This window comes from Hordeum vulgare, chromosome 6H (genome assembly GCF_904849725.1).
Source record: "Hordeum vulgare subsp. vulgare chromosome 6H, MorexV3_pseudomolecules_assembly, whole genome shotgun sequence".
In the NCBI taxonomy this organism is placed as follows: Eukaryota; Viridiplantae; Streptophyta; class Magnoliopsida; order Poales; family Poaceae; genus Hordeum; species Hordeum vulgare.
Genome location: NC_058523.1, coordinates 495,036,627 through 495,108,715, shown reverse-complemented (window position 1 = coordinate 495,108,715; position 72,089 = coordinate 495,036,627). Strand labels below are relative to the sequence as shown.

At 44.9% G+C, this 72,089-nt stretch overlaps 2 protein-coding genes and 1 pseudogene across 3 annotated transcripts; all 3 read left to right on the top strand.

Annotated features, from left to right (window-relative positions):
* Nucleotides 1-20,600: 20,600 nt before the first annotated feature.
* Nucleotides 20,601-21,673, top strand: LOC123406181 (annotated as a pseudogene).
* An 18,109-nt stretch (nucleotides 21,674-39,782) lies between these two features.
* On the top strand, nucleotides 39,783-43,533 carry LOC123402843 (pollen-specific protein C13). The gene is made up of 2 exons (XM_045096799.1): nucleotides 39,783-40,048; nucleotides 42,975-43,533. Exons 1-2 carry the CDS (start codon nucleotides 39,871-39,873, stop codon nucleotides 43,304-43,306), a joined length of 510 nt encoding a protein of 169 aa, XP_044952734.1. The 5' UTR covers nucleotides 39,783-39,870; the 3' UTR covers nucleotides 43,307-43,533.
* An 8,287-nt stretch (nucleotides 43,534-51,820) lies between these two features.
* LOC123402472 (blue copper protein-like) lies at nucleotides 51,821-53,010 on the top strand. 2 transcript variants are annotated; one of them, XR_006611289.1, is made up of 3 exons: nucleotides 51,821-52,041; nucleotides 52,369-52,764; nucleotides 52,848-53,010. XR_006611289.1 is itself a non-coding variant. In XM_045096395.1 (2 exons), the coding sequence occupies exons 1-2, from the start codon at nucleotides 51,879-51,881 to the stop codon at nucleotides 52,689-52,691; spliced, it is 486 nt and encodes a 161-aa protein (XP_044952330.1). In that variant the 5' UTR covers nucleotides 51,821-51,878; the 3' UTR covers nucleotides 52,692-53,010. The 2 variants fall into 2 exon arrangements, 1 of the variants encoding a protein (XP_044952330.1); XM_045096395.1 differs by having other exon boundaries at nucleotides 52,369-53,010.
* The last annotated feature ends 19,079 nt before the right edge of the window (nucleotides 53,011-72,089 follow it).

Genomic DNA, 72,089 nt, shown 5'->3' with positions numbered 1-72,089 from the left:
TGACTCTTTCTGATGTTGTGATAAATTGCAATTGCTTCAATGACTAAAGGCTATCGGTTGTTACTTCTCGGTAAGGTTCTTGATCCTTGCTTTACTTTGTGAAGGAATTATCACTTTAGCATGAGAGATTATATGTTGGTATTGCTTTTCTGATCATGATCATGATGCCTGCATGTTCGTATCTTGTTTTGTCGACACCTCTCCCCCTAAACATGTGGACATGGTTATTGAGCTAAGCTTTCGCTTGAGGACAAGCGAGGTCTAAGCTTGGGGGAGTTGATACGTCCATTTTGCATCATGCTTTTATGTTGATATTTATCGCTTCTCGGGCTGTTATTTCACTTCACGGTACAATTCTTATGCCTTTTCTCTCTTATTTTGCAAGGTTTACATGAAGAGGGAGAATGCCGACAGCTAGAATTCTGGCCTGAAAGTGGAGCAAGTTTGAGATACCTATTCTGCGCAACTCCAAACGCCGTAAAAACCAACGCTGTTATATTGCCTTCTTTGTATGTTTTATGTATCTTCTTATATCTTTTTTGGGACTAACTTATTGATTCAGTGCCAAGTGCCAGTTCCTGTTTTTCCGTGTTTTCGACTCTTTTCAGATCTGATTTTGGAACGGAGTCCAAACGGAAGAAAAACCCCGAAATGATTTTTTTCCCGAACGGAAGAAGTCCATGGGGCTTTTGAGCCAAGCCAGGTGGGCTCCAGGGAGCCCACAAGCCCCCACTCCGCCACCAGGGGGGAGGCGGCGGTGGGCAGGCTTGTGGCCTCCCTGGCCGCCCCCTGACCTAGGTCTTGCGCCTATATATTCCCAAATATTCCGCAAAAAAATCAGGGGAGCCTCGAAAATACTTTTCCGCTGCCGTAAGCTTCCGTTTCCGCGAGATCTCATCTGGAGACCCTTCCCCGCGCCCTGCCGGAGGGGACTTTGGAGGTGGAGGGCTTCTTCATCATCATCATCGCCCCTCCGATGACTCGTGAGTAGTTCACTTCAGACCTACAGGTCCGTAGTTAGTAGCTAGATGGCTTCTTCTCTCTCTTGGATCTTCAATACAACGTTCTCCATAATCTTCATGGAGATCTATCCGATGTAATCTTCTTTGGCGGTGTGTTTGTCGAGATCCGATGAATTGTGGATTTGTGATCAGATTATCTATGATATATATTTGAGTCTTTGCTGATTTCTTATATGCATGATTTGATATCCTTGTAAGTCTCTCCGAGTCTTGGATTTTGTTTGGCCAACTAGATCTATGATTCTTGCAATGGGATAAGTGCTTGGTTTTGGGTTCTACCATGTGGTGACCTTTCCCAGTGACAGTAGGGGCAGCAAGGCACACATCAAGCAGTTGCCATCAAGGGTAAAAAGATGGGGGTTTTATCATTGGTTTGAGATTATCCCTCTACATCATGTCATCTTGCTTAAGGCGTTACTCTGTTCATATGGACTTAATACACTAGATGCATGCTGGATAGCAGTCGACGTGTGGAGTAATAGTAGTAGATGCAGAAAGTATCGGTCTACTTGTTTCAGACGTGATGCCTATAGAAATAATCATTGCATAGATATCATCACGACTCTGCACAGTTCTATCAATTGCTCGACAGTAATTTGTTCACCCACCATCTACTTGCTTTTATGAGAGAAGCCACTAGTAAACACTACGGCCCCCGGGTCTATTCACATCCATCGTTTACAACTCCGCTTTTACTTTGCTTTGTTACTTTGTTGTTTCCAGTTCTCACTTGGCAAACAATCTATAAGGGATTGACAACCCCTTCATAGCGTTGGGTGCAAGTTTTTGTGTTTGTGCAGGATCTTGAGATAGTCTTCCGCCGGATTGATACCTTGGTTCTCAAACTGAGGGAAATACTTACCGTCGCTGTGCTACAACACCCTTTCTGCTTCGAGGGAACACCAACGCAAGGCTCCAAGGCCACGGGGGAAATCCTTTGCATACTTGCCTAGGAAGTCCCTTAAGGCGTAGCCGCAGCTGAAGGATTCCTGGTGCCGTCCACACAACTATTTCTGGCGCCATTGCAAGGGATACACAGCAGCCATCAGAAGTATTTCTGGCGCCATTGCCGGGGATCTTTTTGAGATAGCAGAAGTATTTCTGGCGCCGTTGCCGGCGAAGAGAAATCAAGATCAATCCAAGTAGGTCTCACAAACTCTTCTCTTGCATTTACTTTTGTTGCCAGTTGCCTCTCGGTTTCCTCTCCCCCACTTCACATTTTCCGTTTTCATTTGCCTTTCTCCGTTTGCCCTTCTCGTTCGCCCTTTTCTCTCGCTTGCTTTTTGTTCGCTTGTGTGCCATGTGCCATCTTTTAGCTTGCATCTTTGCTTGCTAAAAATCCATTGATATGGATCATCATCCACTAGCTAATCTCTTTAAGAGACCCACTCGTGTGGAACAAATTGCTAGTGAGTTGAGGGCAATTGACTGTTTCTTTGGAGTTTTGCATAAGAGGCGTGAATCTGAAAATTGTGAGGAAGAAATTCATGAAGTGATTCACGAGGGCTCCTTGGATGAAAAGCATGATTGCAATGATTTCACTATAAATCCTATTAGTGACAATCATGCTAAAATTGTGCAAAACCCTAAGCTTGGGGAAGCTGGTCTTGCTATAACCACTACTTGTTGCAAACGTCATGATTGGGGTGATGATTTTTCTTTTGATCTTGAAAATTTATTCAAGCCTCAAGATGAATATGATATTTGCAATATTACTGAAAGTGGGATTGGAGAAGTCATGACTTTATTTGATGATAATCCCATTATTTTTGAAGAGCGTCAACTTTGCATGCATGTGGATCATGAAAAGAATATCCTACGGGATAGCTATATTGTTGAATTTGAATATGATCCCACATGTAATTGTTATGAGAGAGGAAAATATTTTGGTAGAAACTTTCATGTTACCAAATCACCTCTCGTGATGTTGAGATTGCTCTTGTCTCTTTCTTCTTCCTTGCATATGGCAGCTATTGGTTGTCTTGACAATTTTTTTCCTATAAAATGCCTATGCATAGGAAGTATGTTAGACTTAGATGTGATTTTCACAAGCTTTAGGATGCTCTCGTTGTGCTTCAATTCTTGTCTTTTGTGAGAACATCATTGAATGCCTAGCTAAGGGCGTTAAACAAAAGCGCTTGTTGGGAGGCAACCCAACAAATCTATCATTTTTCTTTCTGTTTTGTGTTTTCCACACTTTCATAATTTTGTTATGATTGTGTTTTTTGTGTTCCTTTTTGCGTTTGTGCCAAGCAAAACCGTTATGATTAGTCTTGAGGATGATCGTTTGGTCATGGTGGGAAAGACGGAAACTATCTGCTCACGAAAAGAATTTTCATTTTTTTATCTAAGAGCTTTTGAGTTGATTCTTTTGATGCTGATTGCTATGCAAATTTTTCACACTGACGTAATTTTTCAGAATTTTTGAAGTACCAGAGGTATACGAAACATACAGATTGCTACAGACTGGTCTGCTGTTAACAGATTCTGTTTTTGTTGTGTTGGTTGATTATTTTGATGAAACTATGGATAGTATCGGGGGGTATTAGCCATGGAAGATTGAAAGTACAGGAACCCAACATCAGCACAAGTAGAATTTAAGTTTGCTACAGTACCTAAGGAAGTGGTGGTTTGCTTTCTTGTACTAATGTTATCACGAGTTTCTGTTTAAGTTTCATGTTGTGAAGTTTTCAAGTTTTGGGTGAAGTTCTTATGGACAAAAAGATAAAGAGTGGAAAGAGCTCAAGCTTGGGGATGCCCAAGGCACCCCAAGAGATTCAAGGATGCCGTAAAACCCTAAGCTTGGGGATGCCCCGGGAAGGCATCCCCTCTCTCGTCTTCAATCCATCGGTAACGTTACTTGGGGCTATATTTTTATTCACCACATGTTATGTGTTTTTGCTTGGAGTGTCTTGTATCGTAGGAGTCTTTTATTTTTGTCGTGTCACAATCATCCTTGCTGCACACCTAGAGAGAGAGACATGCACACACCGTGATTTTGTCGAGCTTCACTTATATCTCTTGGTAGACAATTCAGCTCACATGTGCTTCACTTATATCTTTTGAGCTAGATACTTTTGCTGTGTGTGCTTCACTTATATCTTTTAGAGCACAACCGTGCGTGGCTTGGTAGTTGATCTATGCTTTGAAAGTAGTCTCAAAAGGGGTAGTTATCCAAAGGGATACGAAAACTTCCACCTTCATGTGCATTGAATAGTTAGAGAAGTTTTATTCATGTCAATTAGTTTTGAGTTGTGGTTATGGTAATATTGAAGTCATGCTAGTAAGGTGTTGTGGATCTAGAAATACTTGTGTTGAAGTTAGTGATTCCCATAGCATGCACGTATGGTGAATCGCTATGTGATGAAATCTGAGCATGATTAGTCTACTGATTGTCATCCTTTGCGTGGCGGTCGGGATCGCACGATGGTTTATACCTACCAACCCTTCCCCTAGGAGTATGCGTTGAATGCTTTGTTTCGATTACTAATAAAACTTTTGTAACAAGTATATGAGTTGTTCATGACTAATGTTGAGTCCATGGTTTAGATGCACTTTCACCTTCCACCATCACTATCTTCTTAGTGACATGCAACTTTCGCCGGTGCACAAACCCACAATTAGCCTCCCTCAAAACAGCCACCACACCTACCTATTATGGCTTTTTCCAAAGTCACTCCGAGATATATTGCCATGCAACTACCATCATGATATGTGCCACCACGTCTACATTGCCATTGCATGATTGTAAGATAGCTAGCATGATGTTTCCATTGATGTCTATGCCATGCTAGATCATTGCCACGCTACACTACAGAAGGCATTCCATATGGAGTCATAATTGCTCTAAGTTTTGAGTTGAAAGTGTGATGATCATCATTATTGGAGCATTGTCCCATGTGAGGAAATAAGAGAGGCCAAAGAAGCGCATAAAAAAGAGGCCAAAGAACCCACCAAAATAAAAAATAAAAAACATATGAGAGAAAAAGAGAGAAGGGTTAATGCTACCACTTTTTCCACACTTGTGCATTTTGAGCACCATGATCTTCATGATTGAGAGTCTCTTGTTTTGTCACCACCATATAGCTAGTGGGAAATTCTCATTATATAACTTGGCTTGTATATTCCAATGATAGGCTTCCTCAAAATTGCCTTAGGTCTTCGTGAGCAAGCCAGTTGGATGCACACCCACTAGTTTTCTTTAAGAGCTTTCACATACTTGTAGCTCTAGTGCATCATTTGTATGGCAATCCCTACTCATTCACATTGATATCTATTGATGAGCATCTCCACAGCTCATTGATATGCCTAGTTAACATGACTATCTTCTCCTTTTTTTTGTCTTGCAACCTCCACCACATTCCACACCATCTATAGTGCTATAACCATGGCTCACGCTCATGTATTGCGTGAGAGTTGAAAATGTTTGAGAAAGTAAAGGTGTGAAACAATTACTTGGCCAATACCGTGGTTGTGCATTATTTAAATTCGTTGTGCAATGATGATAGAGCATAGCCAGACTATATGCTTTTGTAGGGATAACTTTCTTTTGGCCTTGTTATTTTGAAAGTTCATGATTACTTTGCTAGTTTGCTTGAATTATTATTATCTCCACGTCAATAGCAAACTATTGTTTTGAATCTAATGGATCTGAACATTCACGTCACATAAGAGGAATTACAAAGGACACCTATGCTAGGTAGCATGAAAGCATCAAAAATTCATTCTTATCACTTCCCTACTCGAGGACGAGCAGGAGTTAAGCTTGGGGATGCTTGATACGTCTCAAACGTATCTATAATTTTTGATGGTTTCACGTTGTTATCTTGCCTTCCTTATATGTTTTATGTATCTTTTTATATCTTTTTTGGGACTAACTTATTGATTCAGTGCCAAGTGCGAGTTCCTGTTTTTCCGTGTTTTTGACTCTTTTCAGATCTGATTTTGAAACGGAGTCCAAACGGAAGAAAAAACCCCGAAATGGTTTTTTCCCGAACGGAAGAAGTCCACGGGGCTTTTGGGCCCAGCCACGTGGGCTCCAGGGAGCCCACAAGCCCCCACTCCGCCACCAGGGAGGAGGCAGCGGTGGGCAGGCTTGTGGCCTCCCTCGCCGCCCCCTGACCTAGGTCTTGCGCCTATATATTCCCAAGTATTCCGCAAAAAATCAGGGGAGCCTCGAAAATACTTTTCCGCCGCCGCAAGCTTCCGTTTCCGCGAGATCTCATTTGGAGACCCTTCCTGGCGCCCTGCCGGAGGGGACTTTGGAGGTGGAGGGCTTCTTCATCATCATCATCGCCCCTCCAATGACTCGTGAGTAGTTCACTTCAAACCTATGGGTCCATAATTAGTAGCTAGATGGCTTCTTCTCTCTCTTGGATCTTCAATAAAAAGTTCTCCATGATCTCATGGATATCTATTCGATGTAATCTTCTTTGGCGGTGTGTTTGTCGAGATCCGATGAATTGTGGACTTGTGATCAGATTATCTATGATATATATTTGAGTCTTTGTTGATTTCTTATATGCATGATTCGATATCCTTGTAAGTCTCTCCGAGTCTTGGATTTTGTTTGGCCAACTAGATCTATGATTCTTGCAATGGGATAAGTGCTTGGTTTTGGGCTCTGCCATGTGGTGACCTTTCCCAGTGACAGTAGGGGCAGCAAGGCACACATCAAGCAGTTGCCATCAAGGGTAAAAAGATGGGGTTTTTATCATTGGTTTGAGATTATCCCTCTACATCATGTCATCTAGCTTAAGGCGTTACTCTATTCTTATGGACTTAATACACTAGATGCATGCTGGATAGCGGTCGACGTGTGGAGTAATAGTAGTAGATGCAGAAGTATCGGTCTACTTGTTTCGGATGTGATGCCTATAGAAATAATCATTGCATAGATATCGTCACGACTCTGCACAGTTCTATCAATTGCTCGACAGTAATTTGTTCACCCACCGTCTACTTGCTTTTATGAGAGAAGCCACTAGTAAACACTACGGCCCCCGGGTCTATTCACATCCATCGTTTACAACTCCGCTTTTACTTTGCTTTGTTACTTTGTTGCTTTCAGTTCTCTCTTGGCAAACAATCTATAAGGGATTGACAACCCCTTCATAGCGTTGGCTGCAAGCTTTTGTGTTTGTGCAGGATCTTGAGATACTCTTCCGCCGGATTGATACCTTGGTTCTCAAACTGAGGGAAATATTTACTGTCGCTGTGCTACATCACCCTTTCTGCTTCGAGGGAACACCAACGCAAGGCTCCAAGGCCACGGGGGAAATCCTTTGCATACTTACCTAGGAAGTCCCTTAAGGCATAGCCGCAGCTGAAGGATTCCTGGTGTCGTCGACACAACTATTTCTGGCGCCGTTGCAAGGGATACACAACACCCATCAGTATGCGACAGTGTTGGGAGGGAGATGATGGAGTTGAATCCCGAAATAGAAGAGGAAACCACGAAAGCAAGGATGTGGAGGTAGAGAAAAACCTCGCTTGACATGAGTGGTGAGGAGGACTCGTTCCCCCTCATGAGGTGCTAGTTCAAGCTCGCCCTATGGCAGTCTCCATGATTTCTCTGCCACCATCCTGTGTTCCACGAGATCCAAAACATCCTCCCTCGTCACAGTGGATGGGAGAAAATCCTCCTGTATCCACCCTGGCGGCAATGTGGTCCGACCGGCTTTTTTCCCCTTGCTGCCTTTCTTGGTGAGCTCAAGCTTGGAGGTTTTGCCTTTCGTCATGGTTGTGGTGGCGAGGAGAAGATTGAGCAAGGCTGGCAAGACTAAGCTGTCAGATAGTTGATGCTTCAAATCAGGTGTGATTGTGGAAATGGTAACAGTGTTAAATGCCATTTGTGAACATGTGCGGTGCTAATATGCATCTTTCAACGAAAATTGTTAAATGAGCATGGAGCAATGAACAAGTGCATGAGTTGGACTACTTACTATGTTCTACATTCATCATTCTTGGTCTTCGTATGATCTATAATGTTTCTTTACTGACTTGGCAATGTGATGCATACATATTCTTTTCCCAATCATGTTGTTTCCTGACATAATTCTGTATGTGTGGTTATCCTTTGTTTCAGTGAATCCACTGTGATGGGCAGCGCCTCCTACTCACAGCGAGTTGCTTCATATGGGGGCTTCAGCTTCAAACCCCGTTGACCTCGACGACGAACCTGAGGTGTTTGAGACACCACCCATGCACACCAATAGGAGAAATCTGAATCAAGTAGTGCCGTCATCGGGCGGGCACAACAGGAGGGTGGCGTCGTCAGGAGAGCCCAAGAAGAGAACCATGAAGCAAGCGCCGGCGCCGATGCGCCGTCCACCATCTCCACCGAGCTGGCCATGCCGCGGGCAGCCTCAGTGGTTCCCCAGCGGCGGCCGACCGATGGACGACGAGAACCTGACCTTCGAGACCTCAGCGGGGGTCGAGGTCGTCGGCAGCTTCTACGCCATGGGGATCCGCGAGGACCTGCTCCGCGGCATCTACGGCTACGGCTTTGAGAAGCCCTCCACCATCCAGCAGCGGGTCGTCATCCCCATCATCTCCGGCCACGACGTCATCGCCCAGGCCTAGTCCGGCATCGGCAAGACCTCCATGATCTCCCTCTCCGTCAGCCAGGTCATCGACACCAACATCCACAAGTAGGACCTCACTCCACTCTCAGATTCATTCATGTGCAGATTGTATGGCGGGATTCATCCGTAGAGAAGGCGCTTGCTTATTTCCTTTAGTGTTCAAATCATTGTTGGCTTAATGTATTTGAGGAGAACACTTCAGTTTCATGCAAAAAAATAATAGGAGGTGAGATTTGTTAGTTCAGGTTGCCTCTTCTATTTTCATGCATGTTGTCTGAGGTTGTTATGTAAGAAATGGAATCCTGTACGACCACAAACCTCTTCTTTATCATGTAGGGATTTGTTAGTTATACACAAGGAAGTTCTAATTTAGGTCCTACATCGCATAAATGTATTGTTTGTATGATTTAATTTCTACAAATTTCTATGCCAACTAAGAAAGCATGGCCCCGTTATCAATAAGCTAATTCAATTAGCATGCACATTGTTACTATACTTTTTCTTCAAAGGAATAGATGATGATTTTAAAAATGTATACCACTGAATATTTACAAAATTTGCATTTTCTTTGCTGTAAACTTGAGCTAAATCAATTAAAATTCCACCTGTTTACAATCCATTTGATAGAGCAATGTGCTCTTTCAAGTGTTCCAAATAAGCAACGAATCGGTTGTTATAATATATGTGTCTTGAGTTATCCTGTTTTCTACTTTACTTTTTTTAATTCAAAATGAACTCGACAAGGAACTGGACATACATGCTTTGATTCACTTATACATTTTCGTTTTTGGCTAATTGGCTCCGTGTGGTTCGACTTTTCCTTTTTGGTGATGTACTTTAGAGAAACAATTCATATTTAACCTATTGATTCTTTTGGTGAACCAGCAGGGCGAATTGCCCCTGCATGGATATTGTACATAGGGATGTCTTCTGAGCCTGGTGGAGGGTAGGGCAGGTATTCCGCCGCATTTTCTCCTGCAACTCAACAATTTTAGGACCTGTTGTCTTATGGGAACTAGGGCTGTAATTTCTCTTTCTTCTTCTTTTGAGTGTCCATCTAGGTAGCTCTAGATCTAGCTTTGGTAGCTGCAAACGGATCTTCTTCTTCCTCTTCTTTTGTTAGGGGGGGGGTATGTGGTCATGACAAACACATCATATAGGCAGCAAGTTAACCTCATATAACTGAAAATGGATGATTTTGCTACTGCAATTTTTTGCTCTGAGATTTGGTGGCTAGCGCAATACTCCCATGTAGCTCTTAACAGTTCCATCAATCTATAATAAAGTACATTGATGTTCTATGATTGACTATTTCATAATACTAAACCACTTGGTATTTGTGGTGCATACATAAGCATTGCTTTGAGAACCCTTTGTCAGAAAATTTGGATTTTTGATAGTCAGGTTCACTTGCATTAGTTCTTACATTATACTTCTCCTTCCTTTGCTCAGCTCAGTTTACATGAGCTCACGGTTAGTGTTTTTATGCTCATCAATTGGCAATTGATAGTCATCCTGTTTATTACCTCTCTGGTGTTGTTCTTTCTCTAGCTTTGACACATCTATGCTTGTTTAGTTCCTATTATGTACTATAGGCAGCATAAAGAAACATCAGCATGGTTCTAAAATCTGTCTATTTGTTGCAGGCCCTGACAACATGGAGCACCTGAAGAGGATCGCCGAGGAGATGCAGAAGCAGGTTGTTGTTGCATGCGCCATCTAGCCCAATGAGGAGAACAACTTGGAGTTTGGATGTATTATGTAAACCTGGAAGATGTATTATGTGAACCTGGGAGATGTATTATGTGAACCTGGGAGATGTATTGTGTTATGTAAACTTGGGAGATGTATTATGTGATGTTATATGATGGATGATTTTAATTTGACTTGGAGTTTCTTGATTTAAATATGAAATAGTGTTGGATTTTATATTGGAAAAGTAATTGGGTTGAAAAGGCCCAACAAATAGAAATGAAACCAAGTTCTGGAACAAAAAGTTGTTGAATTCAAAAATGAAAAGGCCAAAGCTGAAAATGGACCAAATGTATTTGGGCACTAAAAGGCGAGGGCCCAAATTGTAATGAAAAAAAAAATTCGAAAAAAATATACTAAAGTGGCTATAAATAGGCTAAGGCCCAAAAAGAAGCCCAATAAGAAAAAGCCCAAAAAAATAAAATCAGCCCAAGTGATCAATTGAAATGGGTTGGGCTGATTTCAACCATGACATTTTGATTTCGTCGTAATTTTGCCACGTAGGACTGCCACGTAGGACTGGGTTTGATTGTCAACGACGATTTAGGATCGTCGTAAAGGTTACGACGATCCAGGAGTCGTCGTAAAAGTTACGACGATTTCGATCAAAACATCGTTGCTGTTCATTTGTGACGCTCCGTTTTTGACGCTTGGTTTTTCGTCGTGAGATCGTCGTAAATTAAAAACCGTGACGATGTAGCGACGAAAAAATAGCATCGTGTATTAGCATATTCCTTGTAGTGAACACCGCCGATGAGTGACTGTCGCTGAGTTGCCTTGAAGTATAGCATGTGCTTTGTATCAGTTAGCTAACGCGCATGTCAGAGATCCCTTTCGGCCTGGGCCATGTTAGCCATTCCGCTATGACCCACAAATTTGCAACATGACCCATGTTGCGTTGGGGGTTGTATCATGACCCATGTTGCACTCGCGTTGCAATCACTCCTCGTCCGTCCAAAATTTTACTAAATTTTGCAACATGCTTTCAAACCCATGTTGCAACCAACCTTTTGTAACATGATCCATGTTGCACTCAAGGGCTGGTAACATGACCTTGTCGCACTCGCTTTTTGCAACATGTCTTAGCTGCGATCAACAGTTAGCAACATGGACCATGTTGCCCACCAGGGTTTGCAACATGACACTTGTTCTACTCGCTTTGCAACGCGTCTTAGGTGTGACCCGCCGTTAACAACATGATCCATGTTGTGCTCGGGGGTTTACAACATGACGCGTGTTGTGCTTGCATTACAACATGTCTTATGTGCGATCCACTGTTAGCAACATGACTCATGTTGAACTCATTGGTTTGCAACATGACCCTTGATGCGCTTGTGTTGCAACATGTCTTAGATGTGATCCATCATTAGCAACATGGCCCATGTTGCACTCAGGGGTTTAGCAATATGACACATATTGCGCTCACATTGCAACGCGTCTTAGCTGCGACCCACCATTAACAACATGATCCATGGTGCCCTCAGGGGTTTACAACATGACGTGTATTGCACTCGTCTTACAACATGTCTTAGTTGCGATCCACATTTAGCAACATGACTGATATTGAACTCATTGGTTTGCAACATGACTCTTGTTGCGCTTGTGTTGCAACATGTCTTCGTTGTGAACCATCATTAGCAACATGGCCCATGTTGCGCTCGGTGCTTAGCAATATGACACATATTGCACTCACATTGCAATGCGCCTTAGCTGCGACCCACCGTTAGCAACATGACCAATGTTGTGCTCGGGGGTTTACAACATGACGCGTGTTGCGCTCGCGTTACAACATGTCTTAGCTGTGATCCATTGTTAGCAACATGACTCATGTTGAACTCATTGGTTTGGAACATGACCCTTGTTGCGGTTGTGTTGCAACATGTCGTAGCTGTGATCCATCGTTAGCAACATCACACATGTTGCACTCAGGGTTTAGCAATATGAAACATATTGCATTCACATTGCAACGTGTCTTAGCTACGATCCATTGTTAGCAACATGACCCATGTTGTGCTCAAGGGACCCATGTTGCACTCGGATTGCAAAACAGTGCATGGTCGACCCTCGACTTAGTCATTCTGCAAACCAACATGTGTAGCACTATCTTGCAACACATACAATGCTACAAATCGCGCGCCATATGTGATCGATTGTTGTGCACCACAAGATCCAAGGTTAATCGGACAGTCATTGAGGGCGTTCGATGTGCTCTCGGTTATCACCAATTGAGTGGAATGTTTCCCTTCAAGTATTGCATGATTTGTAGCAAGAAAACGTGAGTTTGCAGCAGGCTAAAAATTACCAGAGCGGTGGATAACACATATAATGAGTGCCAGGCATCGCGATGCCTAGCATCGAGCAGAAACGACGCTTGTGTGTTTGTAACACGAACATGCACAAAAACATGACGTGAGGCGAGAAAACACGTGTGGCTGGCTACAAAATGACGATACATGGCTCCATGCGAGCGACATCTTTGGTGTAGCTAAAGATTAACAAATCTACATATATATGTCGTTACATATATACTCCCTCCATCCGAAAAATACTTATCGTAGGAATGAATGTATTTAGATATATTTATTTCTATATATTCGTTTATATCACTTTTCATGATAAGTAGTTTCAAACGGAGGGAGTACATATGTAAGATAAATTTTACTAGGATCCCCTAAGTAGCTGTGGCGCTTCACAGTCCATCTAAGTATGCAAGTGAGCCGCGCCTCCCAGTTGAGCCAAGTCTCCATGTGTGCTCAAGATTCAATGGACCCGTGGGCCACAATCCGATGGCCATGCACACAGCTTACGCAGCCAGCGGATCAGTCGGTGGATCTTAAGCTTTTTCCGAAAATCTTAGGGTTTGTTTGGTTCGGGAACGAAGTGTAATGGAACTAGATGATGCACGCGCGTTGCTGCAGAAAACATGATAAACGGATGCATAAATAGGTGTTGAAAAACAATAACTATTGCTAAAAAATATTAGGATTGCTCTCGTTTTATATTTTAACAATAATGACTCATATGAAGCATTTGACAAAAGATGCATAAAAAGTGTAACATGATCTACATATGTTTGCTCTAAAGTATATACCGCTTATGCCCATAACAATAATTAGTGAAACAATGTGTAAATTAGTGCACACATTATAACTTATGACTAAATGCATGACTTGATGATGTGGCATGGTTGCATGGGAAGGAGAAATAGGTAGTGGGTTGCAAACATTTAAAAATAGAAGATGTCATGGTTCCGTTCCACGGGAATGGAATGGTTCCATCTATGTGTTTGGTATGAATAATGAGGTGGAATGGAACGGTTCCGTCTCAATGTTTGGTTGGTGTAGTGGAATGGAATGAAAAATGTTCAAATTGGTGTTTGCTTTTTTGTCAAACATGCAATAGATTGTATTTTCAGCATAATTTTCGACAATTGCAGAAGGCAAGGACAAATCATGTACCAATTGACAACAAAATTTATCATCAATCTCAACAAGTGAGTTATGCGGCCGATACCCCGTTGTCGCCCATATTCCCGGCCATGAGCTGATCACCCGTCGCCCCACTGCTACTGGTTGAACGCTGGATGTCGGCGCCAATCTTCACGGTCGCGAGCCACACATTCACTACCCTCCAGCCGATTGAGGAGACGATGGAGAGGGGAAGATGCCGGCGCGGGGGAAGGAGGGAGCGGACGATAGCACGGATCGAAGGAGGGGAGAGGTCGTTGACGTAGATCGAAGGAAGGGAGGGGTCGGAGGCGGGGATCGAAGTAGGGGAGTAGCCATGGCGTGGATCAAAGGAGGGGAGGGGCCGGTGGCGTAGATCGAATGACGGGAGGGGTCGACGGCACAGGTCGAAGGAGGGGGCAGGTCGTGGACGCGGATCGAAGGAGGGGAGGGGTCGATGACATGGATTGAAGGAAGGGATTGTCGACAGCGCAGATCAATGGAGGGGAGCGGCCAACAGCGAGAGGTAGCGTTAGGGGAAGGAGGTGAAAGCACCTCCCGAGAGGCCGTTCCGCGTCATACGTCCGATTTGGAGGAACGCTCACGTTCCGTGTATTGACAGTATATTCGGTTCATGATCACGAATTGGTTCCGGTCCCTGATCCAGCAAAACACGTGGACGAGGCCCAGGGGCGGAATGGACCCGTTCCATTCCGGCCCGTGATCGAAAGCAAACACACCCTTAGAGCATCTCCAACCGCGCCCCCAACAGGCCCTCCCGAGGCCATTTTTGCGTCGGTGAGTGAAAAACGGCCCAGTCGCGCCCCGAGGAGCCGTTTTTCACTCGTTAGGGCCGAAATTGGCCCGGTGGTCCCAACCCGAACCCAGCATGCTCGGGGGCGCCCGGGGACGCCGACAAAAGAAAAAACAACGAGTCGCCCCCTTGTCAGGCGAAAAAAGGCCTTGTCTTCTCCGGAACCGCCGCTAGCGCCCCATTCGCCACCGTGTCGATTCCGGCGCCGCCCCACCTGCTACAAAGGCCATCTCCCCGTCGACGGACGTAGTGTTTGCCGTAGATTCGCCCCCTTCCCTGCCCCGTTCTTCTTGGCGAGTTTTCTCGAGGCTCGTACGTGACCGTGCGTCCGCCAAGCCCGCCAGATGTTCGGCGATTTCCGTGGGCGATGGACTCCGACGACGAGGAGGCGTTCGCGATGTTACTAGAGGAGGAAGTCGATGCCGAGGCCCAGGATGAAGAGAACCTCATGGTCCTCGCCTCTCTGGCCAACCTGTTTGCGAGCAATGCATAGCCACGGCGAGGTGGATCGATGCTGGGCCGGCTGAAGGCAAAGCAGAGGCATCGACTGGAAGGCTATTGCTTGCTCTACGCCGACTACTTCACAGACGCTCCTGTGCACGGCGACAAAGTATTCCGACGCCGTTATCGTATGAGCTGGAAGCTCTTCCTCGGGATTGTGAATTCCATTTGGGAGTTCGACAGCTACTTCAAGTGCAAAAACTATTGCACCAGCACACTTGGATTCACCTTGCTCCAGAAGTGCACGACAACTATGAGGATGTTGTTGGGGAACGTTGCATGGGAAACAAAAAAATTCTATGCACACGAAAGACCTATCATGGTGATGATCATCTAGGAGAGGGGAGATCGGATCCACATACCTTGTAGATCGCTAAGCGGGGAGTGTTAAGAAACGCGGTTGATGCAGTCGAACGTCTTCGCGATCCGAATCGCAAGCGTCCCACGAACTCCGTCCCGATCTAGTACCGAATGGACGGCACCTCCACGTTCAGCACACGTACAGCTCGATGACGATCTTCGCCTTCTTGATCCAGCAAGAGAGACGAAGAGGTAGCTGAATTCTCCGGCAGCATGATGGCGTGGTTGTGATGGTGGTGGAGCTACTCCGGTAGGGCTTCGACGTGTCGTACCTGACTAGCTACGGGATGTCACGAAGTGGTGGAGGGAGAGAGGGCTGCACTATGGCTTGGGGTATCAAAAAGGCTCTCAAACCTCCACTATATATAGGTGGAACAAGAGGGAGAGTTGCATTGCCTCGTACTCAAAGTAGGAGGGTTCGGCCGAACCAAGAGGGAGGAGTCCTCCTCCAATTCGGTTTGGTGGAGGACTCCCTTCCCACTTGTCCTCCTCCTTCTTTTTTTTCCTTTTTTATTTTTTCTTTGGTCGAAATAGGTTATTAGGCTGGCCTCACCAGCCCACTAAGGGCTGGTGCGCCACCCATAGACCTATGAGGTCCTCTCCTGAGTGAGTGGCCCCTCCCGATAAAACCCCAGAACCCATTCGTCACTCTCGGTACTTTATCGGTGATGCCCAAAATCTTTCCAGAAGCCAAATGCAACATTCCTATATATCAATCTCCATTTACACGGCATTCCGGAAACACTTGTGGCGTCCGGGATCTCATTCGGGACTCCGAACAACATTCGGTCACCAACATCAATAATTCAACTATACCGAAATGTCATCGAACCTTAAGTATGCAGACCCTGCGGGTTCGAGAACTATGTAGACATGACTGAGACGCTCTCCGATCAATATCCAATAGCGGGACCTGGATGCCCATATTGAATCCTGCATATTCTATGAAGATCTTATCGGTTGAATCTCTATGTCAAGGATTCAGTTAATCCCGTATAATATTCCATTTGTCCTTCGGTATGTTACTTGCCCGAGATTCGATCGTCGGTATATCTATACCTATTTCAATCTTGTTAACGGCAAGTCGCTTTACTCGTCCTGTAATACAAGATCCCGTGGCTAACTCTTTAGTCACATTGCTTCCAAGGCTTGTTTGTGATGTTGTATTACCGAGTGGGCCCCGAGATACCTCTCCGTCATACGGAGTGACAAATCCAAGTGTTGATCCATGCTAACTCAACGGACACCTTCGGACATACCTGTAGAGCACCTTTATAATCACTCAGTAACGTTGTGATGTTTGATACACACAAGGCATTCCTTCGGTGTCAGCGAGTTACATGATCTCGTGATCATAGGAACGTATACTTGACATGTAGAAAACAATAGCAACAAAATGACACGATCACATGCTACGTTTATAGTTTGGGTCTTGTCCATCACATCATTCCCCTAATGATGTGATCTCGTTATCAACTGGAAACACTTGTCTATGGCTAGGAAACCTTAACCATCTTTGATCAACGAGCTAGTCAACTAGAGGCTCACTAGGGACATTGTTTTGTCTATATATCCACACATGCATTTGTGCTTCCATTCAATACAACTATAGCATGGATAACAAACGATTATCTTGAAATAGGAAATATAATAATAACTATTTTATTATTGTTTCTAGGGCATATTTCCAACAGATGCTTACGTACGGAGCTCCCGGCTATATTCTGGAAGACTATGGACGCATGGTCGAGTCCACCACCATTGAGTGTTTCTACAAGTTCTATAGGGCAGTGGTGGCAGTTTTTGGACCTCAATATTTGCGATCACCCAATGCTGACGACACTACTCGGATCCTAGCATAGAATGCATAAAGAGGATTTCCTAGGATGCTTGGAAGTATCGACTGCATGCATTGGGAATGAAAAAATTGTCCCTTTGCTTGGCAAGGGATGTACGAAGGTGCCAAAGGTGGTTGCAGCATGGTACTTGAGGCAGTGGCCACACATGACCTCTGGATTTGGCACTCCTTCTTTGATATGCCATAAACTCACAATGACATCAACGTATGGCAGTGCTCGAATGCCTTTGCCTAGCTTGTTGATGGTCATGCTCCTCCGGTTAACTACGAGGTCAATTGGCACCACTACAACAAGGGATACTAGCTAGCAGATGGCATCTATTTGAGATGGTCCACATTTGTGAAGACTATCTCAAATCCTGCACCAAGAGGCAAGCACTCCTATTTTGCCAAGCGTCAAGAAGCTTGTAGGAAGGATGTCGAGCGGGCATTTGGTGTGCTTCAATCTCGTTTTGGTGTCGTCCGGTACCCCGCTCACACCTGGTCGAAAGATCAAATGTGGGAAGTCATGACTTGTTGTGTTGTCTTGCACAACATGATCATTGAGAGCGAGTAGGAGGAGCGAGTGTTTGACACCAAACCATATTACACGCAAGGTCCTCTTGCCAAAGTTGATCACCAGCTACTGGCAAGCTGGATTGCCTTCCTCAACATGCATCAGGAGATCTGAGACCAACACGTGCATCAACAATTGCAACACGATTTGGTGGAGCACCTATGGAGGCTGAAGGGCAACGCCTAGCTCTATTTTTGATTTGTATTGACTTGTTAAACTATTTTTTGATTTGTATTTATTTATGTGATGAACTATGTAACAAAAAAATAACTATTAATGTTCAATTTGTGCTGAAGGATGTCGAATATGGATAAAAATGGGCCAATTTGACGTCGAAGCTGGGCCCAAATCGGCGGCTGGCCCAACACGCTGTTTTTAGTGCCGGCGGATCCCTAGGCGGCGCTATTTCACACATTTGGGGGGTCCAACGGCTGGAGATGCTCTAACCAACAGGCGCGCTTCGACCGGCGCCCAAAAAACTGATTTATAGCGCGTGTTTAGCTTTTTTTAGGGCGCCGACGAGCGCCGGCTCCAGCGGTCGCAACATATTTAGCGCGCGTGCGGCGCTCCAGCAGCCGCTGCAAATAACACCCAAAACTTTTCCAACACACATATAGTTCATTGTTGTCGTATAGATAAAACATATAGATAATATAGATAATATATTACATATAGATAATAAAACATAGATAATATAGATAATATATAACATATAGATAATAAAACTAGTTCAAACATAGATAATAAAACTAGTTCAACACATAGATAATAAAACTAGCATATATAGATAAAACTACTCCGAGTCGTCACTGTGGGTGCTGTCCGAGGTAGATAAAAACGTGTCCTCCTAACGTTCATCGTCGGAAGTGAAGATGGACGGAAAACCGCTTTGGACGGCCCCGCACTGCGACACAGCGAGTAACTTGCGTCGAAGCCTGTCATGTCGCTCGGCGCGACGCCTTGCCGTCCTCTCCGCCGAGTAGGCGATATCGGCGGCGACGTCCTCCGGGTGGTGCTGGCGCCACTCCGCCATGGCTCGCTCATCCTCCTCGGCGACGAGGAGCCGGCGTTGCTGCCGACGGTGCTCCTGACGGTCTTGCTCCGTGATCAGACGAGAGGGGGCGAGGTCCTGCGCCTGCTCGCGCGTGTAGACGCCATGGAAGTTCATCTGCGCACAAGGCCTTCCTAGTCGCCACGCCGCCGCGTCGTACGCGCGGGCGGCCTCGTGCGCGATCTCGAACGTGCCGAGGCCGAGGCGGACGTCGCCGGACCGGATCTCGGCGTAGTAGCTGCCTGAGGGGCACTCGCGGACGCCGCGGTAGCCCGAGGATGAACGGCGGCGCGGCGGCATAATGGCAGAGGGAGCGGCGAGGAACGGCGAGGGAGAGGTAGAGGAAGAGGCGAGAAGCTGCAAGGGAGAGGCGCGTGGCTGTGGGCAGCCGCGTGACGGGCGCGGCATTTTATAGCGCGCTGAAAGCGGTGCGCCAAATCTAACGCACGGCCGCCCGCTTTCTTCCGCGCGCCGAAAAGTTTGCACGCGCGCTTTTTTACCACGTCCGTTGGAGCGCGCGATTTCGTCCTAGAAATTAGGAATTGAAGTGGAGAGGCCATCTCAATCCTTTCACTTTGTTATTTCTATGTTTTGAAAATCGAGTGAATGAGCCCTTTAACTGCCCATGTATATGCAGGCCCCACATATGAAGTCCACAGTGTTGTCTTTCCATGGATAGTCAACACGTCTTAGAGCATCTCCAACAGAGGCGCTAAAAGTAGGGGCGTGCTGAAAAAACCGCTAATTTAGCGCATGGGAGAAGAAAAAAGTTCTCCAACAGATGCTCCAAAACTCAACACGCTGCAAAAACTATCCAGCGCACTGGGACTTTCGGCATAGCACGCGGGATATTTAATGCGCGGCGTACAGTGCGCTGAATGTTCCGACTCGCTCCGCTCCCTCGCGTCCCGCCTCGAGCTCGTCGCTACAGCCAAAGCTCGCCGCCACCACTCCTGCATGCTCGTCCTCTGCTCGTCCCGGCACGGGGCGGAGCCGCCGCTGCCCTTCTGCTCGCCGGCTGCAACTCGTCGCCTCGAGCTCGTCAGCCGGGAGCGCGTGCCGGCCGGGAGCCGTCGCTGCCCTTCTGCTCGCCGCCTCGAGCTCGCCGCCTTCCTGCAGCTCGCCGCCTCGAGCTCGCCGGCCGGGAGCGTGTGCGGTGGCCGGAGGCGAGCGGCGCATGCGGAGCTTGCGATTCCAAGCTAGCTCGCGTGCGGTGGCAAGCGGCGCGTGCGTAGCTTGCTAATTCCATCAGCACGCTTTCGATTCGATCATCAGCTAGCTAGCTTGTTCCAACGATTGGGGACCTAATTGCGGTTTTGTTTTGATCAAATGAACTTATTTGTAAATGTTAGGGACCTGTTTGTTGTAGATATATTTGTGGCGCACTAATTTTTTAGTGCGTCTGTTAGAGGGCGACGCGCGCCCAATTTTTTCAGCGGCCGCTGGAGTCAGAGCTCCGCTGCGCGCAAAAACAGATAACTCCGACGTTGTAAATTGTTTTTTAGCGCGCGGAGTGTTGCGGGTCTGTTGGAGATGCTCTTATCTTCACGGTGCACTATTTACGTGCAAACATTTGTAGTTGTACACCATAAACCATAGTGCCATATAAAGCTCTTGCTCACTTGGCCACCAGCGCGCTAGCTTCAACTAAACTATGTCGTCGTCATCTTCGTCGTCCGTCTCAGCCTCGGCGCTGCCGCCTCACGTGGTCGAGGACTGCCTCGGCGCCGTGCGCAGCTCCTCAGCGATGGCACGGTGACGCGTCCCACGCGAAGCTTCCTTTCTGATCCCCCGGTGCATGACGACGTCGGCGGCGACCTGCCCGTCGAGTGGAAGGACGTTGTCTACGACGAGTCCCACCGCCTCCGGCTCCGCATGTACATGCCTACGACATCCATCGGCCTTGCCGGCGGAGGCGGCAAGAAGCTTCCGGTGCTCGTCTACTTCCACGGCGGCGGTTTCTGCATCGCCAGTTTCGAGCACCCCAGCTTCCATGCCGTCGCCCTTCGGATCGCCCACGACCTCGCGGCCATCGTGCTCTCCGCGGACCACCGCCTCGCCCCAGAGCACCGCCTTCCCGCGGCCCACCACGACGGGGAGACCGTCCTCTTGTGGTTACGCCGCCACGCCGTGTCCGGCTCCGCTGCCGACGCGGGGCTCGCCGAGTCGGCCGACTTCGAACGAGTGTTCGTCTGGGGCGACTCTTCCGGTGGCAACATCTCTCACCACATCGCCGTCCGGTACGGCTCTGGCAGCCTCGATATAAACCCGGTGCGTATCGTCGGGTGTGTCCTGCTCGGTCCGTACTTCGGCGGGGAGGAGAGGATGGCGTCGGAGGCGTGTTCGCCTGCTGACGTGTTCATGGGCCTTGCGCTCTTCGACCAGATGTGGCGGCTAGCGCTGCCGGCGGGGGCGACGAGGGACCACCCGGCGGCGAACCCATTTGGCCCCGAGAGCGCGCCGCTCGATGACGTCGCGTTCCCACCGGTGCTCGTGCTGAACGCCGAGCATGACCTGCTGCGTGACCGGACAGCGGACTACGTCGCGAGGCTAAAGGCCATGGGGAAACCCGTGGAGCTGGTGGAGTTCGAAGGGCAGGAGCACGTGTTCTTCGTCTACGAGCCAAGGGGAGCTGCGGCGGACGAGCTGATCCGAGTGGTGCGGAGGTTCGTGCACGGCAGCGCGCCGGACACGGCGGCTGCCTTGTCTGGTCCGGCTTGTTAATTACTCGAGTTAACCTTCCTAAACGTCATACAGGACGCTGATAACATCCACATTTGTGATGGCAGAAACATCTGTCCACACACTTATAACACATACTCTCTCCGTTTTTAAATATAAATATTTTTAAAGTTTATATTAGAAAACTACATATGAAACAAAATGAGTAAATCTGCATTCTAAAGTATGTTTATATACATACGTATGTAGTCTCCTAGTGAAACCTCTAAAAAGACTTATATTTAGGAACGGAGGGAGTAGATTACAGTCACGTCACCGCATGTATGTATGTGGAATTTTTTCGATTTTTAGTTTTTAAATTGTTTTATCTTTTAAATAAAAATTTTGATTAAAAATTCGTTTTCACCATTCAATCCGTCGTGACGAAATCTTCGAAACTAGATCTCATATCAATATATTTCAACGTTTTTTTTGGCTTAAAAGTTGTCATTTCTATTGCACATGAATTGTCATGATGCTTACATTGAAGTTGTCATGCTATGTTTTAGCTATTTTTTTCTACCTTTAAAAGTAAATTTTGATATATTATATAAAAAAAATAGATAGAACATGTCATGACAACTTTAGTGTAAACATTGTGACAACTATTACGCAAACATTATGACAACTTTTGATAAAAAAAAAAAAATCAACGAAACACATCAATATGAGATCTACTTTTGAAGATCTCATCGAGACGAATTTAATAGTGAAAACAGATTTTTAATTGCATTTTTAAATTAGGAAATAAACTATTTTTAAGCCAAAAATCAAAAAAGATTTTCGTTGATGTCATTTGTTTTGACGTGGCAAAATGGATGATAATAAAGGCGTTTGAGCCATGTTGCTTGTGCCACAAATGTGGACGTTAGCTTTTTCACATATTTATAGATTTGCTAATTTTTAGTCAGATGAAATCTATCCTCTTTCATTCGATTTTTAGTTCGTCCAATCCTTGTGTCAAGATCCGTGTTTTCCTTTCTTTCAATTCTCGTGTCTATTGTTTTGTTATCGGGGCCACAACTTTTTTGTGAAGACGCATTAATCTGGCTGGTCGTGTATCCTAGTTGGATTTTTTTACCTAAATAATAGCATCCACATTTATGACACGAAGCAACATGGTTCAAACGGTTCTATAACCGTTCATCTTGCCACATCAAACATATAACATTAACGAAATCTTTTTATTTTTTAGACTAAAATGTTTTATCTCTTAAATAAAAAATTCAATTAAAAATCCGTTTTCACCATTAAATCCGCCTCGACGAGATTTTTAAAACTAGATCCCATATTGATATGTTTCGATGATTTTTTTTTGAGGGGCTACAAGTTGCCACATGTTTACATTCAAGTTGTTATAGGGTTTATAATAAAGTTGTCACAGCATTTTTCATCTAGTTTTTTATTTTCTAGATTTAAAGTTATAATTGTACTTTCAACTACTTTTTACGATAATTTTTATTAATTGGTCATGAAAAAATTCAGTAATTAACCACAACAAATTTAATTCATGGATCATAAAACTTTTGGTAATTCATCATGGCAAATTGAGTTTATATATCATGGCAATTCTAGTAATCTAAACATGAAAAGCATTTTTTATATGAACCATCGTAAATTTTAACGCATGTATCATGGCAAATTTAAGTAATTCATCATAACAACTTTAGTTTATGGTTCATGGCAAATTTTAGCAAGTGATCATGCATTTTGAAAATAACTGATAACATATTTCTTTTTTACTTAAGAACCATGTTAAAATTATTTCATGGATCATGGCAAGTTTTAATAATTCATCATGACAAGTTTAGTTTGTTAATTTCCTTTTTTATAACATGTTAAAGTTTATTTTAAACGTAGAAGAAAAAGTAGTTAAAATATATCATGACAACTTCAGTGTTATCATGATGGCAATTTATGTGCAATAGACATGGCAATTTTTAACCCCTCAAAAAAATCTTCAAAACATATCAATATGAGATCTAATTTCGAAGATCTCGTCGCGACAGATTTAATGATGAAAACGATTTTTCAATCGGATTCTTTATTTAAGAGATAAAACATTTTAAAAACTAAAAACACAAAAGATTACTCTTAGCATCATCAGTTTTGTTACTTATGCATGCATGCGATGACGTGGCGCAACATGTGATCGTTGAGCGTGTGGGTTGTTGTTAATCCTAACTTACGTATGGACATTATCACGACCTTTTTTTAATATTCTTTTTCTCGTCTAGCTCTCTTTGTCCGTTTTGTTTCCTCATTTATGTTATGAAGTGGCCCATGCCTGGCAGATGGCCCAAGGCCTCTCGCCGTTGTCGACGTCTGGACCGGGCCTGGAGCGTAACATGTGAGGAAGAACCTCGTGCATGAAAATATAATAGGAGCATGGAGGAGGAAAGGGGAGTCGAAGATCATATTTTTGAAATAGTTTCTCTGTGTAACCTTTCCCCTCTTCTCGTACCTCTGTCCAACTTGTATCCGGATTGTATGAGAGATCCTTAAACCCTAGCTGGTGCATAAAAAATGGTATCAGTAGCCTCTCGATCCACCACACGTGACGCTTGATCCATCACTCCGTCTGTGGTTGGTGGCGACCTCGTGTTGCTTCTGTAAATCCTATATCTCCACAGGAACAACTGATCCGTTGGTCGATCTGGCTTCGAAGAAGCGAAGCCCGACCGTTGTGGAGTAGCAAATCTCCGCCGCCATGGGGATGGTCTAGGATCAAGGGGTTGCGACCAGCGCCAAGTTGGATGCCACTGTATAGCAACTCAAGGGGCTCCAAGCATGGAAGCAGGCGATGGACAAGACGACCAAGTCCCTCACGGCCTCGGCCTCACTCCTCCAATTCCATGTGGAGGATGCGGCAGCGCGGCTCATTGTGCTTGAGTCACCGCACGACGGGCAACACCATCATTGGGGGCCAGTGTTGGGTGATCCGAGATCCTCCACTCTGCCTCCGAACAATGATACACCCACTCATGCGGCATGTAACTCTGTTTTCTTCTCCCCCTCTCTCTCTCTCTAATACACCATGTAACTCTGTGTTCATGATAGATAAGCAAAGCCTCTCCGGAGCACGAGACGTAAGGTTGTTATCTTCATCTTGAGAGGCCTGAACTAGTTAAAACCACCGTGTCACCCATTTGCATTTCGATAGATCATCCTCCATTATCCTACCCCTCTCTAATGTCGGAATCGTTCCAACGACAACTCCTCCCCTTGGCTCGGCCGAAGCCCTCCTACTTTGAGTAGGAGGCCAGGCAACCCTCCATCTTATTCCTCCTATGTGTAGTGAAGGTTTTGAGGACAAACAACACCAAAAAAAGCCACATGTTTCTCTCTTCTCCATAGATCGTCTTCCTCGTCTAGATTAGTCTGACATAGCTTGGTGAAGTCCTGTTGGATTAGTTCACCACCACTACCACCATACCGTCGTGCTGTCGGGGAACTCATCTACCTCTCCGCTCCTCTTGCTGGATCAAGAAGGCGGAGGTCGTCATCGAGCTGTACTTGTGCTGAACGCGGAGGTGCCGTCCGTTCGGCGCTAGATCGGGACGGAGTTCGTGGGACGCTTGTGATTCGGATCGCGAAGATGTTTGACTACATCAACCGCGTTTCTTAACGCTTCCCGCTTAGCAATCTATAAGGGTACGTAGATCCGATCTCCCCTCTCGTAGATGATCATCACCATGATAGGTTTTGCGTGTGCGTAGAATTTTTTTTGTTTCTCATGCGACGTTCTCCAACAAGAACTCCATGCATTCAACACTCGGTAAACAAAAACTAAAACAAAATCTAATACAAAACTAAAAACAAACATAATTTTCTCTAAGAAAGAATGAATTAAGGACGTTGATATTACCTAAAAGAAGAAAGTAAATGTAAAAATGCATAAAATAAAAAATTGAACACAAAATTGCACATGATTGGCATGGAAATTTCATCGTTTCATAACATGCAAAAAATAAATATACAATATTGCATTTTTTTATACAGCGATATAAATCGCACACCCGTTACATAAGAAATGAGTAAGTATGTCCCGTGGCGTCCTCTGATGGCGATGGAGGAAGGGGAGGATGGAGATGGCGGCCTAGCGGATAGGGTTTGGTGCGTCACTCGAGTCGCTCGAGAGGTGGGCAATGTGGGGGCACGGGATCCTCTCCTATTAGAGAAGTTGTTGACTTACCATTTGTTAAGTTTGTGTTGCCTATTTGTTTATTTGCAGACTTAACTTTGTAATTTTTTTAAATCAACAAATAGAAGACAACAAAGCTATGTATTTTTTGCGAGATGCAATAGAGCCATGTTTGTTTTCCTCAAATATTTTTAATAACAAACTCAAAAGGATGGTGATGTAGGATACGAATCATCCTATATCTTAGATGTATTTATTATCATATATTTGCACAAAAGCAAGTATTAATAAACGGATTTGTAATTCCAATGTCTCTTGAGAAAAAAAAAAGGTTATCAGAGCATCAATAGCTGGCCTCCCTATATTCTCCTCAAACGTGTGAAACGCGTTTTCTGTTAGTGTCTGGTCAAGAAAAATTGACCCAATTCCCTCTCCCTTTCTTTTAAAATGTTTGGACTAACCGATACCCCTTCATATCCATCTAAAATCTGGGAATGATATAAAGGTATGCCGACGCGTTCAGGCACGTTCAGTCAGTTCGTCACGTAAGACGCGACTCCATCCCAGATCACCTTTTCTTTTTTTATTAATTATTTTCTTTCTCTCTTTTCTTTTTCACCAATCAGATGCAAACGGTCAGACATATGAGAAGAAAATATGAGAAGTTCGGTTGCACAGACAAAAAAATAAGGGTTCAAAACAAACAGGCTCGATCATTGACCGGACGCGTCCGTAGATATTTAAAGGGTCATATTTGCTAAGTCCATCTGTAGACGCTCTCGGAAGCTTGTTTTTTGAAATGTAGGCAATCAAAATTTGGGGTACGTGAGGAAATAAAATAGAGGCGGTTGGGATAATACACATAGGGAGGCGGCCAAATGAAGAAAACCGGGTCGAGATTCTTCCATCCCTCCCCCTCCGCGCAGGCATGAACTAGCGAGCCCCTCCCTCCCCCTCCGCGCCGCGGGCCGCTCCGGCCGCGGCGGCCACCCACCAGCCTTCATGGCCCCGAGCTGCGCGCCAAGATCCGCCGGTCCCTCGCCTGCCCGCGCTGTCGTCAAGCAAGGGGCGGGATCCGCGGGATGGGACGCATCCCCTCCGGCTTCTCCGGCATCAATGTCCCCGCGCAATCCCCCCGCGCCGCCGCGAATCCTGCTGCGGGGGGAATGCTCCTACTCGGCGCAGGAAGGCTCCCCCCTTCTCCAAGCCGATCCCGGCGCGGCACCCTCTTCTGCACCCCTGCAGCCGACGGACCGGCCGAGGCTGCGCTCCCCACGACCCAGCGTAAATGCTCCGCGCCCGGACCATGCTGGCGCTGTGACGCCCCTGCCGTCCCGTCGCCTCAAGTCCATAGTAGTCGCTCCTCTGCTTCCTATTTCGGGATTGGTTGGGGAATGGTCAGAGGTGGCTCGCCGGAGGGGACGCGTTGCCTCGGCAGACCCGTCGGCCCCCGGGCAGCGCTGGGCGGATAAGAGGCAGCACCGCCCCTCGGGCAGAGCTGCAGCCCCGCCGGCCTTCTTAAGTCAATTCAGAGGAAGATGTTTTCGGTGCCTCAGTAGCAAGCACCGCAGGGCAGAGTGCAGAGACCCCATTCACTGCATACTCTGTAGGAGAGCTGGCCACATCGCCAGGAACTGCCCTCGCCGCCGTCTCCCTCCGGGGGCGCCGGTCTCGGCTCACAGCCGGCTAGGCCCGCCTGCTCCTGGGCAGCCGCTACAAGCACGCGTCTGCTTCCCTCCGCCCCCGGTCGCTCCTCTCATGTCGCCGCCGAAGCCTGCAATGCTTCACCACATCGACCCCGCGAGGCGGCCCAGGGACAGCCGCTCGGTGGCCGTTCCCTCGCCGGCAGTAGACCAGGCCATCTTCTTCCTCAGAAGCCACGCCGTCACCCTGTCTGCCGCCGACGGCGTCAACGCTTCATCCCCCATGGCGGTGGGAAGGGCCCTGGAGGCGCAGCTCGCAGTGCCCGAGCACTCGTTGCGCGTCACGGCGCATCACCCGGAGCACTACCTGGTGATCTTCTCCCAGCCGGCACAGCAGGTCAATGCGCTGCGCCGGGCATCCATCCGGGTCGACAGAGCCATCTTCAACGTCGCATCCTGGCACGAGCACGACCACGCCTCGTTCGGCTCACTGCTGCTCCATGTCCGAGTCGTCATCGAGGGCGTCCCCATGCACCTCTGGTCTGTAGAGGGGGCGGAGGAGATCCTCGGGAGGAGGGTCCGAGTGGATCGCCTCGACAGCAGGACGCTCGAGCGAGGCCACACGAAGACGTTTGCGTGTTGGGTTTGGACCGACGACGTCGGAAGCATCCCCACCAAACAGTGCCTCGGGATCCTTCCGAGGGGAGCTGGCCATGTCGAGGAGATGGTCGGATTTTCCCCACCAGACAGAAGAGTAGCTCCTCCTCCGGCGACGGCCGAGTACTCCATGCTCATCCACGTCGACCGCGTTGAAGATTGGACTCCTCCGTCCCCCCGTTCCTCCCACTCCGAGCGGAGCGGACTCCCATCCTCCGATTCGGACGGCGACGACGCCCCCTTCCCGGCTGTCGCGCCCGCGTCCTGGACAATGGGGACCGAGGACGGCCAAGATGGGGGAAGAATGAAGCGTCTGGCACGCGCGCCGGTGGCCAGCGTCGGCTGCCGGGGAATGGCTCGCAGCGGCCGAGAGCACGACGGCGACGGGGATGGTGACCCGAGGGGGGGAGAACACCGCTCCTGGAAGGACGTTCTTCTCCGCCGTAGCCACGCTCCGGCAGTCCACGCACAACCTCCGGCTCCTCGACAGCGCAGCCGCTCTCCAGCACCGAGACGCCGGTCACGGGACTCCTCCGGCCGCCGCCGCGGTGATAGGAGGGTCTCGGTCGGGAGGCAGCGCCACGCACCGCGGGGCAGGTCCAGGCCTCCGCCACCCCACTCTGTCAGACCATCTCAGCCGCGTGAGTCTCACGCCGAGACCACGGGAAAAGACCCGGTGGACGAGTTCTTCAAGTCAGCGAGCAAGCAGCCGATACCCCCCCCCCCCCCGTTGTCGACGGCACGGCGGCGGACGTTCAGGCGGCTGCGGACGCCGTCCTAGCCGAGCCGCTCCTCTTCGACGAAGGGCCCCTGCTCGAGGCAGCAGGGGAGGCGCTGCAGCTAGACACCTTCAGTCCCACGCTGTCCGACTACGGCCACTTCAACAGGGAGACCCCCTCCTCCGCGCGCACGATGGAGGTCCAGCTGGGTGCTGTGACCAGCCGTGTGAGCCAGCTTGAGCTCGTCAAAGCTAGCGGCAGCAGGGCACCTGGCCTCTTCCGCGAGTGCAGGCCTCCTCTGCTGGCCGCGCCACCCACCAGAAGATCTGTGCCGCCGCCGAGGAGTAGAGTGCAGGCTGCTCCGACCAGGCACAGCACGCGCCAGGCAGCAAACACGTCCACCGTCCCGGTAGCGCAGCGTGCCTCCCTCCGTCTCGTCAAGGAGCTAGGGCTGCTAGGGCCGAAGGAGAAGATGACTGAGGATGTAGCAAAGGCACTAATCCGACGATTCGATGAGCCTCTCTCGGACAGCGATATCGCCGTCATCGCCAAGCTCACCCGCCTCGACGGGGAGGCCCTTTCAGCCATGGCTCGCATGGCCGGCCCTGACGTAGTGGCCGAGAAGGCCGTAGTCTAGTTATGTTAAGAGTAAATTTCGTTTTTATCCGGTGGCGACCGGCGGGCAGCCGGTTAGAGCTAGGTTTCTTTCCATTGTGTAAGGTTAGCGAGGCCGTATCCTATCGCCGTCGTAGCTTGGGGCCTATTGGTGGGCGACGACGATCCCCGGTTAGGTTGGAGGTGTTTGTTATGGGCCAAAGGCCAACGAAATATGTTGGAAATATGCCCTAGAGGCAATAATAAATTAGTTATTATTATATTTCTTAGTTCATGATAATCGTTTATTATCCATGCTATAATTGTATTGATTGGAAACACAATACTTGTGTGGATACATAGACAAAACACTATCCCTAGTAAGCCTCTAGTTGACTAGCTCGTTGATCAAAGATGGTCAAGGTTTCCTGGCCATAGGCAAGTGTTGTCACTTGATAACGGGATCACATCATTAGGAGAATCATGTGATGGACTAGACCCAAACTAATAGACGTAGCATGTTGATCGTGTCATTTTGTTGCTACTGTCTTCTGCGTGTCAAGTATTTGTTCCTATGACCATGAGATCATATAACTCACGGACACCGGAGGAATTCTTTGTGTGTATCAAACGTCGCAACGTAACTGGGTGACTATAAAGATGCTCTACAGGTATCTCCGAAGGTGTTCGTTGAGTTAGTATAGATCGAGACTAGGATTTGTCACTCCGTGTGACGGAGAGGTATCTCGGGGCCCACTCGGTAATACAACATCACACACAAGCCTTGCAAGCAATGTAACTTAATGTAAGTTGCGGGATCTTGTATTACGGAACGAGTAAAGAGACTTGCCGGTAAACGAGATTGAAATAGGTATGCGGATACTAACGATCGAATCTCGGGCAAGTAACATACCGAAGGACAAAGGGAATGACATACGGGATTATATGAATCCCTGGCACTGAGGTTCAAATGATAAGATCTTCGTAGAATATGTAGGATCCAATATAGGCATCCAGGTCCCACTATTGGATATTGACCGAGGAGTCTCTCGGGTCATGTCTACATACTTCTCGAACCCGCAGGGTCTGCACACTTAAGGTTCAACGTTGTTTTATGCGTATTTGAGTTATATGGTTGGTTACCGAATGTTGTTCGGAGTCCCGGATGAGATCACGGACATCACGGGGGTTTCCGGAATGGTCCGGAAACGAAGATTGATATATAGGATGACCTCATTTAGTTACCGGAAGGTTTTCGGGAGGGGTGCGGACCATCGGGAGGGGTGTCACGCCCCAAGGGGTCTCATGGGCTATGGGAAGAGATAAACCAGCCCCTAGTGGGCTGGAATAAGTTCCCACTAAGGCCCATAAGGTTTGAGAAGGAAAAAACACAAGGTGGAAAGAGTTTCCAAGTGGGAAGGTGGAATCCTACTCCAAGTAGGATTGGAGTAGGACTCCTCCACCTCCAATTTCAGCCAAACCTTTAGGTTTTGAGGCTGCCTCCTCCCCTCCCTCCCACCTATATATACGGAGGTTTTAGGGCTGATTTGAGACGACTTTTCCACGGCAGCCCGACCACATACCTCCATGGTTTTTCCTCTAGATCGCGTTTCTGCGGAGCTCGGGCGGAGCCCTGCTGAGACAAGGTCATCACCAACCTCCGGAGCGCCGTCACGCTGCCGGAGAACTCTTCTACCTCTCCGTCTCTCTTGCTGGATCAAGAAGGCCGAGATCATCGTCGAGCTGTACGTGTGCTGAACGCGGAGGTGCCGTCCGTTCGGTACTAGATCGTGGGACTGATCGCGGGATTGTTCGCGGGGCGGATCGAGGGACGTGAGGACGTTCCACTACATCAACCGCGTTCACTAACGCTTCTGCTGTACGATCTACAAGGGTACGTAGATCACTCATCCCCTCTCGTAGATGGACATCACCATGATAGGTCTTCGTGCGCGTAGGAAAATTTTTGTTTCCCATGCGACGTTCCCCAACAAAATATAGTCACCGGAGTTTTTTTAGCTCACCCCATGAGTGAAAAGCTACCCCCGATCATGTGTTGGAATGTTAGAGGGCTAAACCATCCAGCAAAGAGGGAATCAGTGTGCGCGATGGCAAAATCATTGCGAGCAGCAATTTTGTGCCTACAAGAGACAAAGATAGACGCATGGACACCACAACTAGTGCAGGAGATAGGAGGAACACAACTCACAGAATGCATCGCTCTTCCGGCGATCGGCACGAGCGGGGGGGCGGCAATCCTATGGAATAAAGAGCTCGCCACAATAGTTTCACATGCGGTAGGAATTTTTGCGATCACTGCAAAGGTCACCCTGCTAGGACAGACCCAGCCTTTATGGCTATCCTCGGTCTATGGACCAGCGGACGATGCCAGGAAGGAGGCGTTCCTCCGCGAGCTATCCTTCTCTACGCCACCGCCTGCGGAGCCGTGGTTGATAAACGGCGATTTCAACCTATTTTACGAGGCTAGGGACAAAAATAACCTTAACCTCAACAGGAGGCTCATGGGCAGGTTCAGGCAGGCCATTGACACTACCGGGTTGAAGGAAATTAGATGTAAAAACCGCCGCTACACGTGGAGTAACGAGCGACAAAACCCGACGCTAGTTAGCATCGACAAGTTCTGCAACCTTCATTGGGAATGCCAATTCCCCTCTGCGTCTCTGCACGCGGCATCCACGGCCACCTCCGACCACTGCCCGTTAGTACTCACCGACACATCAGCAACCACACGCCCTGCCGTGTTCAAATTTGAAAACTTCTGGCCAGGGTTCCCGCGGTTCCACGACACGGTTGAACGGGCCTGGAATAGACCAGTGCAGTCTACCTGTGCTTTCCATCGTCTCCTCACCAAAATGACGCGAACGGCACGGGACCTAAAGATATGGAGCAAATCCTTCTTCAGCGATACAAAATTGCAATTCCACCTGGCGGCGGAATTAGTGCTTAGGTTCGATGTAGCGCAAGAAAGTAGGCGTCTCTCAGATGCAGAGTTTGAGCTTCGAAAAATCCTCAAGTTGCGTATGCTTGGACTCGCTGCGGTCGAGCGTGCACGACGGCGACAGGCATCTAGACTTACATGGCTTAGGATGGGAGACGCGGGAACAAAATTCTTCCACATCAAGATGAGAGCAAGGCGGCGAAAAAACTTCATCCACACTTTAAAGGCTGGAGACGACATAGCCACGACACACCAACACAAAGAGGAAGTCATCTATAGGCATTTTAACGAAGGGTTAGGGAAAACAGCTACACGCACCGTCACAATAGACTGGGCTTCCTTACAACTACCATCAGTTCATGGGAGAGGCTTGGACAACCCTTTCACAGAACGAGAAGTATGGATGCAGTCAAGGCATCACCTTCGGAGAAGGCACCGGGACCGGATGGTTTCACGGGGACCTTCTTCAAAACGAGCTGGGCTCTAATCAAGGAAGACGTGATGGAGGCTTTTCACAGCTTCTATCACCTCACTAGAGGAGACTTCTCCAAACTAAACTCTGCCACGATAGTACTAGTGCCAAAGAAGGAAGGAGCCTCCGAGGTACAGGACTACAGACCGATAAGTCTAATTCACTCGATCTCCAAGCTTATAGCTAAGGTTCTTTCAAGAAGACTAGCTACGGTCATCGACAGCTTAATCTCGCCAGCACAATCAGCTTTCTTATGTGCCAAGTCAACACAAGACAGCTTCCTCTACGTACAAAATGCCGTTAGAACCCTACACCGAAAGAAGACCCCCGCGCTGCTGCTGAAGCTAGACATTGCAAGAGCCTTCGACAACGTCTCCTGGGAATACCTATTAGAACTTCTGCAGCATCTAGGGTTCCCAGCAAGATGGCGAGATTGGATAGCACTACTCCTTAGCTCTACATCGTCTATGGTAACACTAAATGGCGCCGCGGGCAGACCCATCTGGCACAAAAGGGGTCTGCGACAGGGAGACCTGCTGTCCCCACTCCTTTTCATCCTAGCCATCGACACCATGCACAGGCTCCTGTGTAGGGCCTCTGAGATGAACAAGCTACAGCCACTGCCAAATAGAGACATCTCGCTACGGCTCAGTCTTTATGCGGATGATGCCGTCATCTTCGCAAACCCCATACAGGAAGAAATTGAAGAGATTATGGGCTCCTGCTAGACTTCGGAAGAGCCACGGGTCTGCACATCAACCCTGCCAAGTCCACTGTCTCGGCAATACGCTGCGAAGGTATAAATCTCGACGTGGTGCTCGCAGCCTTCGGAGGGGAGAGGGTAGGCTTCCCAATAAAATACCTGGGACTACCTCTCACCCTTAGCAGGATTCGCTTGGTACACATTCAATTCATCCTAGATAGGATTAGAGCTAAGCTAGCCAGATGGAAAGGGAAGCTAATGAACATCGCAGGAAGGCGGGTCCTGGTTCGTAGCGTACTCACCGCGCTGCCAACTTCCGCCCTAGCCGTCCTGAGAACGCCCAAAAAATTCCTAGACGAGATAGACAAGGTTAGGCGCCGCTTCCTATGGGCACATGAAGAAGATTTCAGCGGAGGAAAATGCAAGGTTAGTTGGCCAATAGTTTGCTCCCCCGTGGAGAGCGGTGGCCTAGGGGTATTGGATCTGCATCGCTTCTCGAGAGCGCTCCGGCTGCGATGGCTATGGCTGTCATGGACAAGTCCGCAAAGGCCATGGAAGGGCATGCAGCTGCCATGCAATGACGACGATCGGGCCCTTTTTACCGCCTCCACGTCAGTCACCCTGGGGGATGGAAAAACGGCCTCCTTCTGGAACTGCCACTGGACGGGTGAGGGGGCGCTAAAGACGATATACCCATCGCTCTTCAGGCACTCACGGAGGAAAAATAGGAATGTGAAAGAGGCGCTACAAGGAAACACATGGATAGCTGACCTTGCGCACGGAGACACGACGCACCTTTGGGTTGACGTCCTCCGTCTGCATAGATGGATCCAGGAAGCACACATCCAGCTGATAGAGCAAGCAAGAGACCAAATCAAATGGAGACATGAGGCCTCGGGGACTTACACTGCCAACTCAGCATACAAAGCCCAATTCCTAGGAAGAACAACGTCGGAAATCAGCAACTTTACATGGAAGACTTGGGCACCGCAAAGGGTCAAGATATTCATATGGCTGCTGACAAAAAATAGGCTCTGGTGCAACGACAGATTGCAAAGAAGGGGCTGGCAAAACAGCTACTTCTGTCAGCTATGCCTCAGAAATTTAGAATCAGCAGATCATCTCTTCTGGAAATGCAACGTCGCAACAACAGTATGGGGGGAGACGGCATCTCGCACCGGATGCGCCTCACTAAGCCCAACAATTTGGGCCCACAACAAAACAGCCAGAGAGATCATCACCACAATGATAAGCAAGGCAAGACCAGAGTACAAAAAAGGAACCAGGACAATGATCGCGCTCGTTCTATCAGAAATCTGGAAAGAGAGGAATGAGTGCACTTTCAGAAACAAAACAGCAAGAGCAGCAAGCATATCCACCTCCATCTCTACAACTCTCCAGTCTTGGAGGCAAGCAGGAGCAGTTTTCCTAGAGCACCCGTTTGGGGAAATTACGTGAGGAGTACGGCGTCTGTGCCAGGCTATCTTGGCTTTCATAATTTTTTCCGCGGTTTTCTTCCTGTTATGTCCTTTTGATCTTTTGATCAACCCCACAATTTTGTATTCCCGCCATGCTTCCTGCTATCTAAATATATACCAGCCAGCAGCTGGATCTTTTTAAAAAAAAAAAAAAACCGGGTCGATCCGCGGAGGGGAAAAGTGACAGTCGGAGCCGTAACGTCACCGTCGGTGACGGCCATACCCATACGGGCATACGCCCCCACGCTCATGTGATATGATCCGCACCGACGCCAGCTGCGAACGTTGATGCTGGATCCGTGACTGCAACGACGGCATACACCGTGTCACGGGAAGCAGGCAAACACACGTACGAACAGTGCGGTAGGCCGGCTACTCTTGCTGTGAACCAAATTCACGAGTAGTGCTTTTTTAGTAGCCAATGCATAGCTCAAGATAACGCCCGTCTGCCATCTAGGATCACATATAGGTTTGGATGATGTAATGAAGTTCTTAAAGCATCTTTAGCAAATCTCGTAATACCGACTCGTATAAGGTGCTTACAGTTTGACGAAGATATGTTTTGCGAGGCGAAATCATGTACTATAGAATAGACCCCGCATATGAAATTGTATAATTTTAAAAAAACTTTCATAGAAGAAATTGCAACCACATTGATCATTCATATACATGATCATACATACATACTACTACTACTAGAGGGGGTGGGGGGTCTCGCAGCGGCGAGGCCGAGGTTGATGTACCAAAATGGACGAGCTCGTGGTCAAGGACGACGCGGTGGAGGAGCTCAGTACTCCTCGTCGGAGCTCACGAGGTCGATGAACTTCTCCCTCTGCTCCCCACGGATGCGCCGCCATCCGTCATCCTTGTCCTTGGCGGTGAGGTTGGTCGCGACCGCCTGCTTGAACACGAGGTCTTCAAGCTCCTTGTCGTGGCGGCGGCCCTCCGTCTCCTCGCGCAAGCTCCGTTCGGATATGGCGGTCGCGACCGCGTCGACATCGTCGCCGACGTAATCTTCGGGTCCGACAACGCCTCGACGCGCGATCTCCTTCGGCTCCTGCTTGACGGTGACAAGCTCGCGGTCCTCCGGCTCATCCGCCCACTCCCTCTTCACGGGGAGAAGGGCCGCGCTAGACGCTCCACCCCCCCCCCCCCCCCCCCGCGAAGGAAGAGCCCGCGGTCGAGGAGGACGTTCGCTCGTCCCGCGATCATACTCCTCCATCTCACGACGGAGGAGGCTTGATTGCGGCTCGAGGCCTTGGTTCGTCCATCTCCGCCTCGTGTGCTTCCTCGCGCCGTCCGCGCGAACGCACAGCTCGTGCTCGGGGTCGTCGTCCCGGCCGGAGCTGCGACCGGAGCTCCACATACGGCCCACATGGCGTTTGGAGGCGGAAGAGGCCTCACCGGCGACGAGAAACGCAAGGGGGTGAGTGAGGAATCGCGTTGAAACGCGACAACGGGGGGATAGGGTTTCGACCCGTATCTGCCCTGCAAACCCGTAAATATACGACTTTTGGGGTGAGGTTTGCGGGTCGTGGTAAAAAAAATTACGGACCGGGCAAGTATACGGGCTATGTTCTAGCCAGAAAATTGGGCCGATCTTGTATTCTCGTCGAAATTATGTGGGTTCGTGCATTGTACAGGGTGTGCTAGAGATGTTCTTAGCAGGAGACAGATGCTAGGAAAAAGGTGTGGTTCAATGCAAAAAAACTAAAAAGTTTGAGTGAAAAGTAAACATGCATATGTATCGAATCTTTATTTATTTTTATGAGGCCCAGTAATGCTCGCTTGCATTGTAGCGAAAGAATTAATGTAGGTGTCTCAATTAATTTTTTATCATAAAACATGTGTATCTATACGTCATCATTATGCATGGCCAATTAGATCCGTGGATAGAACCCCTTAGCTCAGCTCTCGGATAGTATCCAAACTGGTGGTGTTCGGTTAAGAAGATATATAACATTGTACAGTAGGTTGGAGCATCTCTAGCCGATTCAAAAAGAAAAAATGATAAGAGAAGTAAAATTTTGGTTTTAGGGTCTTAAACATGACCTAGCCGATCCCTTATCTCCTTTAGAGGAATAAAATCTTTGCTCCTTTCATGGGGCCCCTTCATATTTACTTGACCGCCGTTTCTTAGGAAACAAATTCCTCTCCCCCGTGGTCGCCTCTTCCTCGACCACATCTACTCTTGCGCGACCGTCCTTGCCTTTGTCAGACACCACACGTCACTGTAGTCGCTTTGTAGCATCCGTCGCTCCTCCTTTCACTTTGATTTGGTCAACGTACGTCCCCATGTTGTCTGATTCGACACATCTACACGAGTCGTCGTCATCGCAAGATTTGACGCACCTACGCCTCGATGACGTCGTATTTCATCGAGTTCGTCATAAAAACCAAATCGCGCAGCCACACAGAGTTCACTGTGTTGCCTTGCGGTATGTCTTTCCCCTCTCGCCGCTTGGATCGTCGTCCAACCATCGACACATCCTCGTTGGTCGGTAGGCCATGCTCGGCCCTCGCATAGCAACTCATCGGTGTGCGTCTACCGATCATCAAGTGTGATGACCTCTAGCGGTTGGTGATGCGCCGGGTCTCAAAGATGATAGAACATCCCAGATTGATCAAGAGAGGTCTATTGGGTGTTGGTGCACTAGCAGGGGATGCGTCGGGTCTCGAAAGACGGTATAACTTCCTTGACTGCTCCTACTCGAAAGGAATCTTGTAACTTTTGATTTTTGGAAGAAGAATACATTCGAATTTAGGAAGAAGAATACATTGATAATTAATAAAGAGATATCTATTGGATGTTGGTACCCTAGTTTCTAGAGATGAGATTGAAGAGGGCGTAATGTGCAAGTTTAAGAAGGCATATAAGACACGTGTGCAAGCTAGAGAAGACAACAAAGAAAAGCAATAAGGAGATGGAGAAAACACTGATTGAACATGTAGGAGTAGTCAAGGAAGTTGTGTTTCTACAAAGGTTGTAGTTTTCCATGTCGTTTTCTTTGGATCAGTGCTCGTAGTGACGAACCGGTGAAGTATGTGCCTAAGAGCACCTCGAGTTGAAGATGCAAAAGTGGGTGATATATAATTTACATCATAAAAAATGCTTTTTTATATCATCAAAAAAGTTTATCAAACAGATTATGTATATTTGATGATGTAAAATTAGTGCTTCAATAAATGATGCATATTTGAAGATATAAAATGGTCGCCCTCCAGCCATGGTACAACTGTACTCTTTCGAATCAAAATCATCATACAGACATATAAATGAGCAATATTTTTCATATTTAACATGAACTCAACTTCGGTAGCAAACATAGTTCATAATCCAACAAATGAAAATGCATCATATCAGTCAAAGTTCTTGGTTTAACAAATTAAAATGCACATAAAGATAACATTCAACATAGCATCTCAACCTTCATCCTATTTGTTGTCACTTCTCACATTGTGGAGGAGAGGGGCCCATGCCCGGTGGCATCGGATTGGCCGAAGCAGCCGCGACCACCATCGTCTTCTTCGCCACCCAAGATGGAGCCATGGAGGGGTTGCATGTCGCCACCATTGGGTTTGGCCACTGCTTATTCGTTGGCGGTGGACGGGTTCCCGCAGTGGCAGCCAACTAGGATGATGCGGAACCGGCGTGGCGGGATGGGGTGTCATGGCGGCAGAGGCGGGGTCGGGGAAGATTGTAGCCGACGGCGGCCACGACGAGGTGGGCCAGGCCGAACATGTAAAAATACTATTATTTATACATCCACATCATCTATTGAAGATGCTTTAAGATGTCGTTGATGAAGTATTGAACGCTAAGCTTTAAATCCATGGTCTCAAAAGATATCAATTTGTGTTAAAAAATTAACGAGTCACAAGTAAGTTTTAAGGGTTTGGCTTGGAACCTTTCTTCCGGGTCACGCTGCTGAGAATTTTTTCCTCTTTTTCATGTTAGTCTTTTCTATCGAGTATATAGAAAAAGAAAAGGGCGACGCTATGCGTCGACCGACGGATCTTTCTAAAAGATGCACCGCTTGGACAGTCGTTTGACCTGATGTTATCTTTCCTCATCATTGCAACAAAGTCATTTTTGTAAAGTTCTTCTTTGCAACAGACCATATGTTGCGAAAAGATTTGCAACAGAGGTTCTATTACAGAACTATTATTTTTCCGTTTTAACTTTTTTGCAACATTGATGTTGTTACTGATGTTGCAGAATATTTTTTGATTTTAACTTTTTTGCAACATGGATGTTATTGCGAAAAGATTTGTATAACAGAGATGATGTTGCATAAAAAATAGTAAGCTGACAGAGGTACACGTTGTGCGTGAATTGAGTCAAGAGAATCGGTGCCGTGACTCCCGATCCGATCTAAATGGAAGACCGGAAAGTATCGCAACATTTAGCATATTGCAATCAGGTGTCATAAAACACCTACTCCCTCCGTCTCAAAATTCTTGTCTTAAGTTTGTCTAGGAATGTATGAATCTAAATATTAAAACTTAATTAAAGACATTCATATCTAGACAAATCTAAGACAACTTTTTGAGACAGAGTGAGTATTATGTTACACTAAAACTATGTATTATGTGGGCGTCCGTCAGTTGATTTTAATCATTTTTCGAAAAAAAAAGCAAAGCAACGAGACCCCCCTAGATTCTCTGGAGCCTCCCCTCACCGTGCGGTGCGCGGATCCCCAACGCCCACGACAACGGCCCCACGCGACCATTATTCCCCGCACTCCACTCTCTCCGCAATCTCAACCCTCCACTCCACTCCACTCCACTCTGCCGCTCTCGCTCTCGCTCACTCCCCAACCCGCCGCTGGCAATGGCGTCCCTCCGCGCCTCCCTCCTGCTCGCGGCCGTGCTGTGCGCGCTCGCGGCGTCGTCCGCCACCGCGTCCCGCGGCCTCCACTTGCACCCTACCCAGTTCGTCGTGCGCGGCCGCGTCTGGTGCGACACCTGCCGCGCCGGATTCGAGACCCCGGCGTCCACCTTCATCGCTGGTACGTACGCCGCATCGGCGGCCTCTTCACTTCTCTCTCGATCCGTTGCGGTTGCGTCGGTTTCGCAGGAGCGCGCCCCTCTCGGCCTCCCCCCGTCGTTTCACTTTCCCCTCGTCTTCTTCCTGCTCATTTTCCTTTCTCAAATGCGTTTGTTTACCCATGAATGTTACCTGATAGGAGTAGCGAGTAGCAACTATACGACGGGAATGTGAAAAAAATAAGCTGATTTCTCTTCGTTTCCCCTGCGATCTGATTTAGTAGATGCCGAAATGGCAAGTGGTTGGTTCACGCCGGTTGTGCTTGGATGCATGGTTTTTGGAATCCCCAGTACCGAGTAAGATACTGTGTATACTGGGTTGCAGACTGCGTTCATATCATGTGCTAGATCTAATATCATAGGATCTCTGGTCATGGTTGATGGTTTCATTTATCGCATGGTTCATACTCGGAACAGTATAAACAGACATTGGTGGATAGTGGTGTCTGGATCTCATCCTACCGCTCTCTGTTAAATGACAATACAGAACACAAACCTCTTTCTAAACCGAATATAGTCGAATTACAGATGGGTTGCTTGGTGTTTGATATCTGAAGTAAGTTGGCAGACAAATGATAAAGTGGACTCCCACAATGCACACACAACACGCCGGGGCATGCAGGCACGTTCCCTGCACACTAGGAAAAATAATACAGGCTCAGTATCAAAACAACACATTCATCTGAACTGCAGAGAGATTGTATCATTAATGAACACAAATGTATATTCTCTAGTTTTTCACCAAGAAAAAGGTTATTCTTGACACCAGATAGTACAAGGTGATATACAGATAAGTATCCAGACTTCAATCTTTATAAAGACTAGACTGAACCTGCTATGAAATGAGAGCGCTCAGACTTAACATGATTTGGTTATTTAGCTAGTCTGCAGGTGGCAACGACCAATTTAATTCTGGTACAAGTTGGATTTTTAGACAGATAGCTAGTGTTAATTATGTTTCGCTTTATGTACAAAATCCTTTGTGGATTGGATTGATTACAAATACAGCTCACCTATCATTACCCGCTCTATTAATTGTACGTTCAAGAACATTCTGTGAACATACCTACTGTTTTCATGGAACCCGTACAGGCACTTTCCTATGTCAATAGAAATATAACTTTTGTAGTACTGTTCTTGTATGCATTGATTATCTTTGTACAAAGTTTGTTGTTTTGTGATTTTGTGCAATTGGATTCTTTGCTTGATAAAATTGCTAGTGGTCGAATCACAATGTATCTTATGTGTTTGGCTACTAAGTATCTTTGTGCTGTCAGGCTCAATGATTTCACCAGTTTTGCCCTAAAAAAACAGAAGACTTCACCGGTTTATCTGCTTGTACTTCTATTGTGATATACATACAATTTGATTTTTTCCGGCATGGGCAATTTAGGACATATTTGAACTTCAATTTGTGCATCTTAACTGAATATTTCCCATCCATTTTAAATTTGTCGTTAACAAACAAAATACTGTAAGAAATGGAACACAACAAACTGGAGTTACTTATAAGGCATGCCAAAATGCAAAACAGTCTGGAATGAAGTGGCATGCATGTCACAACGAAGAAATATGTTCAGAATTCAAGTTAAACCTCAGTTACTCCCTCCATTGCAAAATACTTGAAGTTCTAGGTTTGTCCTAAGTCAAACTTCTTAATGTTTGACCTAGTTTATAGAAAAATGTACCAACATCTACAGCACCAAATTAGCTTCATTATCATAATATATTTTCATACTGTATATGTTTGATTTTGTTGATATTAGCATTTTTTTATAAGGTTGGAAAATGTTTGACTTAGGAGAAACCTATAACTTCAAGTATTTTGGAACAGAGGGAGTATCATATACTATCCAGATTTTGGACGAGTAGAAAATGTTTGACTTAGGAGAAACCTATAACTTCAAGTATTTTGGAACAGAGGGAGTATCATATACTATCCAGATTTTGGACGAGTACCATGTTGTTATTTATCAATAATTCGAGATACTACTTGCAAATAGGTCCTTCTAACTGTAATGCTGCAGCTATTGTAGCACCTGGATTTTGTGATGCTGCAGCACTAGGCTTCGTCGCAGCAGTTAATTAACTTAGGGAAAGAGTATGGTTTTCCCACATGTACCCACAATATTAATATCATCACATTGCCTAGAGATCTTTTCAAATGTGAAAAATTTAAACCACCAGTCCATCTTGTAATCTTTTGTAATGTTCTTGGACGATCACGGGTGAAATTTGGAGGCCCACCTACATAAAAACAAATCGTTATGCATGTTTGTTCATAACACGGGGCAATTCAGGCAATAAACCCTATTTATGTTTTGTAGAAAGTAATATTTTGTCTGTTGAAAGCTGGGACAGATCAAATGTCCTGCTCGGTTATCTGAACACTGCTTAAATAACCATCCATTGGTAGCATCTGACATGTTGTGCAAATAGCACAGAACTGCACTTCAGCATGGCTATTTGTCACACTGAGGAGGCGAGGACTAGTGGTAATCACTAATCAGCATTGCTGATAGAACACACCATTGCGGGTTCAATGCATCTCGAGAACAGAAGACAAAGTTGTTTTATGACTTCTACAGGAATAGTTACCTTGGTTGTTTCTTCATTTTAGATCTTTATGGTTAACCGGCTTGGTAATAATAATTCGTAAAATGCTACGAGCTAAAGCTGAAAGTTGAATCACCATTAGTTTGTGGTTGTGACAATACATGGTAATATGTATATAGGGCTGAATGTTTGAGAAGCTAACATTGATTGGTTATTGAATATCTCATTCAAATAAAATCTCATCTATCAAAACTACAAACTACTTACTATTCATGAGAATTTAATATTTTTGTTTGCCAACTGTCACTAATATGCTATCCTTGCTTTCAACAGGAGCGAAGGTTAGAGTTGAGTGCAAGTCGAGATCTACTGGGGCCCAGACATGCAGCTTCGAGGGTCACACTGACCACACTGGTACCTACAACATCCCCGTGGACGACGAGCACGAGCATGAGCTCTGCGAGTCTGTCCTCGTTAGCAGCCCTGACACGGCCTGTGCCAAGGCAGTTGCCGGGCGGGAGAGGGCCCCTGTCTTCCTCAACAACAACAATGGCGTCGCGTCCAACGTCCGGTTGGCTAATGCTCTGGGGTTTGAGAAGGACACCCCTCTGGCTGCATGCGCGCAGATCCTCAAGATGTACGAGGAGGTCGACGACCGCGTCTGAGCACTCCGAATTCGCTATCACAAAACAGGTTAATGTATCACTAGCTGTTGTGTGAAATGTTGTGAAACATCTATCTATATGTAGTATTACCAACCAAGACAAGAAGTATCGCTGCTTGAGTATGTATGTTGATCGGTGGTTCAGGTTGAACCACGGAACTTGGGAGCTAGTAAATCAGACATGTTGGTTCATCTTAGCAGGCTAATGTGAGATTGTTGTTTGTCTAAGAGTGCCTTACCGTGTGCAGTTTTTTCAAGCGACAGAGCACGCTGATGTGCGTACTGTGTGCAGTTTTCTCTTTTGAAATGGGAAATCTTAACTGACATTTGATTTCCCCAGAAAAAATGACAAGGTTGAGGAAGAAAGTTCTTTGCCGGCTGAAAGGCAAATATGGTTCTTCTCAACTGAAACGATTGGAGACTTAAAGTGCATTCAGTCAGTTTTGAATGGAGATTCCCAAGACGATCAACACTTACACCACAGACTCCTCAAATTGACCGGACAGGAAAAACAAGAAAAGTTGATACAACCGAAACCCTCAAAGCCTCTCAAAGCCTCCATAAATGTCTGGATTGTCTGACACTTCTCATACCTCCCATATATGAGGGCAATACGAGGAGTGCCCGGCCGTTTTTCGATCAGTGGTCGTGCACCCGCCACATTGGATTTGCTCCATCACGGACCATCTTCATTCTTTTTTTTCTCTATCTCTCTTTCCACTAATCACATGTATCCGAACATATAAGAAAAAAAGTAGGTGACACAGCTACATGCATGGATAAAAAGGAACTCAAAAGGGATAAGCCTAGGTACCGACTGGTGTGTCCACGGAAGTTTGAGAGGCCAAATTTGCCCACTCCGGCTGTAGATACCCTTAGGCTTTGTTCGGTTGCAAGGTACCCCCAAGACCCTCCTCCTTTCCCTGGGTGGGAAAACCACGAACTGAATCGACCCGGGGAGACTACATCGACATTTGGTAACTGCAAAGGGATGGATTCCGTCACTTTCCATGGACGTACCCCAGGTTAGATTTTGCCCCTGAAGTGCCAAATGGTGTCGAGGAACTCCCTTGGAATGCCCATGGATTACAATGTTTCAAGGAAAATCACATTTGTGCCTTTTAATCCTGGAAAATCTCTCCCAAGCAACCAACACATGGCCTTATGTATTTCAAAGAGTTTATCAAGAATCAGTTGGTTTCCTTAAGTTCTATTTTCCATAAAAGGTCGAAGTATCTTCTTGAGGCCAAAGGACCTCTTTGTTTTGCAGGACCTTTTAAAACGTATTTGAGGGAAAACATAAGATTGGAGAGGCATGCATGTTGAAAACATTTTGCTCATTAACTAAGTGGACTGTCATCTACCTATGTACAAGATGAAGCCGGGACTGTCATTTATGTATGATTAGAGTTTGCCTGAGTTGGATATTCAAGTGAACAATCTCTAATATTGTGTCCATGAACGCCTCTTTTCGTTGCACAATACAAATACTATAAGGCTAGGGGCTCATTCCCTAGCCAACTGTCCTCCGAAAAACGAGTGGTACCACCATCTCCCAGCTTGAAAGCACCTATATTAAAGAACACAACTTGCAACCTTCATCGACACCAAGCCCCTTTAGAAGGTAGAGTCATACGAATGTTCCATGACTTGAGGGACAAAGTCAGTCACAAAGTCCTGGAATGAAGATATTTATTACTCAATAACCGAATCCATATCCCATCTTCCTCCGAGACAAGCATGTACAAGGTATGTATATATGTAGGTACTTTTTCCATTCTTAAAAATAACAAGGACTCTAAAAGCTACACCATGTTGGAACCATAGCCAATTCAACAAATTCAAAGCTCAAATTAATGGCATTAAGGCAGTGAAGTTGAAATACTACACGACAATATCAAACAAGCGGGTACTCCAGAAAATGACAACCTTTGAGTAAATAGAAAAGGCGGAGCTATTGAGTATCGGCTTTGGGTAGTGGGAAACACCATGCAAGAGCTCGTATCACACATAACCTCCCTTTGTGTGCTATCGCTCTTATACATTTCAACCCGAGCTATTGAGTATCATCTCAATTGCACTGATTCATGTTCTGCCAAGAACTTGGATCAACACGACAAAGCTTTCCCATTTTCTCTCCTTGTAACTTTTCAACATCTATATATGGTACATAACACCATCATAATACACAACTACATGGTAGACGCATAAACATCTCTCTAACTATGTCATTTTTGCCAAAGCATCGTCCGCATTAGGCGGTAGCAACATAGAGCTGAAGGTCTCATTGCTGACATTGAATTCGATGATGACGTCGTCTTTCTAGAGGAAGTGGAGATGACATTCAACAAGACTCCAGGTTTCACCTCCACCATTGTGCACACCACAAGTTGTTGGGCAGTAGGCCTACAGTACGCTGGTGCATCAAGGACAATGACCTCACAAGCGCAGTTTAATGGTTCTGTGTGGATTTGTTGAATAGACGCATTACCTTATACTTGTCGATTATCGAGTAGTAACCAAAGCCATACACTACATGTGGGTACCGAGGGAAACTGTTAGGGATACAGAAGACTCAATTAGTCGAAGGGTTGTATAAGTAGCAGTCGTGGAGGAGGGCCAAGGTATAAAAAGACCTTGTGAGAGGAGCCGAAAAGTGAAAATCATTGGGCATGAGTTTCTCGAGAGTAGCACAAGGTTTCCAAGAACAGAAAAAAGTAAAGCTTCAACTGGCCTGGCAGGTTGGCTCGTCAGTGGTGGATCTTGATGAAGGGCGCCGACGAGAGTGTGCCACGCCACGAGAGCGGCAAGCTGCAAAAGTGGTGGACCAAAACTTGGCGGGTAGGTTGAGAAAAACCCAATAAGGATATCACTAGGCAAACACGTTGATTTTCTTGTGGCTGCTGGGCAGTGGATACATGCCCGTTTTGGATGAACAATCATTTCCATATGTACGTGTGTCATGGGTCCGCAATACGATGTCCTACCTATAAGAGGCAATATGATATGCGTGACGATGCTGAGACGGAGACAATGTACCACTTTTTGGTGTTCAGTTTTCTAAAGTTCTTTTTTAGATCACCATGGAGCAATTCCCCGGTTTTATTTCATTACAAAACGTAATAATGTCTAGATAGGCTCTAGATTACAAACAAGAAACCACAAGTCTTACAAAAGATAACAACAAAGCTACATGTTCAGGTTCAGCCCATGAACCCGTCCACACCACTCAAAGGCTGGCTAGACATGTAACATAGCAGAAAGGCAAAAAGATGGAGGAGTTGTCAAAACAAGACATTACAACACAACTTAAAGCTCCTCACTCCAAGAACACATGACCTAACAACTCTTTATTGGAGCAACCAATGAAACTTTGGAGGGAGGTAGAAGCTCATACTCTCACCACATGGTGTGTGTTGCCTTCCAAAGGGTTATTGCGTAAGTGGTACATGGAAGTGTAACGCCATGTCCTCCATCATCCACAAGTCCAGCCCAAGCAGGAACATCACCTCTCCTTGCAAACGCTCATCCGGTCTTCAAAGGCAAAGGAGCTCTGAGCTTGCGCAACATATGCTGGATGAACCTATACACCATCACACATTCTTCTCCCTTGAGGATCACTCTCCAAGATTGAAGGTTTTTGAAAACCACGTGCCAGACCTATTTCATGTTTAACCAAGAACATCACTTAAACACTAGGCCATTTCTAAACAACAACACCCCACACATGATTATAGAGGACACTATGTTCAGTTGTTATAACTTTTTGTTAAAAATTCACTTCGACACTAAAAGAATGAAATTATGAATATGCACCTAAAAAACAACTTGGACACAACCCATTGATGCTTTGCAAGGACGCATTCAAAATATAAGTGAAATACCGATTCTATTGCTTTGCAATGCTCAGATTCTAAAGGTCTGGGGTATCCCCTTTTTCTCAAATTATCTGTGATCAATATTTATTCTAAGATAGCAACCACATGAAAAATTATATTCTTGGAAGAACTTTTAAAGACCAAACAGAAGGCAAATAAACAAAGCTCAACACCTCTCAAGTTGTAGCAACATACAAGGATCTAAAAGATTAAACAAGCCATAACAAAGTGTCCTCCTCTTCCACTAAAGTAACAGATTGGACTAAAGCCTCTAGCTCAATTTCGTACAATCCTTGACTTTTATTGGCTCGCAATTCTGGCTTCTTAGTGTTAAAGTAGGTTCGTACAACTAGCAGCCCACCAGCCATGATACAACCAATCGGCATGGGTGGCTTCTTCCTTTCGGTTGATGCATTAGGTGGCAGAGAAAATACCACACAGACATAAACATCGCATAACGCTAGAAAAAGCAGTTGCAACGGACAAATAGGCATGAGGTTCTAGTATCACTTTGTTGAAGTGTATATGTGGATTGTCCAACCCTTTCCATTAGTTTGGACTCTTGGCTGCATTGACTAGTGCATGAAACTTAACATGGTACGCCTAAGATCTTGAGTCAACACCTGGCTTTCGCATTTCATCCAAAAGTTTTTGTTGCCTCCTATATGTGCATGTATAGACCTATTTAGCCATGCCTCTGAGTGTATCCATGTGTTGACTTGTCTCATGAAGCTTAGCATGATATCTGGGTCTAAGATCTTGAGTTCAAGTCCTGCCTTTAGTAATTTATCCAAAAATTGTTGTTGTCCCCATATGTGTCCATGTAGAGGCCTCTTGAGGCTTGACCCATACCTTTGAGTCTATTCACATGTTGACTTATCGCGTCACACGTGAGACGGGGTGTTAAAATATATATATATGAATTGCCTAGCCCTTTTAGTTGGTTCACATTTTTCATTGCATTGACCAGTGCATGAAGCTTAACACACTTTACATTATTATTTAAGCTTATGGAGCCAGCCCTAGCTAGCTTCTCACAGAGCTAGCAAGCGTTCGACACACTCTCGCCAAGTTGTAGACAGAGAAAGCGATTTGTACGGGCTATCGCGAGAAAATGATTCGTCCGTGGCACCTCATAAGGGCACTCACGTGTAATTTTGAGCAACTCCTACTTCATGTTTTGACGAAGCTGGGTTTTGCTTCAGAAAATTACAATACAAGTTCCTGTTCTCTCGGAGTTGGCTTCTGAAAGCTGAAGCGTTCGGTTGGCTTCACTCAACTGTTTTGAAACCTGGCTCATGGAGAGCTTTTGAACGGGGCCTTAGAGCGTGTTCGGATGCTCTCCGCTCCTTAGCTCCGCTCATGGAGTTGGTGGAGCAGCGTCGATCCTTAAATCCAAAGTTGATAATATTTATATAGAAACTGCCACCGCCAAGTGAAAACAGTTCGCGTGGCCATGCCCAACTCGCTCGTTCCTGTTTCCCCGCACAACTCCACGTGAATGTGGAGCAGAGCTGCCAGCCGAACACCTTTAGCTAGCGTTATTTTCTACAATGAGCAACATTTCCGATGGAGGAGCGAGAGTCGATGATTTAAAGGAGTTGGAGCATTTCCGAACACGCTCTAAGAACTCATTGAACTCTTGTGAAACACACGATGCGAGGGAAAAACTTCCTGTATTTAGTCAATCTACGCAGAGTGAATCGATTCCTACGGAACCCTCGAAAGGGCTGTCGTCGATGGCATGCACGTGTGGGGACACACACCCCATGGCTCGTGCTATTTCTTTGGAACTTGAAATTTAAGTAGATTATATCTTGTGAACCAAAAGTTCAATTTAGGTTACTTTTGCATATTCAGGTTCCTTGTGGCCAGGGCTTTGTAAGACCACTTTTGAGTATGTTTTAATGAGTTTTTTAAACTTCACTAAGTTTCACATGCTAAAACTTGGTAGGAACAAACACTAAGTTACAGAAATTAAACTTAAAATCATGCGGAAAATTGCAAAAATCAAACGAGTTTGCGGATTACGAGACCATCGTACAACCGGACACGATTTGACAGGTGGGTGCCCCTACGAATTTCTGCAGTTGCAAGTTGCAACGAATGATCAGGTCAATGCACATCACAGAAGCTTTCTTCAAACATGGGAGCTGTAATCTTAATCCGTTTTGGAGTTTTCACAAATGGATTAGGTAGCGTACTTACTCCTTAGAGCATGCATTATGTGAGGTCTAGATGTCTAGTTACTTGTACCCGCTTGTGCCACATCACATGCCGACGGACTGAGAGATTATCCACTACTCCTTCAATTCTTCCCCGTGCAACCCCGGCACCCAACATAGGTTGCAACTTGCAAGGTGGTGGGACGTACGTGCTCAGCCACTACTGGTCTGGCTAAAAAATTCACGTGTTTTCCGTCAAACTTTGGGGTGGCATCGATGAGCTCGTTAACCACTCCATTGGCGTGCAGTAATATTACTCATCTTTCGCTCTGTGCATGCGCGTGGTGCGTTGTTGTGCTACAACAGGCAGCAGGCATGCTGCCTTTTAATAAAATCACAAAGGTGACACAAAGAATATGAATATAGCCGGTGCGCATTATCTTAACAAAATAGCCCGGCCGCATAAACAATTCGTAGGGTCCTACTCCATGGGTGCGACGGCCAGATAACGTTCATTGACCACGACCCGCACCAACCATGCGATGCATTAATAAGAAAATGAGAGGAAAGATCGCAACGCGCTTGGACGCCCTCGCTCGCTGGATCGAGGAGGCGAAAACATCATTGAGCTGCACGTGTGTTAAACACAGACATCGTTCGTTCGGTGTTAGATTAAGATAGATCACGATTGGATCGTGAAGACATACGACTATAACAACCGCGTTATATACGTTTACGCTTAGTGATCTATAAAGATATGTAGATACACTTCCCCTTTCATAGCTATGCATCTTCATGGATAAATTTTATGTGTGTGTAGAATTTTTTTTTTTCCTCATGCAACGTTTCCCAACAAATTCATGACGGACGAACAGAAGGAGTAGCCGCTTTATTATTAGGTATAGGTAGCAAATATGTCCGTGCGTTGGAACGAAAGAAAAACAATCAGATTATGCAGATGTGATAGAGATAAAAAAAAGTCTGATTCAAATGTCATTGACAAACTATGTTTGAATGATGTAAAATGAAATTTTAAAAGTCCTTATCTCATAGGTCCCTTATATCTCCATGACATCATTCAAATAAATTCTCTACATAAGCGAGTTTTTGTTTGTTATTTATGAGTCCTTTTAATTTTTGTGAACATTTTCAAAAGTCTAATGGACATTGTTTTCAAATTACCAAATATCTTTTGAATACAAGATCATTTTTTCAAAATCATGAACATTTTTATTTCACTAACATATTTTAATTTGTGATTTTTTTATAATATGCAAACATTTTTTGAAATCACAAATATTTTATCATATCTCGATATATATTTTCAAAACTTGCAACCTTTTGAAATTTGGATTTTTTAAAAATACCAGATTAATTTAAAGAAATAAAAATAAATAAAAAAATGACAAAGGAAAAAGCAAAAGAAAAAAAACCAAATATGACGGCATTTTTGAAAAGAAAACATATAATTTTCTTAACTTATAGGTGGCATAGTAGAAGGATAGTTTGAAGGCAATTTTATGTGACTAGAAGCAATAAGCCTTTTATTATTAGGTAGAAATTATGCAGGGGTATTTGTCCCGCTGGTTTGATCAAAATATCTCAGTTCTTTTTCAAGAGGGTCAGTAGACATACTATTGAACGTGGACGCGTATCCCTTGACGGTTGCGCTGCAGCGAATCAAGGGGCGGCTAGGGTTACTCGCCTCCAGCCAGCCGCCGCAGGTCTACGCTCTCTGTCGTGGCCTTAGGCCGTGGAGGCGTGGTGGATTTCTATCTTTGTGGTGGGAGGGCTCCTGCTTTGTTTTTAGTTGTCTTTTTTATTTGTTTAGAGTTTGTGTTCTTCTTTGAAAGACGAGACGTCTACGATTTTTAAAAAATAAAATAAGGTTTTCTTCGTTCAGCCTTCGTTCTGATAATGCCTCTAGCATCGGCGATGGGCGTGTGAAGATGTGTCTTTCGTAGATCTGTTTTTGATGGATTTGCTCGGATTTAGTCGTAGTTCATCTACGTTTATGTGTCTTCAGATTGCATACTTCCGATCTACACTAATCTTCAATGACTCTATAAAACAACCCTCCAACCTTCCGTGTTCTGGTGCGCTGGTTCTATGAAGCCTTAGAACGACGATTTTTTGACTGTATATACTATAACAAGTTTTTCTCGACTCCCGTAAGGAAGGGGTGATGACGGCGACGCGTCTTCGACTCGCTTCAGTTCTTGTATCCGTCGCTAGGTGGTCTTCGAATCTGGATGTAAATTTTATTATTTTTGATGTTCGTTGTACTATCATAATTGGAGATGAATAGATTGAAGGTTTTCTAAAAAAAAATCCTTTTCAAATGAAAAGTTATGTAGAAAATAGCAAGAAAAGTAACTCAAACGCTGACCAACTTAGTCGGCCGGTTGGCCACATGATCCCGTGACAACCACGTGACCTGTATGGCTCTATAAAACGACCCTCCAACCTTCCCTGTCAAACGCGGAATCCAGTTACTAGCGAGAGATATCCATCGACAGATACTTCGACCATGGCCTCGTCCTCCGCTCTGATCACGCTGCTTGTGGCCCTTGGCTGCGCTGCGGCGGCCTCCGCGGCCACGTTCACGGTCGGAGACGGGCAAGGGTGGACGACCGGCGCCGATTACGCCACCTGGGCCAGTGGCAAGACCTTCTCAGTTGGAGACAAGCTCGGTGAGTCGAGTCCTCAACGCTACAGCACTATTTTTACAGTGATTTTAGACACTAAACCCTAACTGGACGCTCCGTTTGATCACTAGATCAGCATGCACATGACCTTAGTTATATTTTTTCCTTCATTCTTCTACCTACGAGTACGTTCATTCTCTGTTCTTGCACAAAAAAACTAGATTGCGCCAAATCATACAGCTCTGGTTCCATTTATTTTTTTGAATTGTTAGTGACAAGCACAATTATTAATTTCGGTTCTACTTATGAACTAGGAGTGGTAACAACACTGACTCGTCGTGGCCTAATATTTTTTGCTCTCTGTTTTCTCAGTGTTCAACTACGCCAGCCAGGCCCACACGGTGACCGAAGTCACCAAGAGCGAGTACGACGCCTGCTCCAGCAACGCCAACGGTGAAAACAGTGGCGCCACCACCAAGACCCTCAAAGCCGGCGCGAACTACTACATCTGCACCATCGGCACCCACTGCGCCGCCGGCATGAAGCTCGCCGTCACCGCCGGCGACTCCAGCCCCGGTACCCCCGCGGCGGGGACGCCACCCACCACCCCGTCCGGGTCCGGCGGCTACCGCAGGGAGGCCGGCCCCGTCCTCGCGGCCACCGCTGGCATCCTCCTCAAGCTCGCCCTCTTCTGAGCCGCCGATGATTCGATGTTGGAAAGTTTCGCCGATCGTTCTACGTTTTCTTCTGACGGCCACGCACTAGTTTGTACTACCTCTGTTCCTAAATATTTGTTGTTGGGGAGAACTAGACTAGTTCTCTCCAACAACAAATATTATGGTACGGAGGGAGTAGTAGAGAGTGGTTGCCTGTGCTTTCCTGATGTGATATGATTGGTTGGTATCGTAGCAGTTGGCGTGAGTGACTTTGTATGGATCATTATCTCGATGTTTCTGTCAGTAGTGATAGGACTCCTCCATATCACGGTGGTTAAATAAGTATGGATTCTGTCAATGCTGAGGTTTAATTGTTCTTACTTTTGAGAAAAAAACGTAGGTTTTTCTTATGAAAAGGATAATAATACTCGTTCTACGTCGAATGATGCACACAACCATGTGTTGTTAAATAGAAATCCAGCAGCTGATCAAATTTGACATGAAAAAGAAAACACGGGGCTGCGTGTCTCGCGACGGTAACTCCATCAATTAAGCTCTGACTTTATAGTAAACGACAAAAATAAAGAAAAAATATATATAACTCCTCAGTTAAGCCTTCAAGAAAGAAACAACGCACGTGCACCCATAATGATGAGTCCATCCATAGGCCGGTCTTTCACTAAGCAAGGAGACGATGCATGCATGCATCAACATAGCTTGATCCCAGGTCTTGTGTTTTTAACGGATTGTGCAAATTTGTTGTTGAAGCCGCTTCTACCACCATTCCGTGACTGGCTACCGATGCTTTGTCTATATGCACGAATGCTTATTCCTATGAGGACTTCCAAAAAGATCGAACCGATTAATTTTAAAATAACACTCATGCCCAAGTCTAAAACTTGAACCTATATGAATTGATTCTACCACAAGAAACCTAATCATATGAGTAACGCTCAGTTTGCAATTGTTCTTGCTTTTTCTTCTTCTTATACCTAGTTTTGGTCATGAGAGTGAGAGTGATGCATGTGGGCGGTTAGGCAGGTTATGGTAGTAAGACTATGACTAGACTGGAGGAACTAAAGAATGGAATTATGAGAAGACAACAAGATCGGACGGAATCGGTTTGGTTAGGATGGCTACGTGTCATCACAAGTGCCGAAGTGTGGACATATTTTGCAACATCTTTAGAGAAAGCAAGGCCGAAAAGCAGAGATGGACGATAGTTTGGAGTGCACAAGTTGTTGATGAGTTACTTTTGTGAGAGGAGTGGAGTGGTTGGCACTAACTATATACGATCGTTAGAGATTCAAGAAGATCCTTTTCGGTGTTCCGGTTCAGAAAATTCTGCAGGACAAAAGTTTCCAGAGTCAACACCTGCTCCGGCCGGCCGTGCGAATATTGTGGTTAGTAAAGTTCTTGTCCGTAGCTACAACTTCTGAACTGATAAGGTGATCTCTCTTGAAAAGAGAGGCATGTAGTTCTTGTCAAAGAGCAATGTTTTTTTAAGAACTGTTGAAGGACACTGCTGCACGGCAGTTGGCCGATCCTAGCCCAGGATCGGTTCCCTCATGAGCCGTTCGATCATCAAACGGTAGACTTACTATCGTTCCTCTCTACAAACGTCACACACGCACGCAACTGCCGCCATCCCAGCCTCATCTTCCAACACTTTAGCTGTGCTCCTTGAGCCGCCTTCGTCGATCATTTCCTTGGAGGGCCACTGTCACTAGAATCATACCTTGCAGCACTCGGCACCAACTTCGCTCGCCGCTTGTAGCACCCGGACACTATCGCTCATAGCGCCAGCCGCATACTCACATGATCAGCAATCACACATAAATCTCTCAAGTCTGCTTTATCGACAACAACTGAGTGCAACAACTACTGCAACAATATACCCAACTTCGACCGCGGAGGTTGATACAAAGTTTTGTTCTTCGAGGCCCAACTAAGTGATGGTCTTTCAAGGAATTGGCATGTTCCAGAGGTGCACTTCCTATCCATGATCTGAATCCGAATATCCAATGAAAACAAAGGAGGCATCCTTCGGGCACCAAATACCAAATTTGGCGGTATGAAATGAACCAAGCAGGGAAGTCCAAAATCATACCAAGGATGCCATCTTACTAAACCAATGGAGGCATCCTGAATATCCAACAATCACACCAAAACCTTGTGATTTCATCCAAGGCTAGAAATAAACTTAGGCAATCGTACAAGCTCTCTAGGGGCTTGCTTAAGACTATATAGTACCTTATGAAGTTTATAGACATGTCTAGGGTTATGGGGATCCTAAAGAACTAGTGGTTGTGCTCTTAGTTGCCATGTTTCTGGTACGGTGTGAACGGGGAACATGAACGAGGGACGAGAGTCGGTGGCTGAAAAAAATAGGGTACAACGGGGGTATACATCTCTCGAATGTTTTTTCTATAGCGGGGACGCGATCCAATCCTTTTGGGTACGATGAATCCGGTATGGTACCATGGGTCGAGGAGTCTGGTGGTGTTCATTGGGCTCATGGCAAGTACTTAATGAGATAAATCAGTGAAGAACGAAGAGTCCCAGACGGCCAGCATTCGTTGTAGTTAATGCATCCCTTGCAGTTAATGGACTAGAAGGAGAACGAGGAGTCCATGAAAAGAAACGACGGCGTGAGTAAATTATGCCTAGCGTTTTGGCTGCTAGATCGCCGAACCTGAATCGAGGAGCAGGCTACGGGGACGCTGAATCTTCATCGAACCGTACCGAGTCCGACCTCGTTCCCGAATCCGATTCTGGGTCGACGAATCGGGATCGAGGGACGACCTACTATTCCCTGTTTTGGGCTACTTTGGTTGTGCTACATATACCTTCTCGTCAATTGGTCCATTAGAAAATGCACTCTTAACACTCACTTGATGCAAAAAGAGATTGTGATGGTTGGCATATGCAATCAAGAATCAAATGGCCTGAAGACATGCAACAAGGGCATAAGTCTCACAAAAATCCAAACCTTCGATCTGGGTGGAACCTTGATCTAGTAACCTTGTCTTGTTTCTTATGACATGACCATCTTAATCTTGTTTGTCCTTGAAAACCCACTTCATCTCAATAACATTGTGGTGTCTTGCATTCGGTCTCTCCACGAGAGTACGCACCTTGTTGCGGATGAAGTCATTGAGTTCATCATGAATAGTCATCACCCAATCCGGATCTTGAAGTGCTTCATCTACCTTAAGTGCTTCTAGGAAGAACACAAAAGAGTGAAACTTGTGAAATGTAGCTAACCTTGAGCAAGTCGTTACTCCCTTTGACGGACTTCCAATAATAGAGTAGAAATGAAGGCCTTGTCAATTTGATGGTATTCTTTTGGGAAGAAGATTCTCTTGAGAAATTTCTTTCCTTGGAGCTTGAGCTACTTCTTTTTCATGCCCTTGACCTTGCTCTTACCTTGATCTTGGCTAGATTGTGGACCTTGATCTTGAGGTTGATCACCATTTTGACCTTGTCTTGATGTAGATGGAACATCTTGGTTTAATCTTGACTCCTGACTTGGATTTGACGCATACTCATTTAGTGAAGCAACTTGGTTTGGGGGTGGGAGGTCGGGGTGGGGGTGGGGTCAAAGTCACCTACAACACTTGGATCAACTTGCTCTACCTTAGAGCCATAAAATTAATCAAACCTCACATCACTCGATTCCTTAATACATCGGGTGGGTTCGATGAGGACTCATTATGATTGTCAGTTCACACCATAGAAAACAAGAGTACCCTCAATATTCTTAAGATTCATAATTTGACCTAGGTTTCCTATTAAGCATGAAGCACTTACAACCAAATTTTTGGTAGTGTGAGACATCCAGCTTCTTCTTGGTAAGCAACTCATAAGGTGTATTCTCCACGAGCTTAAGAACATATATGTAGTTAATTGCATGAAATGCGGTAATAATTGTATCGGCTGTCAAGTCTTCGCCAATCAAAGTCATATGCCTACTACAACTCTTCAGACCATTTTGATTACCTGGCCATTCGCTGTCTTGGGGCTTGACATGGTCGTCCCACTACGAGGAGGATCCGCTAGTAGAAAATGTCCCATTTGTCCCAGTTCCAGAGGCCCATTAGCCCCAGTTCCGGAACCGGGACTAAAGGGTCGGGACTAAAGCAAAAAACCTTTAGTCCCGGTTCCTTTACCAACCGGGACAGAAGGGCCTCCATGTGGCCTGTGCGGGGAGCCCAAGCAGGAGGGCCTATAGTCCCGGTTGGTAATACCAACCGGGACCAGGAGGTGTTTTTTTGAATGGGGGTGTGTGTGTGTGTGTTGGGGTTTTTGGAGGGTTAATTTAGGGGTTTCATATTGTGTTAGCTAGCTAATAGAGAGAAGTGTCCTCCCTTTCTCCGTGATGTAGAAGTAACGACTTTAGCGAGTTATCCTCGGTCTCTTAGGTATTGTGGCGTACCGACCATTCATTTACAACATCTGGGCTAATGAACCCAACGTCGAAGATTCATCCACACATGAATCTAATCTGCTTTCCTTCCCCCAATGATATAAAAACCAATCATGATTATAATAAAAAATCATCATGATAATCATGATCAACATCATAATCATATTAATATAAAACTCTTGCATCACTATAGCTAATAATCATCATAGTCATTACCACCAACACTATTTAATCATCATTTTCGTCAATGAGACATCATATATATAACAAAAGTTGGTCACTAGTCATAATCACAACTCCTCCTCCTCCTCATCATCAACTATAACACATTGTAGCACATAATAACACATTGTACCTAGGACCTACTCCTCTCTCATAGGACCTACTCTACCCTCTCTTAGGTAGAATATCATAAAACAAGATAGGCTCTGACTGTCCATTATGGAGAATGGAGATCATCTTGTGTCCAATTCTTGGCCTACGCACAATGTTGCTTCCAAGTAGCTCTCTATGGTTGACCATACATCTTTTCCAATCTTTGATTGTCATTTTATCGGTTTTAGAAATCCGGTATGGACAGGAGTGATGCATATACCTAGGATGACCTGGCCGTGCTGGTCGTATGCTCATAACATCAGCGCGACCTCTTGGAAACATCAGATGAGGCACACAATCTTGCGGGATTTTCTGTTGAAAAACATAGTATTAACTTTGTAGCTAGCAATATAGTTTAGTTTTACAAGAATTTATGTAAAAGATGCACGGATGTCGTAATAGTAGAAAATCTTACCATGCAATCTCCATGCATGTTACCGTAGTTCACCACGTAGTTTGCTGATAGGTATTGTAATTCTCAAGATCATTGATAAATGCGACAAGATGATGTTTCTCCTTACAAATTAATTTTGCTTCATCATTGTAGTAATAGGTTCTGTCTACCATCTTCCATACATTTTTTGAAGAACGAAAATAAGTTATCAATGGAAATAAGTTGTCAACTATTTGTAAATAAACAATATAAATTACTTAATAAATAAGGTTGAGAAACTCACATAATGGTAGAACTGGAGGCGTCTGCACATCGACCCAGGAGTAGGTGTGTGCATTGTACAACTTTACGGCAAAAGTATAACCATGCTCGGTCCTCAAGTGAACTCTCTTTACCTCCATAGTTTTTTCAGTACTGAAACCAATCTTATCCAAGACATAAATTCTTGCATGGCACGGGATACCCTAGTAGAATAGTAAAAAATAAAAATTATAAGTTGAAGCAAAAGAAGTCATGCTTAATTAAGAAAAAATACTTTCACATGATTCGACATGATTCCACATGATTCGACATGATTCAAGAAATTCCAACAAGATCTATTCTTCACATGATTCGACATGATTCAAGAAATGCCAACAAGATCTATTCTTCACATGATTCGACATGATTCCACATGTTTCGACATGATTCAAGAAATTCCAACAAAATCTATTCTTCACATGATTCGACACATGAAACATAACATCTCATATAGATCCACACTAAAAACATAGTCTTCATGAACCATTCAAGGCCACATCATCAATTTTCAACACTTTCGGACTTCATTTGTTATTTTTCATGCCTTTACTGATTTTTTGGAGCTAAATGACCCAGAAATTGAAAAGCACTACAAATGAACTCTTAATAGGTTGAAAGATGGCATCGTATCATCATTTCACCCACATAGCATGTGCTAAAAAGTTGAGAGGGTTGCCGCAAAAACTGGATGCACTTTGTGTACGAATCAGACTATCTCTTTCGAAGTATGAGGGTTTCATACGAAAACTCATTTGTTACAAAAGGAATTTCATTTTTTCGAAATCATTTGAACTCCAGACTTTTTGTGTGTTCAAAATGAACCATTCAAGGCCACATCATCAATTTTCAACACTTTCTAACTTCATTTGGTATTTTTCATGCTTTTACTGATTTTTTTGGAGCTAAATGACCCAGAAATTGAAAAGCACTACAAATGAACTCCTAATAGGTTGAAAGTTGGCATGGTATCATCATTTAACCCACTTAGCATGTGCTTAAAAGTTGAGAGGGTTGTCGCAAAAACTGGATGCCCTTCGTGTACAAATCAGACAATCTCTTTCGAAGTATGAGGGTTTCGTACGAAAACTCATCTGTTACAAAAGGCATTTCATTTTTTTGATCTCATTTGAACTCCAGACTTTTTGTGTGTTCAAAATGAACCATTCAAGGCCACATCATCAATTTTCAACACTTTATGCCTTCATTTGGTATTTTTCATGCTTTTAGTGATTTTTTGGAGCTAAATGACCTAGAAATTGAAAATCACTTCAAATTAACTCTTAATAGGTTGAAAGTTGGCATGGTATCATCATTTCACCCACATATCATGTGCTACAAAGTTGAGAGGGTTGCCGCAAAAACTGGATGCGCTCCATGTACAAATCGGACAATCTCTTTCGAAGTATGAGGGTTTCGTACGAAAACTCATATGTTACAAAAGACATTTCATTTTTTCGAACTCATTTGAACTCCAACCTTTTTGTGTGTTCAAAATGAACCATTCAAGGCCACATAATCAATTTTCAACATTTTCTGACTTCATTTGGTATTTTCCATGCTTTTACTGATTTTTTGGAGCTAAATGACCCAGAAATTGAAAAGCACTACAAATGAACTCCTAATAGGTTGAAAGTTGGCATGGTATCATCATTTAACCCACTTAGCATGTGCTTAAAAGTTGAGAGGGTTGCCGCAAAAACTGGATGCCCTTCGTGTACAAATCAGACAATCTCTTTCGAAGTATGAGGGTTTCGTACGAAAACTCATCTGTTACAAAAGGCATTTCATTTTTTTGATCTCATTTGAACTCCAGACTTTTTGTGTGTTCAAAATGAACCATTCAAGGCCACATCATCAATTTTCAACACTTTATGCCTTCATTTGGTATTTTTCATGCTTTTAGTGATTTTTTGGAGCTAAATGACCTAGAAATTGAAAATCACTTCAAATTAACTCTTAATAGGTTGAAAGTTGGCATGGTATCATCATTTCACCCACATATCATGTGCTACAAAGTTGAGAGGGTTGCCGCAAAAACTGGATGCGCTCCATGTACAAATCGGACAATCTCTTTCGAAGTATGAGGGTTTCGTACGAAAACTCATATGTTACAAAAGACATTTCATTTTTTCGAACTCATTTGAACTCCAACCTTTTTGTGTGTTCAAAATGAACCATTCAAGGCCACATAATCAATTTTCAACATTTTCTGACTTCATTTGGTATTTTCCATGCTTTTACTGATTTTTTGGAGCTAAATGACCTAGAAACTGAAAAGCACTACAAATGAACTGTTAATAGGTTGAAAGTTGGCATGGTATCATCATTTCACCCACATAGGATGTGCTAAAAAGTTGAGAGGGTTGCCGCAAAAACTGGATGCACTTCGTGTACAAATCGGACAATCTCTTTCGAAGTATGAGGGTTTCATACGAAAACTCATCTGTTACAAAAGACATTTCGATTTTGCAAACTTATTTGAACTTCAGACTTCTTGTGTGTTCAAAATGAACCATTCAAGGCCACATCATCAATTTTCAACACTTTTTTGACTTCATATGGTATTTTTCAAGATTTTACTGATTTTTTGGAGCTAAATGACCCAGAAATTGAAAAACACTACAAATGAACTCTTAATAGGTTGAAAGTTGGCATGGTATCATCATTTCACCCACATAGCATTTGCTAGAAAGTTGAGAGGGTCCCCGCAAAAACTGGATGCACTTCCTGTAAAATCGGACAATCTCTTTCGAAGTATGAGGGTTTCATATGTGTGACATCCTCGACTTTTGCTACAGTGATCATTGTAATTAAGCTAAAGTGATGACCATGATTAGTGCCTAATCATTTTGCTAAGCAAGATATGGTCCAGTTAAAAATTCATATCTCAATTTAATTTTCACTTCAAGAGCCAATTGAATTTTATGGTAATAAAATTAATTCCCCGAACAGCATTGGAAAAATGTTGCACAATTGTGGAATGATCCAAAAGACTTATTATTACGGAAACAACATCACCTTTGATGTTGGTGTGGACCCCACCTAAATACAATACCACTTTGCAATTTAAAGTGCTATTAAATTCAAATATAAAATGCAAGCACTTTCCAAAATTCCTCAAACTTGATATGGCCACGTGGAATATTGCAATATAATTATTGCGTCATGTGGCACATTTTTGCTAGGGAGAATTATTGCAAAAATATAACTAATTAATAAATGAAACTGAAAATAAAAAACAGAAATAAAACGAAAAAGAAATAAAAGAAATAAAAAAAACGCTGGGCCAAACTGGGCCAAAATGGCCTAGCCGGCCGACCCCCCCGCAGCCGAGTCGAACCCACGGGGTATTTGAGCCCCCGTGGAACCCTAGCCAGCGCGAGCCCATTGATACATCCATTTTGCATCATGCTTTCATGTTGATATTTATTGCTTTTTGGGCTTTATTTCACTTCACGGTACAATACTTATGCCTTTTCTCTCTTATTTTATAAGGTTTACATGAAGAGGGAGAATGCCGACAGCTGGAATTCTGGTCTGAAAAAGGAGCAAGTTTGAGATACCTATTATGTGCAACTCCAAAAGCCGTGAAAATCAATGGGGAATTATTTTGGATTTTATGAAAAATACTGGGCGGAAGAAGTACCAGAGGGGCGCCACCAGGAGGCCACAAACCTGCCAGGCCCGGCCTACCCCCCTGGCCGGGCCTGGGTGGCTTGTGGGCCCCCTGTTGCCCCTCCGGCACTCATCTTTTGCTATATGAAGGGTTTCGTCCGAGAAAAAAATCAGAAGAAAGCTTTCGGGAGGAGCCGCCTCCGCCACGAGGCGGAACTTGAGCAGAACCAATCTAGAGCTCCGGCAGGACGATCCTCCCGGGGAAACTTCCCTCCCGGAGGGGGAAATCATCGTCATCGTCATCACCAACACTCCTCTCATCGGAGGGTACTCATCACGATCAACATCTTCATCGGCACCATCTCATCTCCAAACCCTAGTTCATCACTTGTAACCAATCTCCGTCTCGCGACTGTGATTGGTACCTATAATGTTGCTAGTAGTGTTAATTACTCTTTGTAGTTGATGGTAGTTGGATTACTTGGTGGAAGAGTTTATGTTCAGATCTTTGATGCTACTCATTACCTCTCTGGTCATGAATATGATTATGCTTTGTGAGTAGTTACTTTTGTTCCTGAGGACATGGGATAATTCATGCTAATAGTAGTCATGTGAATTTGGTATTCGTTCGATATTTTGATGTGTTGTATGTTGTTTTTTCCTCTAGTGGTGTTATGTGAACAACGACTACATAACACTTCACCATTATTTGGGCCTAGAGGAATGCATTGCGAAGTAGTAAATAGATGATGGGTTGCTAGAGTGACAGAAGCTTAAACCCTAGTTTATGCGTTGCTTCGTAAGGGGCTGATTTGGATCCACTAGTTTAATGCTATGGTTAGACTTTGCCTTAATTCTTCTTTCGTAGTTGCGGATGCTTGCGAGAGGGGTTAATAATAAGTGGGATGCTTGTCCAAGTAAGGGAAGTACCCAAGCGCCGGTCCACCCACATATCAAACTATCAAAGTAACGAACGCGAATCATATGAACATGATGAAAACTAGCATGACAGAAATTCCCGTGTGTCCTCGGGAGCGTTTTTCCTCCTATAAGACTTTGTCCAGGCTTGTCCCTTGCTACAAAAGGGATTGGGACACTTTGCTGCACCGTTGTTACTTTTGTTACTTGTTACTTGCTACGAATCATCTCACCACATAACTACTTGTTACCGATAATTTCAGTGCCTGCAGATATTACCTTGCTGAAAACGACTTGTCAGATCCTTCTGCTCCTCGTTGGGTTCGACACTCTTACTTATCTAAAGGACTAAGATAGATCCCCTATACTTGTGGGTCATCAAGACTCTTTTCTGGCGCCGTTGCCGGGGAGTGAAGCGCCTTTGGTAAGTGGAAATTGGTAAGGAAACATTCATATAGTGTGTTGAAAGTTATTGTCACTTGTCACTATTGAAACTAATCCTTTGAGGGGCTTCTTCGGGGTATCTTCACCTCGAACGGAAGCACAAGGAGTTGCTCCTCAACCTGCTGCACCTACTGAAAATATTTGCTTTGAATTTCCTTCGGGTATGCTTGAGAAACTGATGGCTAATCCTTTTACAGGAGATGGAACATCACATCCAGACTTGTGGTTTATTTAAGCTTGGAGGTTTACCCGAGGATGAAGTCAAGAAGAAGGTCTTTCCTTTATATTTGAAGGATAAGGCGTTGACATGGTATAGGCTATGTGATGATACTGGATCATGGAACTACAATCGGTTGAAATTGGAATTTCATCAAAAGTTTTATCCTATACATTTAGTACATCGTGATCGGAATTATATTTATTATTTTTGGCCTCGTGACAGAGAAAGCATCGCTCAAGCTTGGGGGAGGCTTAAATCAATGTTATATTCATGCCCCAACCATGAGCTCTCGAGAGAAATTATCATTCAGAACTTCTATGCTCGGCTTTCTCATGATGATTGCACCATGCTTGACACTTCTTGTATCGGTTCTTTTATGAAGAGAGATATTGACTTCAAATGGAATTAATTGGAGAGAATTAAACGCAATTCTGAATATTGGGAGCTTGAAGAAGGTAAAGAGTTAGGTATGAATTTCAAGTTTGATTGCGTTAAATCCTTTGTTGAAACAAATACTTTTTGTGACTTTAGCGCTAAGTATGGACTTGACTCTGAGATAGTAGCTTCATTGTGTGAATCATTTGCTGCTCATATTGATCTCCCCAAAGAGAAGTGGTTTAAATATCATCCTCCTTTAGAAGTCAATGTAGTTAAACCCAATCCAGTTGAGGAGAGAGTCATTGCCTATAATGATCCTGTTGATCCCAGTGCTTACATTGAGAAACCACCTTTCCCTGTTAGGATAAAGGATCATTCTAAAGCTTCAACTGTGATTCGTAGAGGCTACATTAGAACACCTACACCCCCTGAGCAAATTAGAGTTGAACCTAGCATTGCTATTATCAAAGATCTTCAGTCCGACGATGTTGAGGGACATAATATTCACTTCTGTGAAGATGCTGCTAGAATTGCTAAACCTCACGCTAGAGACAAACATAGGCCTGTTGTAGGCACGCCTGTTATTTCTGTTAAGATAGGAGATCATTGCTATCATGGTTTATGTGACGTGGGTGCTAGTGTTAGTGCAATACCTCGATCCTTATATGATGAAATCAAAGATGAGATTGCACCTATTGAGATAGAGTCTATTGATGTCACTATTCAGCTTGCTGATACGTCTCCAACGTATCTATAATTTTTGATGGTTCCATGCTATTATCTTGTCAAACTTTGGATGTTTTGTATGCCTTTTATATCATTTTTGGGACTAACTGATTAACTCAGTGCCAAGTGCTAGTTCCTGTTTTTTCCATGTTTTTGACCTTTTTCAGAGGAAGATTTGAAACGGAGTCCAAACGGAATAAAATCCCCGAAAAGATTTTTTCCAAAACAGAAGAAGATCGGGAGACTTGAGAACCAAGGCATGGGGTCCACAGGGACCCCACAAGCCCCCTAGCCCCGGTCAGGGGGGATGCCGGGCCTCCCTGGCTTGTGGGCCTCCGCTGCCCTAGGTTTTGCGCCTATATATTCCCTAAAATCCCAGAAAAAAATCAGGAGATCATCGAAAATACTTTTCCGCCGCCGCAAGCTTCTGTCTCCACAAGATACCATCTGGGCACGTTCTGGTGCTCTGCCGGAGGGGGGATTCGGATACAGAGGGCTTCTTCATCAACACCATGACCTCTCCGATGATGCGTGAGTAGTTCACCATAGACATACGGGTCCATAGCTAGTAGCTAGATGGCTTCCTCTCTCTCTTGGATCTTCAATACAAAGTTCTCCATGATCTTCATGGAGATCTATCCGATGTAATCTTCTTCTGCGGTGTGTTTGTCGAGATCCGATGAATTGTGGATTTATGATCAGATTATCTATGAATCTTATTTGAGTTTCTTCTGATTTCTCTTATGCCTGATTTCATATCCTTGTAATTCTCTTCTAGTTGTGGGTTTTGTTTGCCCAACTAGATCTATGATTCTTGCAATGGGAGAAGTGCTTGGTTTTGGGTTCATACCGTGCGGTGACCTCACCCAGTGACAAAAGGGGTAGCGAGGCACGCATCGTGTTGTTGCCATCAAGGGTAAAAAGATGGGGGTTTCATCATTGGTTTGAGATTATCCCTCTACATCATGTCATCTTGCTTAAGGCGTTACTCTGTTCGTCATGAACTCAATACACTAGATGCATGCTGGATAGCGGTCGATGTGTGGAGTAATAGTAGTAGATTCAGAAAGTATCGGTCTACTTGTCTCGGACGTGATGCCTATATGTATGATCATTGCCTTACATATCGTCATGACTTTGCGCGGTTCTATCAATTGCTCGACAATAATTTGTTCACCCACCGTAATACTTGCTATTTTGAGAGAAGCCTCTAGTGAACACTATGGCCCCCAGGTCTACTCCACACCATATTTTCAGCCTTACACTTTTACTTCGTTGCACTTTCCACATTCAGATCTCACTTTGCAATCAATCTTGAAGGGATTGACAACCCCTTTATAGCGTTGTGTGCAAGCTCTTTTGTGTTTGCGCAGGTACTCTGGACTTGACGAGATTCTCCTACTGGATTGATGCCTTGGTTCTCAAACTGAGGGAAATACTTACTGCTCCTGTGCTGCATCGCCCTTTCCTCTTCAAGGGAAAAACCAACGCAAGCTCAAGAGACGACAGAAGGTTTCTATCGCCATAGCCAAAGGATTTTTGGCGCCATTGTCGGGGACAACAGAAGAATTTCTGGCACCGTTGCCGGGGAGGATCAAGTCAAGAACTCATCCAAGTAAGTGTCGTAAACTCATCTCTTGCATTTACTTTGTTTGCGAGTTGCCTCTCGTTTTCCTCTCCCGCACTTCACCAATTTGCCTTTTTCGTTTGCCCTTTTCTTCGTTTGCCTTTTTCGTTTGCTTTTCCTTTGCTTGTGGGCTATGTTCCTTCAATATGCTTCCATCTTCGCTTGCTGAAAATCTATTGATATGGATCCTCACCCACTTGCTAATCTCTTTAAGATATCCACTTATGTGGAACCAATTGCTAGTGAGTTGAGTGCACTTGACTTTCTCTATGGAGTTTTGCTTGAGATGCGTGAATTTGAAAATCGTGATGAAGTTATTTATGAAGTGATTCACGAGGGCTCCTTGAATGAAAAGCACGATTGTAATGGTTTCACTATAAATTCTATTAGTGACAATCATGCTAAAAATATGCAAAACCCTAATCTTGGGGATGCTAGTTTTGCTATGTCCTCTACTTGTTGCAATGATCATGAATGGGGTGATGATTTTTCTTATGATCTTGAAAATTTGTTTAAGCCTGATGATGATTATGATATTTGCAATAATATTGAAAGTGGGAGTGGAGAAGTCATGACTCTAGTTGATGATAATCCCACTATTTTTGAAGAGCGCCAACTTTGCATGCATGTGGATCATGAAAATAATATCCTATGGGATAGCTATATTGTTGAATTTGAATATGACCCCACATGTAATTGCTATGAGAGAGGAAAATATTGTGGTAGAAACCTTCATGTTACCAAATTACCTCTCGTTATGTTGAGATTGCTATTGTCTCTTTATTCTTCCTTGCATTTGGTAACTATTGGTTGTCTTGCCAATTTGTTCTCCTATAAAATGCCTATGCATAGGAAGTATGTTAGACTTAGATGTGATTTTCACATGTTTATGATGCTCTCGTTGTGCTTCAATTCTTTTCTTTTGTGTGAGCATCATTGATTTATCAATGCCTAGCTAAGGGCGTTAAACAATAGCGCTTGTTGGGAGGCAACCCAATGAATTTATTTATTTTTATTCTGTTTTGTTGTGTCCACACCATCATAATTCTGTTATGGTTGTGTTTTTTGTGTTTCTTTTTGTGTTTGAGCCAAGCAAAACCTTTATGACTAGTCTTTGTGAGGGTTGTTTGATCCTGCTGGAAAAAGGCAGAAACTTTTCGCTCATGAGATGATTTTTCATTTTTATTCAGAAAGAGCTTTTGAGTTGATTCTTTTTGCTGCTAGTTGATATGCCATTTTCCCAGGCCGCCGTAATTGTTCTGAATTTTTGAGGTAATATAAATATACGAAGTATACAGATTGCTACAGACTGGTCTGTTTTTGACAGATTCTGTTTTTGTTGAGTTGGTTGCTTGTTTTGATGAAACTATGGATAGTATCGGGGGGTACTAGCCACAGAAAAGTGAGAATACAGGAGCCCAACACCAATATAAATAGAATTCAAGTTTGCTACAGTACCTAAAGAGGTGGTAGTTTGTTTTCTTGTGCTAATGTTATCACGAGTTTCTGTTTAAGTTTTGTGTTGTGAAGTTTTCAAGTTTTGGGTGATGTTCTCATGGACAAAGAGATAAGGAGTGGAAAGAGCTCAAGCTTGGGGATGCCCAAGGCATCCCCAGCCAAATTCAAGGACACCAAAAAGCCTAAGATTGGGGATGCCCCGGGAAGGCATCCCGTCTTTCGTCTTCAATCCATCAGTAACATTACTTGGAGCTATATTTTTATTCACCACATGATATGTGTTTTGCTTGGAGCGTCTTGTATCTTAGGAGTTTTTTTTTCTTTTTGTTGTGTCACAATCATCCTTGCTGCACACCTTTAGAGAGAGACATGCACTCATCGTGATTTTGCTAGAATGCTCATCGTGCTTCACTTATATCTTTTGAGCTAGATAATTTTGCTCTATTTGCTTCACTTAGATCTTTTAGAGCATGGCGGTGCGTTACTTGGTAGTTGGCTTATGCTATGAAAGTAGTCCCAAAGGTGATAGGTACCCAAAAAGGATACAAAAACCTCGATCTTCATGTGCATTGAGTAGAAAGAGAAGTCTTGATTCCTCTCAAATTAGTTTTGAGACATGGATTTTGTAATATTAAGAGATATGTTAGTAGGGTGTTATGAATCTAGAAATATTTGTGTTGAATTTAGTCATTCCCGTAGCATGCACGTATGGTGAACCGCTATGTTAGGAAGTCGGAGCATAATTGATCTATCGATTGTCATCCTTTGTGTTGAGGTCAGGATCGCGTGATGGTTAACACCTACCAACCCTTCCCCTAGGAGTATGCGTTTACCACTTTGTTTCGATTACTAATAAATACTTTCGCAACAAGCATGTGAGTTCTTTATGACTAATGTGAGTCCATGGTATAGATGCACTTTCACTTTCCACCATTGCTATCCTCTCTAGTACCGCGCAACTCTCGCCGGTGCACAAACCCACCATATGCCTTCCTCAAATCAGCCACCATACCTACCTACTATGGCATTTTCATAGCCATTCCGAGATAATATTGCCATGCAACTCCCACCGTTCCGTCTCATGACTTGTGCCGTCACTCTCATATTGTCATTGCATCATCGTAAGATAGCTAGCATGATGTTTCAATGTCATACACCAATCTAGATCGGTGCACATCTCGGTACACTACTTGAGGCATTTCCTATAAAGTCATCATTTTGAGCTTTGAGCTGTGAGTAAATAAAAGTGTGATGTTCATCATTATTAGAGCATTGTCCCATGTGAGGAAAAAAAAGAAGAGGCCAAGATCCCAAATAAAAAAAAGAGAGAAGAGATAAAAAGAGAGAAGGGACAATGCTACTATCTTTTTCCACACTTGTGCTTCATAATAGCACCATGTTCTTCACGATTGAGAGCTTCTTGCTTTGTCACTACCATATGCTAGTGGGAATCTTCATTACATAACTTGGCTTGTATATTCCAATGATGGGCTTCCTCAAATTGCCCTAGGTCTTAGTGAGCAAGCAAGTTGGATGCACACCCACTAGTTCTCCTTTTGAGCTTTCACATACTTATAGCTCTAGTGCATCCCTTGTATGGCAATCCCTACTCATTCACATTGATATCTATTAATGGGCATCTCCATAGCCCTTTGAGACACCGAGTCAATGTGACCATCTCCTCCTTTTTGTCTCACAACCACCACCACACTCTATTCCACCTATAGTGCTACATCCATGGCTCACGCTCATGTATTGCATGATAGTTATAAAAAGTTTGAGAAAGTAAGAGTGCGTAAACAATTACTTGGCCAATACTGGGGTTGTGCATGATTTACATTAGTTGTGTGAGGATGATGGAGCATAGCCAGACTATATGACTTTTTAGGGATAACTTTCTTTGGTCTTGTTATTTTGAAAGTTCATGATTACCTTGCTAGTTTGCTTGAAGTATTATTGTTTTCATGTCAATAGCAAGCTATTGTTTTGAATCTTACGGATCTGAACATTCATGTCACATGAAATAAGTTACAAAGGACAACTGTGCTAGGTAGCATTCCACATCAAAAATTCAGTTTTTATCACTTCCCTACTCGAGGACGAGCAGGAGTTAAGCTTGGGGATGCTTGATACGTCTCCAACGTATCTATAATTTTTGATGGTTCCATGCTATTATCTTGTCAAACTTTGGATGTTTTGTATGCCTTTTATATCTTTTTTGGGACTAACTTATTAGCTCAGTGCCAAGTGCCAGTTCCTATTTTTTCCGTCTTTTTGAACTTTTTGAGAGGAAGATTTGAAACGGAGTCCAAACGGAATAAAATCCCCGAAAGATTTTTTCCGATATAGAAGAAGATTGGGAGACTTGAGAACCAAGGCAGGGCCTCCCTGGCTTGTGGGCCCCCTGGACCTCCTCTTCCCTAGGTTTTGCGCCTATATATTCCCTAAAATCCCAGAAAAATCAGGAGATCGTCGAAAATACTTTTCCGCCACCGCAAGCTTCTGTCTCCGCAAGATCCCATCTGGGGCACGTTCTGGTGCCCTGCCGGAGGGAGGATTCGGATACGGATGGCTTCTTCATCAACACCATGACCTCTCCGATGATGCGTGAGTAGTTCACCATAGACCTACGGGTCCATAGCTAGTAGCTAGATGGCTACCTCTCTCTCTTGGATCTTCAATACAAAGTTCTCTATGATCTTCATGGAGATCTATCCGATGTAATCTTCTTTTGCGGTGTGTTTGTCGAGATCCGATGAATTGTGGATTTATGATCAGATTATCTATGAATCTTATTTGAGTTTCTTCTGATCTCTCTTATGCATGATTTCATATCCTTGTAATTCTCTTCGAGTTGTGGGTTTTGTTTGGCCAACTAGATCTATGATTCCTGCAATGGGAGAAGTGCTTGGTTTTGGGTTCATACCGTGCGGGTGACCTCACCCAGTGACAGAAGGGGTAGCGAGGCACGCATCATGTTGTTGCCATCAAGGGTAAAAAGATGGGGTTTTCATCATTGGTTTGAGATTATCCCTCTCCATCATGTCATCTTGCTTAAGGCGTTACTCTGTTTGTCATGAACTCAATACACTAGATGCATGCTGGATAGCGGTCGATGTGTGGAGTAATAGTAGTAGATGCAGAAAGTATCGGTCTACTTGTCTTGGACGTGATGCCTATATGTATGATCATTGCCTTACATATCGTCATGACTTTGCGCGGTTCTATCAATTGCTCGATAGTAATTTGTTCACCCACCGTAATACTTGCTATTTTGAGAGAAGCCTCTAGTGAACACTATGGCCCGCCGGTCTACTCCACACCATATTTTCAGCCTTACACTTTTACTTCGTTGCACTTTCCGCCTTGAGATCTCACTTTGCAATCAATCTTGAAGGGATTGACAACCCCTTTATAGCGTTGGGTGCAAGCTCTTTCGTGTTTGCACAGGTACTCTGGACTTGACGAGATTTTCCTACTGGATTGATACCTTGGTTCTCAAACTAAGGGAAATACTTACTGCTCGTGTGCTGCATCGTCCTTCCCTCTTCAAGGGAAAAACCAACACAAGCTCGAGAGACGACATAAGGTTTCTGTCGCCGTAGCCGAAGGATTTCTGGCCCCGTTGCCGGGGACAACACTTGCCAATAGAGATACTATCTGCCCTGTGGGAATTGTTAGGGATGTTGAAGTATTGTGTGGTAAAATGAAGTATCTTGCTGATTTCCTCGTTCTTGCTACCACCCAAGATAGCTTTTGTCTCATCATATTTGGCAGACCCTTCCTCAATACCTTCAATGCTCATATTGACTGTGAGAAGTGATATGTCTCAAACGTATCTATAATTTTTGATGGTTTCATGTTGTTATCTTGTCAACTTTGGATATTTTATATACCTTTTGTATCTTCTTTGGGACTAACTTATTAATTCAGTGCCATGTGCCAGTTCCTGTTTTTGTGTGTGTTTTTGACTCTTTTCAGATCTGATTTTGGAACGGAGTCCAAACGTAAAAAAAATCCCCGAAATGAACTTTTCCAGAACAGAAGAAGATTAGGGGACTTGAGGGCCAAGGCAGGAGGCCCACAGGGAGCCCACAAGCCTTGTGGCCGTGGCCAGGGGGGCCCATGGCCACCAGGCTTGTGGCCTCCCTGGAGCTCTCCCGCCCTAGCTCTTTGGCCTATATATTCCCTAAAATCCCAGAAACCACATTTCCGCCGCCGCAAGCTTCCGTTTCCGCAAGATCTCATCTGGAGACCCTTCCCGGTGCCCTGCCGGAGGGGACTTTGGATCTGGAGGGCTTCTACATCAACATCATTGCCTCTCCAATGACTCGTGAGTAGTCCACTGCACACCTACGGGTCCGTAGTTAGTAGCTAGATGGCTTCTTCTCTCTCTTGGATCTTCAATACAAAGTTCTCCATGATCTTCATGGAGATCTATCCGATGTAATCCCCTTTGGCGGTGTGTTTGTCGAGATCCGATGAATTGTGGATTTGTGATCAGATTATCTATGAATTATATTTGAGTCTATGCTGATTTCTTATATGCATGA

Excerpts from the sequence above, each read along its gene's own strand:
- LOC123402843 (XM_045096799.1), top strand. The coding sequence starts at position 39,871 with ATGGCGTCCCTCCGCGCCTCCCTCCTGCTCGCGGCCGTGCTGTGCGCG. Across the intron at positions 40,049-42,974 it reads GGCGTCCACCTTCATCGCTG|GAGCGAAGGTTAGAGTTGAG; the intron begins GTACGTACGCCG and ends TGCTTTCAACAG.
- LOC123402472 (XM_045096395.1), top strand. The coding sequence starts at position 51,879 with ATGGCCTCGTCCTCCGCTCTGATCACGCTGCTTGTGGCCCTTGGCTGC. Across the intron at positions 52,042-52,368 it reads CTCAGTTGGAGACAAGCTCG|TGTTCAACTACGCCAGCCAG; the intron begins GTGAGTCGAGTC and ends CTGTTTTCTCAG.